This window comes from Pollachius pollachius, assembly GCF_949987615.1.
Source record: "Pollachius pollachius genome assembly, chromosome: 8".
Taxonomy (NCBI): Eukaryota; Metazoa; Chordata; class Actinopteri; order Gadiformes; family Gadidae; genus Pollachius; species Pollachius pollachius.
In genome coordinates this window covers 20683968-20753948 of record NC_136941.1, presented here as the reverse complement: position 1 = coordinate 20753948, position 69981 = coordinate 20683968, and the positions used below count along the sequence as shown (strand labels likewise).

At 47.7% G+C, this 69981-nt stretch overlaps 5 protein-coding genes across 8 annotated transcripts in view; 2 read left to right on the top strand and 3 right to left on the bottom strand.

The window, feature by feature from the left end:
• acvr1ba (activin A receptor type 1Ba) overlaps positions 1-4197 on the top strand; it is a 16341-nt gene extending 12144 nt beyond the window's left edge. The window contains exons 4-9 of the mRNA XM_079741431.1: positions 1-81; positions 286-453; positions 586-742; positions 831-955; positions 1346-1476; positions 1805-4197. The exon at positions 1-81 is cut by the window's left edge and continues 150 nt beyond it. Of these exons, the coding sequence (XP_079597557.1) occupies positions 1-81; positions 286-453; positions 586-742; positions 831-955; positions 1346-1476; positions 1805-1930 (788 nt within the window). The 3' untranslated portion in view covers positions 1931-4197. The remainder of the gene's footprint in view (positions 82-285; positions 454-585; positions 743-830; positions 956-1345; positions 1477-1804) is intronic.
• A 7024-nt stretch (positions 4198-11221) lies between these two features.
• Positions 11222-43056, bottom strand: kmt2d (lysine (K)-specific methyltransferase 2D). 4 transcript variants are annotated; one of them, XM_079740914.1, is made up of 55 exons: positions 42500-43056; positions 40498-40580; positions 40245-40356; positions 39944-40146; positions 39703-39812; positions 39426-39588; positions 39174-39345; positions 38879-38993; positions 38582-38760; positions 38204-38472; positions 37949-38065; positions 37009-37805; positions 36748-36876; positions 36533-36655; positions 36263-36367; positions 35967-36148; positions 35536-35700; positions 35293-35402; positions 35115-35159; positions 34577-34768; positions 34248-34412; positions 34022-34144; positions 33822-33940; positions 33606-33741; positions 33407-33493; positions 33236-33313; positions 32981-33139; positions 32691-32760; positions 32346-32584; positions 32156-32229; positions 31626-31676; positions 29717-31519; positions 29066-29224; positions 28827-28966; positions 26768-28578; positions 26519-26642; positions 25858-25942; positions 25710-25776; positions 25386-25618; positions 22236-25208; positions 21982-22131; positions 21728-21892; positions 21116-21263; positions 20922-21003; positions 19950-20122; positions 19455-19579; positions 19239-19371; positions 19023-19144; positions 17552-18926; positions 17172-17308; positions 16230-16360; positions 15590-15875; positions 15053-15126; positions 14623-14731; positions 11222-14277 (listed from the first exon to the last, which is right to left on the bottom strand). In XM_079740914.1, exons 2-55 carry the CDS (start codon positions 40544-40546, stop codon positions 14185-14187), a joined length of 15336 nt encoding a protein of 5111 aa, XP_079597040.1. In that variant the 5' UTR covers positions 40547-40580; positions 42500-43056; the 3' UTR covers positions 11222-14184. The 4 variants fall into 4 exon arrangements, with proteins under 4 accessions (XP_079597040.1, XP_079597043.1, XP_079597042.1 ...); XM_079740917.1 differs by having other exon boundaries at positions 19260-19371; XM_079740916.1 differs by having other exon boundaries at positions 29717-31516.
• Positions 43057-46041: 2985 nt separating this feature from the next.
• Positions 46042-50837, bottom strand: dhh (desert hedgehog signaling molecule). The gene is made up of 4 exons (XM_079741792.1): positions 50666-50837; positions 49883-50318; positions 47287-47548; positions 46042-47125 (listed from the first exon to the last, which is right to left on the bottom strand). The coding sequence occupies exons 2-4, from the start codon at positions 50189-50191 to the stop codon at positions 46329-46331; spliced, it is 1368 nt and encodes a 455-aa protein (XP_079597918.1). The 5' UTR covers positions 50192-50318; positions 50666-50837; the 3' UTR covers positions 46042-46328.
• Positions 50838-56099: 5262 nt separating this feature from the next.
• lmbr1l (limb development membrane protein 1-like) lies at positions 56100-68002 on the bottom strand. The gene is made up of 17 exons (XM_079741791.1): positions 67786-68002; positions 64521-64605; positions 62626-62659; positions 62247-62386; positions 61662-61765; positions 61101-61224; positions 60949-61017; positions 60793-60857; positions 60443-60515; positions 60263-60352; positions 60085-60161; positions 59890-59967; positions 59721-59794; positions 59358-59448; positions 58738-58804; positions 58240-58401; positions 56100-57841 (listed from the first exon to the last, which is right to left on the bottom strand). The coding sequence occupies exons 1-17, from the start codon at positions 67846-67848 to the stop codon at positions 57756-57758; spliced, it is 1482 nt and encodes a 493-aa protein (XP_079597917.1). The 5' UTR covers positions 67849-68002; the 3' UTR covers positions 56100-57755.
• A 1154-nt stretch (positions 68003-69156) lies between these two features.
• Positions 69157-69981, top strand: part of dnajc22 (DnaJ (Hsp40) homolog, subfamily C, member 22) — a gene marked incomplete at both ends in the record, with an annotated part of 1481 nt that continues 656 nt past the window's right edge. The window contains one exon of the mRNA XM_079742449.1: positions 69157-69712. Coding sequence (XP_079598575.1) covers positions 69157-69712 — 556 coding nt within the window. The remainder of the gene's footprint in view (positions 69713-69981) is intronic.

The window sequence follows — 69981 nt, the reverse complement described above, 5'->3', positions numbered from 1 at the left end:
GGTTCCGCGAGGCGGAGATCTACCAGACCATCATGCTGCGGCACGACAACATCCTGGGCTTCATCGCCGCCGACAACAAAGGTCAGAGGGGGACTGGTTATGAATTAAAAATCAAGAGATCACACGTCAGGCACGCATGCACAAAGGACGAACATTCCCTGTTTCCATGTGGAATTCTTTATTTGGGTATAACTAAAAATGTATGTTGATGTGATAAGGCTCCAATGTTTATTAGCACATGCCACCCTATTACCTATCCTCATTGTTCCGTCTACTCTCTTTCAGACAATGGCACTTGGACCCAGCTATGGCTGGTCTCGGACTACCACGAGCATGGATCCCTGTTCGACTACCTGAACCATTACTCGGTAACCATCGAGGGCATGATCAAGCTGGCCCTGTCGGCGGCCAGCGGCCTGGCCCACCTGCACATGGAGATCCTGGGCACGCAAGGTGAGCTCCATCAGCAGGGAACCTTTCATACAGTGGCTGAGTACTAGGGGTGGGTTAATGCAGGGGGGCTTTGGTGCCAGGCTTATTTGTGGTGTTTCTTGGTGGTGATGTTTGTGTTTTTTGGGTCTGCAGGCAAACCTGGCATCGCTCACCGAGACCTCAAGTCCAAAAACATCCTCGTGAAGAAGAACGGCATGTGTGCCATCGCTGACCTGGGCCTGGCCGTGCGCCACGAGTCCATCACCGACACCATCGACATCGCGCCCAACCAGCGCGTGGGCACCAAGAGGTACGCATCGCAAGGCTCCACTCCGGGTCCCCTGACGACCGCCGCGCCAGAACACCCAGACCTGACATTGAATCCCTCTCGCTCTCAGGTACATGGCCCCCGAGGTGCTGGACGAGACCATCAACATGAAACACTTTGACTCCTTCAAGTGCGCCGACATCTACGCCCTGGGCCTGGTTTACTGGGAGGTTGCCCGACGCTGCAACACCGGAGGTAAGGCAGTGGAGCACAGCTTTCCGTGATGTGTGTTGAGTCCACGGGGCAGCATGTAGCTCCGGATGTGGCTCCGGAGGTAGGTCGGGTTTGCTGGTAAACAGAAGGTTTGCTGGTTTGATCCCAGCTTCTCCTGGCTGAGTGTCAAGGGGTCCCTGAGCAAGACGCCTCACCCTTACTGCTCCTGACGAGCTGAATGTCGCCTTGCATGGCTGACACCGCCGTCGTGTGTGTGAATGAATGGGTGAATGTTAGGCACTATTTAAAAGCACATTGAGTGGCAACTGCTTAGTAAAAGCGCTGTATAAATGCAGTCTGTTTACATTCTAGACGTGAACACAGAGCGTTACACCAATGCTAGACAGGACTAATCCGCTCTCGTGCTCTCAGGTATCCATGAGGAGTACCAGCTGCCCTACTTTGACCTGGTGCCGTCAGACCCGTCCATAGAGGAGATGAGAAAGGTGGTGTGTGACCAGAGACTGAGGCCCAACGTACCCAACTGGTGGCAGAGCTACGAGGTGAGTCCCCCATGGGATGCACCCTGCAGACGTAGAGCGTACAGCCACTGAACACCAGCGCTGCACAATTATATGAGACGCGATGAAAAGGAACTTGATATCATAAATCTCTGCTATGGTCTGGGTTTTGTTAAGATTGTTTTCCTAAAATAAGCGATTATCTAAGACTGTTGACATCAAGCCTAAACAGGATTTATATTGGGTTAAGTTATTTTATTATCATCATTATTAGAAATAATATTGTTTTTCACATTTTATCGAATGTTCAAACAGAGCGTTGATCACACACACTGTATTTAACGTGTGTTTGTGTGTGTTTGTCCACCAGTCGCTGCGTGTGATGGGTAAGATCATGCGTGAGTGCTGGTACGCCAACGGTGCGGCGCGGCTGACTGCGCTGCGCATCAAGAAGACTCTGTCGCAGCTCAGCGTGGAGGAGGACGTCAAGATGTGAGGCGGTCGGAGCGTGCTCGGCGAGGAGCATCACATGGAATACCGTATGGAACAAAGAACACTATGAGACGGACTGCAGCCGGAGAACACCCCTGCCAGTTTTAAAACGCCAACACACTCCCAAGTTGTGACAAAGGCCTACCTCACCTTTTTTAGCCAAAACTACTGACAACCTCCCCCCACCTTCGTTCCTCCTCCTGTTGTCCTCACCCTCTTCTTCAGCTTTTTCTATTTTGAGATTTTCTGTCACCTCCCCTCCTTCATTATCTCCATAGGCCCCGGCACCACAACATTATTATTGTTAATAGCATCGCTCCCACCCTCTTCCTCTTCGTCCTACTATACCCTCCTCTTCCTCGTCCCCTCCCCAAAGCAGGCCATGCTACTATACCCTCCTCTTCCTCGTCTCCTCCCCAAAGCAGGCCATGCTACTATACCCTCCTCTTCTTCCTCCCCTCCCCATAGCAGGCCATGCTACTTTACCTTCCCCCTTCCTCTTCACCACCCAAACTGGACATGCTACTGTACCCTCCTCTTCCTCCCCGTACTGGATATGCTGCGAGACCCTCCTCTTCCTCTTCCTCCACTCCCCTTAGCAGGATATGCTACTGGTGTACAGTGATGGGATTGTTTTAAGTTGATTTATTTGATACCTCTCTGGACATTTGACCCTATGGTGAACTGACTTTGTCCAGAAGACTCAGCGAATAATGTCACGGGCTGATGACGCAGACAACTCCATATTACTGTTGTCATGGCAATGCTTTTAATGTAAACCTGTGTTTAGGGAGAGGCTCAAGCACTGTTTATGTCATGGTGGTCGTGGAAGGAGTGGAGCAGTCCCTCTCTTCGGGGGGCCGGGTGCGATGGAACGGGTGAGAGTGGACGTGATGGTTTAAGAATGAACACTATTAACACATGGCCCCTCCCCTACCTCAACAGCCCGCTGCCAGATGGGCGTCGCGCTGTATCGTAGCTTTCAGCACCTTGTGCACAGCTGTTTCTCGCCTCATGCGTCATTCCCCCACTTTTAATGTCGCAGGGATAGCGTTTAGCGGATTGAATTTCTATTAATTTATTTGAGGTTTTTTTTTCGTCTCATGTTGATGATTACACTATGATGTGCTACAAGCCAGTGTCTTGATATATAATCAACTTTGTTGTTTAGTACCAAACCCATTGTATTTAAGAAAAGGTTTATTATATTGTTTAAAGATTTTGACATGTTCATCAATGCTCGCATAATCCCATTGGTAACGGGCAATGAGATCACCCACACTGAGCAAATAAGCGTAAGCAATGGCAATGGAAAAATACTGTTGATTTCATGTTTTTGTGTATTTAAAGACGTATTGGGTGTTTGCTTTGATTTTTATTCTTAAGACACTACTGATGGGTACATATGATTTGTGTATATAAAACACTCCTGTTATTGCCCACATGCACCACTGGAAGGTACTTTTATTTTGAATGTTTTTCATCTGCATGGTCCATACGTTTTGAAAAGGAAATCTGCTGGATTCTTAACTCCTACCTGCTACTAGAGCAGTTTGGTACTACTGATCCTAGGTCATGTTGCTGCGTTTTTTTGTTTTTTTTTCTCTAAGAAGTAACTGGATGCAATTCTTTTGGGCTCTTTTAAAAGCTCACCAAATCTGTTCCTTCATTCTCTGGAGTGGTAACTCTCGTTGACACTGGAAAATAAAGGGGCATCATATTTAATTCTGGAATCTCAACAATTGCATATTTATTCAGAAATAGGAACAAGTGAAATGTTGATCTAACTGTTGGACAGGGTTGGTCACAATGTTGGATGTGACCGTGTGAAATCATCTACAGCCCTAGGCTCTGTAATATTGGTCTATAGACGGCTGAATTGAAAGTATCACACTGGCAGTTGGATATCCCAGGGCTAACTCTGTTAACCTGTACTAGAGGTTCACTTAACTCACTATTATTTTTAACCAATTCATTGTTCCCTTCTGCATGTGGTCGTGAACACTGCAGCCATCAATGTGATTTTTAAACCCTTATCCTGTCCATTTCCTCTGCCTTCCCGTACATACTCATTCTTCTGATAGTCGGCCAAACCTGTTGCTTGTTTGTAGGAAAATGAACTTGTGTGTGGGGCCGAGGATTGAAGGAAGACTATCGGGGGAACCCAAATCTCAAATTCTTGTCCTTTCTTTTTTTATGGGTATTTTATCAAAAGATATCCTGTCAAATATTTACAGTGATGCAAATCTTTTCAGAATTAGTTTCAATGTGTACATAGAGGATGAACAATAAATACCTTTTTTCTTATGATGGTCATCTTTATTTGAATATTGCAATATGTGGGTTAAGTTTTGTTGCAAAGTGATCTCCTGTGTTTTTAATTCATTACTTTTCAGAGCAGGCCCTATGGTTTAACTATCTCTGCCTTGGATTGCGAAATAACAGACAAGTCACTTTCAAGTCTCTTGTTAGGGAAGGGGGGAGATTCATCACAGGATAGTCATGTGACCTTCTGAAATAAATCATGTTGCATTCAATCACTAAACTGACGTGTACACGAGGCAAGCTTTGAAACGGTCATCTAACAGCGCCATCTAGAGGAAGCCCCTGACTTCTATCGTGGGCTCGGCATGAATTCAATGCGGTTTTTGAGTCTCCCTGTTCCTTCTCTTTCCAAGTACATTGACATCAAACTTTGAAAGAAATGTCATAATTCATATTCCACTTAGATTTCCCAATAATTGCAACCTAGGGTAATCAACATTGTGCTTGCCAATTATTCACTGGCCTGACTGATACTATGTAGTTGTTTTTTCGCTGTCTAAAGATGGTACAGATGGCCTAGTACACACATTCTAACATTTGCATTACGATACCTTAAAGCTTACAATTATAAACATCACCAGATAAATTCTCGCTCATGTTCAACCACCGCAAGCAGTTCTAATAACTGAATCATCTGATTCAGCAATGAAGTGCAAAGAGGTCCCGGCGGGCATCCATACTTGTTGGTATGAAGTCTAGTCTCCAGAACGATCTGTTTTCCGGTTTTATGTCATAGCCTACAAACTTCCAAGGGGCGTTTCCTGAACACTATTATTTCGGAAGAAGGGAAGGTTTACGTAAAGACACGTAAGAGCTTCAGAACTTCCGAGCTGTTTTGAAGGCGGAATCTGTTATGAAAATCTGGGCCCTCTTGCCGAACGGAAGTAGAATCATAAGAGCGTTATGAGGTGTCGTTCATGAGAACTTTCCGACGTCGCGAAAAGGTATTCCCCATAATTCTCAGCGATGTGAACACGCCAAAACTCGCGGCCACGGTCGAGAGGTCATCTCTCTTATGACGTCACAATGAGCTGCATAAAGTTATTTTTTTCAAAGGATCTTTAATGTTTGCATGACAACTGTTGCTCTCACATTGAAGACGCTTCTGATCTGAAGAGATATTGCTCGACGATTTCCCTCTGATAATTATTAGCTTCTTTGTGTTGTTTCTTTGTGTTGTTTCTGCAAGAAACAAACGGTCCAGTTGACGGTCTGATCCAGTGCAAAACAAAGGTGCGTTTCCGTGGCTGTCCGCTACTCTTTGGAAAAGTACATATTTTTTACAACAGTTAATTAACTGTTGTATAAGTGCTATGTGGCGTTGGCCTTGTTGATTAAACTTTAATGATCAATCCACCTTCTCAAGTATTTTCTTTATTGCAACACTGAGCGTAAATAGGGCCTCCATCTGCAGCAGTCCCCGCGCCGCGCCTGGTGCAGCCTAGTGATGGATCGATGAGCAACATTTACTTCAGTCAACTGGGTAGGCTGGTAGACTGATCTATCCAGCAGAGATCTAGAAGGGCACGCCCACTAGTGATGTCATTTGGGGCAGATTTTCGAAACAGCTTGTAAGGCTCATCACAGTCACACCTGGTGGTATAATATGTCCCCTTTAAATCACGTTAATTGAACGGAACTCTAACTGAAAGTAGTGTGGCTAAGCGAAAAAAGCCTGGCTTTGCGTTTAGCTTGGTTGATGGAATACCACTCTGAACTCATAGAATAGCCAGGCCTTAGGATGCCCATTTGCTCTAGCTATACTGTGTGTGTGTGTGTGTTACATTACATTACATTTTGTCTTTAAGAATGTCGTCTCATATCTAGCTGTGGTGAGTGTTGAAGCTAAGAATTATAGTGTTTGGCATTGCAATTGGTTGTACTAACTTTAACCCTAGTACCTGCAGTGTTGGTTTTTGCTGTGTTGTTGTTGATAGTAAGGTCGTTGAGTGTAGTTTCGGTCACAAGGTGTGAACAATAGGCTTGATTGACTGGGCGGAGCTAAGGCTGCCTGAGCTACCATGTGCATTTAAAGGCTAAGTGTTAGTAGCGTCAGCTTTAGCGTCAGGACCCAGCAAAAGACCCGGGAAACAAAGACCAAGGGAGTCTCTCTGTGGGAGTCAAGACCCGGGAAACAAAGACCAAGGGAGTCTTTCTGTGGGAGTCAAGACCCGGGAAACAAAGACCAAGGGAGTCTCTCTGTGGAAGTCCCTCGAGGAAGACCTTAGAGGCCACGGTATAGTAGCTATGTGTCGTAATTCAATTATCGTTAGAATCTCTAGTCATAGACGACGCCGCAATAGATCCTCTGCTCGGCGTCGCAACCTATCTAATCTATGCCATTTACCCACCCTCGCCATCACTGACCTTGAAGTGATGGAAGGACTCTGGAATTGCCAGTCAGCGGTCAAAAAGGCAGACTCTATTTCGGCCTACGCGTCCCTCAATACCCTCCATTTCCTGGCCCTGACAGAGACCTGGATCACTCCAGAGAACTCGAAAATGGTACACCACTCGAAAATGGCACACCACTCGTTATACTTGGCGACTTTAACATCCTGCCAGAGAAGTTGCACTCACCTGAATTAACCAACTTTTTTGCCACCTTTGACTTAACACTATCCCCTTCTCCTCCCACACACAGGGCAGGGAACCAGCTTGACCTGATATTCACAAGGTCCTGTGGCACCTCTGCTCTCTCTGTTACCCCACTCCCCGTGTCTGACCATCATTTTGTTGCTTTTTCTCTCCCCTTAAAGTCCTCTCCCCCCTCCTTTCTAGTCCCCACATTGTCACCACCCGCCGCAACCTCAAAACTCTCTCTCCCTCTACGTTTGCCTCAACTGTTCTGTCTTCACTACCTTCTATTGAACAATTCTCGCAACTATCCACAGAGGAATCCTCTGACACCCTGCTATCCTCCCTCTCCTCCTCTTTGGACTCCCTCTGTCCCTTCCACTCCAGACCGGCACGATCTTCACCCCCCCCTCCTTGGCTGTCTGAATCTCTGCGGACCCATAGAGCAGAGTTGCGGGCAGCTGAGAGGAAATGGAAGAAATCAGACTGTCCTAATGATCTATCTCACTATCTCCTTCTTCTCTCAGGTTTCACCTCCACTGTGTCAACAGCCAAATCTGCCTTCTACCGGACCAAAATTAACTCCTCCGCCTCAAACCCCAGGAAACTGAAGAAGAGAACCCCTTATTTTCTTCCCTCCTCAACCCTCCCTCCCCTCCTCCTCCTTCCTGCCTCACTGCTGATGACTTTGTTACCTACTTTACCCAGAAAGTAAAGGACATTAGCTCCTCTTTTATCACTGCCACCATTCTCCCTCCCCCGACCCCCACCTCTGTCTTTACCCAATTCATCCCTCTCACCTCAGACGAGGTCAACAGAATTATAACATCTAACCATGCCACCACCATGCCACCAACGTCTTTCAAGACTGCCAGAATAAAGCCTCTCCTCAAAAAACCAACGCTTGATACCACTGACATCCAGAATTACAGACCGGTATCTCTTCTTTCATTCCTCTCTAAAACATTGGAACGTGCCGTCGCCTCCTATCTCTCATCTAGCAACCTGCTTGACCCTCACCAGTCAGGCTTCAAAAAAGCACACTCCACTGAGACGGCTCTCCTCGCGGTGACTGAGTCCCTCCGGGCGGCCAGAGCCTCGTCCCTCTCATCGGTTCTCATTCTCCTTGACTTGTCTGCAGCATTTGACACTGTGAACCACCAGATCCTCCTCGCCACTCTCGCCGAGCTTGGCATAGCCGAATCCGGCCCTTCCTCACAAGGGAAGCAGCTCAGCTTCTAGTCCAATCACTGGTCATCTCCTGCCTCGACTACTGCAACTCGCTCCTGGCTGGACTCCCTGCCTCTGCGATTAAACCCTTGCAGCGCATCCAGAATGCGGCAGCGCGTCTCGTGTTCAACCTACCAAAGTTCTCACATGTAACCCCCCTCTTCCGAGACCTCCACTGGCTCCCTGTAATAGCTCGCATCAGATTCAAGATGATGGTACTGGCATACAAGGCAGTTGATGGAACTGCCCCTGCCTACCTCCAAGCATTAGTAAAGTCACACACCCCAGCTCGATCCCTCCGCTCAACTACCTCAGCTGGACGTCTGGTATCGCTAAGAGCAAGCAAAGGTCGATCAGCAAAGTCACAACTTCTCTCTGTTTTGGGACCTCAGTGGTGGAACGAGCTCCCTACCGATGTCAGGACCGCAGAGTCGCTCACCAGCTTCCGCAAAAGACTCAAAACTCACCTGTTCAGAGTTCATCTCGACCCTGCATAGAAACCAATGCACAGCCACCATTGAATGTTGTACGTCCTGGCACTTGTACATTGCACTTATTCAAGGTACTTAATTGTGTAGCATCTACAGTAGCTGCTATCGCTGCTTTACACAGGGAATGGGTCAGCCTAGCGATTGTAATACTTGCATTTGGTTCTATGAACGTCTTTACTGTACCGACAGCGATATATTGTTTCACTTCTTATGACAAATGTACTTATTGTAACAAATGCACTTATTGTAAGTCGCTTTGGATAAAAGCGTCTGCTAAATGCCCTAAGTGTGTGTGTGTGTGTGTGTGTGTGTGTGTGTGTGCGCGCGCGAAGTTGTGAGACTTAGACAGGGACTGATGGCATACAAGGCTTAAAACAACTTTATAATAGGGACGTACCAGTACAGCAATTGCACGCTTGATAGGTAACAACCTGCATCTGAGGATTAGGAGGAGACAGATCCAAAGAAAAGAAACCAGGATTGTGTTTGGGATATTTATCTTCATGTTAAAATTATATCCAGCGGTTGAAACTTACATCAATTGTATTTCTCTGCACATCAATTTACCGATGAAAAATGCTAGGGGACATTTGCTGTCCCCTACTGGTTTAACACACACTCACACACACACACACACTTTTTTTAATTATACCATCGACCAATCAGATCGCTTGAAAAAGGATTTCTTAGGAGGAGTAACCAACAGTATTGCTTGACGTGGAGGCCGTCAGGCAGCTAACTCTCTCGGACGGAGGGATGGGCGGTCCTGAAACGTTCTGCAGAACATATCAATGCATTGTGTAATTTTTTCAACGGCAAAGAATACATTCTCTTAAAGGTCCCATGGCATGAAATTTTCACTTTGAGGTTTTCTAACATTAATATGAGTTTCCCTAGCCTGCCTATGGTCCCCTAGTAGCTAGAAATGGCGTTAGGTGTAAAACTAGGTATCCTGCTCTGCCTTTGAAAAAACAAAGTTCAGACGCGCCGATTTCGAATTTTCCCTGTATGTCGTCATATAGGGACATGTTAGCTCCCCCTTCTCTGCCTTGCCCGCTCAGAGAATTTGGCCTGCCAATGAGACAATGAGCTACGACCATGCGAGCACAACGTGTGTGTTTGTGTGTGTGTGTGTGTGTGTGTGTGTGAATACACACATTGTAACTCAAGTATTGTACACTTGTTTGTTAATGGATAACCGTTCTGCTTTTGGTGTTATGGCACATAACACGTCGGGTTCTCTGATGTCTCTGGTATTTCCATAACAAGACTCGTAGTGGGGGTTATCTCAGCCATTGTTGAGAAGGAATTGGGAGCAAGGAACTTTGGCTTTACTCCCTGAACTACATGAACCGTGACATAGAGGAGAAAGGGATTGTCTCGCACCGGAGGGAGACAATCCCTCCGGCAGTGGGCAATGGGGCTCCGGCGGGAGACAATCACGTCAACAATCATGGGGAACAATCCCTTTCTCCTTCATGTCAAGGTTCAGTCTACTTCAGATTGATGTGGAAGTGGAAGAACCAGAGACGTCGGAGAACCCGACACAGTCGTTTGAGATTCATAATATCGGCTGGAGGCGCACACAGCTTTTTGCCGTAATAATATATATGATATGATGATTATTTAGATATAGGCTAGAGCAAGGACTCCTGCCGGAGCACCCGGAGTGTTCTAGAATATTTACAGAACATGAACAAAAGCTGTGTGCGCCTCCGGATGATATTATGAATCCGAGCCATTGCGATACATCCACTGTAAACACTAGCGCATGGTACCGTGGCCGCAAGCTGCTCAGGGCCGCACCCCCACCCTCCACCTTGACCCGCCTCTAAAAAACGGCACGTTTGTGGAAAGCTCATTGTGGGACTGGCTCGTAGTGGCTGAATTACTTGAACGTTGTCAAATACTGTATTAAGGGCCCATTAACACCTATATCTAAGCATCCATAAAGTAGCATGCCATGGGACCTTTAAGGGACTTATTTATATGGCTTAATGTTGTTAGGACCAGGTAATTTTTTCGACCAATCATATCGCTCGAAAAATGTATTTTCTTTAATTAAAGATATAATACAATGTTATTGAGATTTTTATGGGGGTCAACGAGTTAAGGATCAGTCAGATTCTGAGAGCAGGTCTTCTTACAGCTCAACACCACTGTCATCCGACAGAGTTTTCCTTGACAAACGTGGACTTTTGTGAAACCAAAGGTATACCGACACAAAGAGACCCGAACTGTCCATAGCGGTGCAATATTGGTGAGTTTATCACCATAAAGTACAATCTGATAAGACTATGTTCATGAATAGGGCAATCCGTAGAGGAAACTGGTCCTAAAAACATAAGTCATATAAATAAACTTTCACCGGTAGAATACTAATCAAAGGAACACATTCCAGCTTTCAATGCAAGTTTCATTGTTGGACATTGAGTTAAATGTTATAGAAAATGTAATGGCCGGTGTTAACTCCACCTTCAGGTTTTCTTCTGCCTACATCCTCTGCAACGCCCATAAAATAAATTGGTTTAATAACAGAAAAGGGGGTGAAATATATCTTCAATGATATAAAGCTTTAAATGATACTGTTCTTTATAGTGTCTGCAATAAAGTATCAGGAGACACACGCAGGAACGTTTCATGAAATGTAGTGCATTTCTCAACAATGGGCAAATATTTAAAATGCATTTTATTTTCCTTTTACAAGAAATAAAAGCAAACAGGAAATTAGATGTTGGGAAAGGGGTGGGGAAAGCTGTATATAAAGATGCATCCTCTGGCTTCATCAAAAAATATTTACAGTTGAAAATAATATCCATACAAAACATGCCACATATAATAAAAATGATCATTTATTCATCGTCCCTAGAAGTCTCTGCTGTACAGATGCACACCTTTTTTTAAAAAGTTGTTTAGGTTTAAAAAACAAACAATTTGAGCAATCTTAAATTATAAGATAGGCAGAGAATTTAAATTAAGAATTCAGAGAAGGTAAAAATCATTGAGCCTAAAATCCAGTGAGGGGCATTGTATTGAATGTCTTCCCTTCGAGTAGAAACATACCAAAATATATTTATATATATATATATCACTGCCTCATGATCTACCACTTTAGAGAAGTACTCTGTTCATACTGAGAGTGCAATCCATTATCTGGTAAATACGGGATTAAATTTGAGTATTACATAACATACATTAGGCCAAGCAAACATTTCACGATATATATATATATATCTCAACACATTCACTTCTATAGGGAGGATCTGAAAAATGGAAAATAGAAAAAGCAAAAACACTAAAACAGTACTACCCTAAGGAACTTGAATTTTTCCATTCATAGATTATACTTATCCAATTGAGACCAACTAAGGGAAAAGTTTTGGTAATCAACAAGCAGTAGCATAAATAAAAACAAAACGAGAACATTACATAAATACACAAATGCTATGCACCATTGTACTGCTTTTATGCAAGTGATTTTACATCTAATCATCATGATCCTCCACGCGGATCCGTTAGCAAACAACGTCCTAATTACTTTGGCTTCTCATTCCAATTGACTGGAGAAAACCAAACTCGTCTTTGAAAGCTTAAAAATCACTAATAGAAAAAACAGGTAAATGCAAAAAACACTCTGGTTCATAAACATAAAGATATTAGTTTGCCATTTTACATATATTTATATACATACATCTTTATCTTCATGATAAAATGATATCCAGTGGTTGAAATTTACATCAATTTTTATTTCTCTACACTTGAATTTATTGATTAAAAATGTTTTGGATAAAGTTTGCTGCCCCCCAATGTGGGTTTCTCACACACACACACACACACGCGCACGCACGCACACACACGCACTTGCATTTTTAATTCTGTGAGGTCTTAGGTTAAGGGGAAGAGGATACCGCATAACGTGGGATATCGGGAGTTTCAGTAAAGCCCCCTTACTTAAATATTTAATTTTGTCGTTCATTTTTACATCTTTTTTTTTTCTTTTTTATACAAAGAACTGACAACAAATGCCCTTTTTAAAACGAGTCTTCCACTGCCAGCTGCCGACCTCAAGAAGACTCGACCACCACTAGAAAAAAAGCACAAAGGAACGCAGACACACGCTGGGCCCCGGCAGAGAAGACTCTCTACAGTAAAGTTCTACAACAGTCCACTCTGTGGTAGAGAGAGCGAGGTGGGCCAGGTCTCAGGTGGAGGAGTGGAGAGGCTGCGGAATTACTGGAACACAACTAAAACATGAATGGAGCGGGACACAAGTGGAGGATCTGCGGGTGAAGCGCCCAGCACGCATTTCCTTCATTTGGGGCGGTGTGTGTGTGTGTGTGTGTGTGTGTGTGTGTGTGTGTGTGTGTGTGTGTGTGTGTGTGTGTGTGTGTGTGTGTGTGTGTGTGTGTGTGTGTGTGTGTGTGTGTGTGTGTCAGGTAAGACAGAGCATGACCCTGAAACTGAGGGGCCCACCCGCTTACACCCATAACTCCACGTGGAAGCAACTCATTGTAAGGTGGGTGTCATTGTGCTTTCACACCTCAAAGCCTGGACGTCCGATGCATAAATAGAAAGAGCAGGTTGTGGGAAAAAAAAAATACAAATTCAAGATGTCTATCTGGTAGCATATAGGACCCCTGAAAGCTTGCTTGATTGTGAACTTAATGCAATAATCTTATCAAAACGGTCATATAATTTCTCTGTATAAATAATTCATGGATAATATGTTGGCTCATTATTGTAAATAGTCATCATCAGCATAGAGTAGATAAGAGCAAACCGGCTGCTATAGTTTCCCTGCTTGTCCGAGAGGCCCTCCGACCTGCCCCTCCCCTCCCACAGTAGCAGTTAACAGTTTGTTTAGTTTTATACAAAGCAGTCACTTCCCAATAAAATGGATGAGGTAGACTGGGTCCAAACTAACCCACCGTTAGACTCCAAACGGGTCAATAGTATATCAATAGCATATCAACTTACATCTTATCCATCGATCGCATGCAGCTCTACAGAGAGCCGCAACAGGATTGTCTAGCCAATACCCACGGTGTCTTCATTGATGTCTTGATGGGAAAAGTGTCTCATGTTTTATTCATTTCAATAATCCCAGGAGTAGGAAGGAGAGGGGAGGTGGTAAGGGGGAATAGGTCCGACTTAAAACATAAAAAAAACATTAGTTCATTCTTAGTACTTGAAGATGGCTTTTTGTCGTGTAACTTCCAGCAGTCTGACCGAGCTTCGCACTACTAGAGACAGAACAGTAGGGTCAGAGTCATTTGGTAAATATTGAGGATTTTCTTGCAGCGATTTTCAAGAGCTTATTGAGATTGAGCAGTAGAAAGGTGCAGGGTGGTGTCGCGAGGGGGTTGTGGGTTGGGATCTGGGTTTGGCAGAGGAAGGGGTCATCCTCCTAGTCCCAGCTGACCGTCCTAGCATCAGGCTTGTGTTAGTGGAGGTGGTCGGTTGCTTGAACAGTTAATGCTTTCCAAACCTTTGGCTACGGGTGTCAACACTTGGGTACCACCATGTCTCTCACAACAGCTTATGCTCTGGCTATTCCAAGGCTTTGGCGCAGCAGTGTTCTGGCACCAATGAGAGTGCACTGCTCTCCCTCCATCTTTATCTCTCTCCTCCCCCATCAATTCATCCACTTTCGGCAATTCCAGGCTCCGCAATGGCAGGGGATCTTGTGCTGATCGTCCTCAAAGTCGAACTGATAGTCGTAGGTCAACTGAAACACAAGGAGGGGGACGAGTTAAAACCCACCGTCTGGTCGCCACTGGACATGGTGGGGGAGCAGTTGGAGGTGGTCAGGCTTTTACGGATACTTCGGGTGGTGGTTGTTATGTAGGTCTGTGTTCCATACGTGCATCTTTGCGTTGTAATAAGAGGGGATTTTGGATCGACTTTTTGTCTATAACTTAAAGCCTGATTCATTTGCAGTGTGTAACAGAACCACCTCAGTGTGTTAATATAGCGAGTTGAAGTCAGTCTGGCCCTCAGCAGACCGGTACTGATGAATGTATTCAGTGAAATGATTAGACTGTACATGGCCAGAGAAATAGAGTCATGTCACCTCTTCTCCTTTGGGGATCCGGCGACTGGAGATGATGATGATCTTGTCCTCTCGGTCAAAGGTCACCACCTCTGCCACACAGTTGGGTGCACACGAGTGATTTGCGTAGCTGCAGAAAAAAAAACAAGGGAAACACACATCAAGAGTCCGATATGTATCCCGGGGTTTCATTATAGGACGGTCCTCATTCTTTTGTTCATAAAGATTTATTTTTGCATTTCTATACTTTATGATAGAGAGAGATGGACAGGAAGGTATGGGAGAGAGAGGGTAGAACATGCAGCAAAGGACCACTGACAGGAATAGAACCCGGGTTGTGATCGGGACTGAGCCTTAAATGGTACACTCTACCCGATGAGCCACCGGCTCATCAGACGTCCGTCCTTGTGGAGCGAGGATTCCTCCCACCAGCTCTCTCAGACCCACTCACCGTGCTGGTCCGCCGGTCAGCGTGGCGTCGATCACTTGCTCGTTGTTGATGCGGAACATGTAGATGCCACGGTTCTGCAACACAAGTGGTGAAGGGATCAATGAGGGCAGCGCGAGACGCCGCTGCCTGCCTGGAGGCTCCATCGCCCATACGGGTCCTTTGATCACAACTGAAGCAGTCAGAAGGCTTTAAACGACGTAGGCGTTTACATTGACCGTGAAACGGCAAATCAAGAAAAACAAATCATTGAGGATAACCGTTAAATGTGGAAGGTCAAATAAAAAAATATAAAATAAAGATAAAATAAAAAGTACTTAGTTGTGTAACATCTTATCCTAGCTATCTTTGTTGCATACGGGGAACGGGGTAACGGTTAATGGTTGTTAGTGCTTGGCACTTGGTCCTATGAACATCCTTACTGTACCAACAGCGATACTCGTTTCTCTTTCTTCTGACGAATGTACGTAATGTATGCAAGTCGTTTTGGATAAAAGCGTCTGCTAAAGGACACTCAGAGCCGGCGGGCGTGAGGGGTACCTGCTCCTCGTAGATCTTCTCCCGGCGATTGGCCACCTCGTTGCGGATCACCGTGCCGATGTACTCGATCACCATGGTGTGCTTCTCCAGGTCTTTGGCGGCATACAGCCCCAGGCCCTGGATGCGTGAGCGCGCCAGGTACACGTTGTTCTTCCACTCCGTCTTCAGCCGGCGGTACTGGGACGACTTGGAGTGGACGAACTGTTTGCTGTAGGGCGTGTTGGTCTCGCCCGTGAAGGTGCTCTGGTAGGCCTTGGACATGCTGGTGCTGTTGAGGGTGTGTGGCCTGAGGAGGAAACAGCCATGGTTGGGTGGGTTCCCCGTGGATCGTTCATTATGGACTACGGCTCATATGGGGGGGCGGCATGTGGCTCGGGAGGTAGAGCGGGTAGGCTGGGAACCCGAAGGTTGCTAGTTCAATTCCCGGCTCCTCCTAGCCGAGTGTGGAGGTGTCCCTGAGAAAGACACCTCACCCTGAGTGCTCCTGACGAGCTGGCTGTCGCCCTGGGAGGTTGACTCAGCCGTCGGTCTGTGCATGAATGGGTGAATGTTATGCAATATTGGTAAGCGCTTTGAGGCGCTGTTTAAATGCAGTCCATTTTTATGGTGGGGGGGGGGGGGGGGGGGGGGGGGGGCTCACCTCTTGCAGTGGGTGGGGACCTTGGCTTCTGAGCGGGCGCAGCCACTCGGGTTGATCATGAGAGGGAGCTCCATGAGAGGGTGGCGACCGTAGCGGAACTGGTAGTTCTGACAGTTCTCCACTCCGGGCAGCTGAGCACAAGGGTTAAGACATGATCAACTCCTCTGAAACGCAGATGGTTCATACCATGGCAAAGGGTTCTCCAGTGATTCCCCTCCATGCATCCAGCATTGACACGGCAGGAGCTGTGCCACTTCTTCTATTATGCTGCAGACATCCGTTTTTGTGAAAGAAACAAATGATGCCAAGGCACCTTAAATGCCATTTATTTTCAAACCTATGAAAAAGGTTCCCCCTGCTACATTGTCATTGGATAAATATTTGGGGAAAATACATCTATAGAAGGATTAAAAAAAAAGATATTGTAGTTGGCATTAGCTCATGAAATACTTGAGACTAAATGTAGGTATTGCAACAAGGGACTGGATAATGGAAATTACCTGCATATTTGATACCCCTACAGCAGCAACACTGTTATAAAACCTAGAACATGGGATGGCTACAAAGTGCAGACTGAAAATCGGATGTCTGACAACAATAATCAGTGTTATGTCATATTTGGAAGCTCAATTTATTTCTCCCAAAAAAATCTAAACAGAAGTAACCATTTAAAGGGTTAATTATTTTTTTAAATCTTCCGGGTGGGCATGCACCCAGACCCGGAATTCACTGGTTGTATGAAACCATCGCTGTTGGTATTCATCAGCCTGCACACTTCAGCACTGTCGACACAGTGCAACACACACACACACACACACACACACACACACACACACACCTCAGCTGGAAGGTGTGTGTGTGTAGGGCAACACTGTTCTCTGTTCATCAACACACAAGCGGATATCTGCATCCCAGGTGAGGTGGTTCAAGGAGGATTCTTACCGACTCAGTGATGCGCATGACAGCGTGGATGGTGAGGCCGTACATCTCCTCTCCCTTCACCCGGTCGGCAAACAGCTTCAACATGGCCGATTCGTCCCGCAGCTTGGCCACCTGCTGAACCACTCGGTCCCAGATGCCTGTGAAGGAAAAAGACAAATGTAACATTTTTCAAGCCATGTACATTAAGGTAACAACTTTATAAAGTCCCTGCAGCAGTGGAAAACACATGAAAAAAAAATAGACGCCAAGGTAAATGCTAAAGTAAAGAAAAACAGAACAACGGTATACACAGTATAAAGGATATAGCAGCCCAGTACTCCACAGTACATTAAAGTATATAATGAAAGTGGCCCGTGCACGGTGCCGCCCTGGGGACTTACCCTCGGGCGTGGTGTCGCTGTAGTGCAGGTCCTCCATGCCATGCTCCAGGACGCGCACCTCGAAGAAGGGCCGGCTGTCCTGCTCGTTGACGCGGCAGCGGTAGCGGCAGCGCTTGTTGGGCACGCGCGTGCTCCAGTAGATGCGCGTGGCCTCATAGCCCACAGGGAAGATGGCGGTGGCGGAGTGGAAGTTGGCCATCTGGGAGGGCAGTAGCTGGCCCACCGAGTGGAAGATGAGGCCGCCCACGCGGAACAGGTGAAAGCGGTCGCCGCGCTGCAGGATGCTGGCGATCTGCTTGACCTCGTCGCGCTCGATGTAGACACGGCGGTACACCGAGAAGCTGCCCAGCTCCTCCTCGCTGGGGCCCTTCAGCTTGTGCTGCGTGCACAGCATGGTCTTGTCCTTGAAGAACATGCAGCGGGCCCGCGCGGCGCAGGCGAAGTGGTAGACGTTGGGGCAGCGGAGCCGGTTGCAGCTGCTGGTGGCGCCCGTCTTCTGGCAGTAGGCGCAGAGCGTGCGGAGGCCCCGGCGCAGCGCCACCTCCACGTTGATGAGGGCGCCGCCCTGCGTCTCGTACACCTCCGTGGACCACAGGGCGCAGTTGAGGTGCACCCACAGGTCCACGTCGATGTTGAGCAGTCGCGCCGGGCCGTCGGTTGCGCCGTCGCCCTCCTCGTGGCAGAAGCAGCACTTGCGCTTGTCCCGCGGCAGCCGGTCGGGCCGCAGGGCCACGCGCAGCCGCTCCATCAGCTCCGACACCTCGCGGTGGTTCTCCTTCTTGGAGCCGCCCTTGCGGATGGTGATGACGAGCTGGAGCCGCTTCCAGCGCACGCCCTTCCACTTCTTCGGCCGCGGCTGCACCGCCACCTCGTCCGGGGAGTAGGGCCGCCGTTGCTTCGCCGGCGTGGCCACCTCCACCTCCATGGCGTGCTCGGGCGAGGCGCTGGGGGTCTGGGCGGGCTTGTCAGGGCCAGTGGGCTCCTCTTTAGGGGCCGGAGGGTCTTCCCTGGTAGCGGTGGGGTCAGGGGCCGTGCAGTCAGCAGGGTCAGCAGGGGCTTCGCCAGCGGAAGAAGCCTCAGCGGCTTCAGGACATTCAGATTCAGGCTTCTCAGCAGAGTCGGCGGGCGGGGCCACGGCCTCCGGCTCCGGCTCCGCCTTGATCTGAACCGCCGCGAGGGGGGCGGAGGGCGGCTTGGTGTCCACCGCAGCCTCCTCCTCCTCCACAGGGGCGAGCTCCGACGGGGGCGGGGGAGGTGAGGGGGAAGGGGGCGGAGACTCCTCCACCGGTATGACGGGCAGGTGGCGTACGTCCAGGTCGTTGACGTTGGTGGTGTAACAGTGCTGCGCTGGTTTGTCCTGATGCTGAGAGAACTCCTGTGGCACACACCGGGGTAGAGGTCAGACTGGAGCTCCAGAGAACATCAGAGAAAGGCCTCGGACCTACACAGTGAACCGATGATTGTGTCTGACCTGCTTAATGAGGGCGAGGACGTCCACCTGTTTCTTGAGCGTACACCCTGGTAGCGTCACGTCAAACTGCCTCAGCCAGTCGTCCTGGCTCACCGAGGGCCCGTCGTGTGTACCGCCATCGCCTAAAGAAACACAACAAGGGCAGACTTGAACTTGGACGTAACAGTTGTAACGACGTGAAGGGGAGTGGGTGTGGGACACGGGAGCTTTGTGTACCTGGCTGTTCGGGGGCATTACCTGGCCCGGCGGCTCCAGGTGTTCCCGGGCTTGGAGGGAAGGTCACCTCGTAGGACCCGGGCATCCTGATGTGAAGCAGCTGGGCCATGGCCACCATCATGTGGTTCAGGTTCTACAACACAAGAGCGGCAGTGGTCAGATTAAATTAATGTCTGTGGGGAGAATGTGCTGAAGTGGGCCGGGGGGGGGGGCTACCTTGGCTGCGGCGGAGGACAGCATGAAAGTGACGGAGACCTCGTTGTTTTTGGAGCTGTCCCAGTTGTTTGATGTGGAAACAGCCTTGCTGTCAGTGGCCTCGAATGGCTTGTTCTCAGGGAAAACTATGTGAAGAAACATGAAAGAGATAAAACAGTCAACTCACCGGCATTTTGATCCAAGTCTTCACTTAAGCCTCAGGATTAATCAAATGCCTTTTAACCCATCGAAATGCAACTAAAACAAATGACTCGTGTGACGGAATGTCGGACTAACAATAAACACTTTAATAATGGACACCCTGGCCCCACCCCGGTTTCAAGCTGTATCAGGACCAATTATACTTTATTGGGAGAACCGTGCCCATTTTGGGAAGACATAAAATTCCATTAAAAACAGATCTAGGGGCTATATCTTGATAGAATTGCATGGAATCAACGCGTCTTCAAACGTGTCCTGAGGTATGCTGGTGCTGGGGTTTCTCTCTGCCCGTACCTGGGATAGCGCTGCGCGGGGTGAGGGGGATGATGGGGGATATGGCCCGCTCCGTCTCCTCCTCTTTGGGCTCCCGGAGACAGGGGAAGCGGGCCATGGCATCGCCCAGGGCGCTTTCCGGGGACGAGGCCTGGACGATGCTCTCCGAGGCGTCCTCATCGTCGCTCTCCATCCTGAGGTGGGAGACACCACAGGCGTTATACTGAGGGGGTCCGAGCACGGCGAGCGGCCTAGTGGGCGCCAACGATGTGGTGAGCAGATGCTTTTTACAGTTAAACCAGGGAATCTTGTGTTTAGGTTTACAAAGGCTAAAGTCTGAATGCCGGTCTTGTGCATCCCACTGTAGCTTCTCTGGATAAGTCCCACAACCAGACCTGGGATTTTGTAACTTTAGGAGCAAGGTCAGTTGGCCTGCAGCGAGTACGTTTATAAAAAAACTAAAGTGATTTGGATTGGTCTGTTCAGTAGACCAATCCATTTTGACAAGCATTAATGCCTATTTAATAAACAATTTCTATCAAAATAATAATTTGTTATTCATACTAAGACTTTAGATTGCTAATCTAAAGTCTGATGGTAGATTCATATTTGTTTCAACCGATCATGTAACTGGAGGCAGATCTTTACGCACATCATTGGCTATTAATAGTGAACACAAACTTGTCCAGAACTAGTCAACAGTAAAACTGTTTCTTCAAATCAGTCTTCGAAAGGTTTTAAATCAACACTGTGTAGACTGGCCAATACAAGTATTAGAATCCCTCTCTAAAAGCAAAGCATCCATTCGAAAAGGGATTGCCCTTCTGTGATATATATCCTTAAGGAAACTGAAAGACTAAGCATGATTCTTAGTTTTGGGTTTGCAGCCCAGACACTGCGGCGGCGTTGTGCTATAACATAGTAGGACTGCTGGGTCCCAGAGGGCTCTGAAGGGGAGAGCGTGGCCCTGAGAGGGACACAAGCTTTACCAACCTGATGTCCTCGTTCTGGTTGTGCGGTGGAGTTGGGAGAGCAGCCAGGATGTCCACGCTCTTCACCTCTTGACTGACGGGATCTATCGAGACACATTATGTATAATGTCAATGACACTGGAACGACAGCGACACGTTGTACATGGTTCTAAAACAAATAGTGGACGTCATGTGCATTGGCCAAGATGACCGTACCCATAGTGTCTTCGGTGGTCTCGGTCTGCTTCCGAGTGTCGGACAGCTCCTCCCCCGCAGTGACCCCATTGGGCAGCTTGTGCTGCACCGATGGTGGTGGCGTCGGGGGGAGCGAGGATGGAGGCGTGGGGGGGTTGCTGAGATTACTCTGTAAAAAGAGAAAGAAACATTTATTAGAGGATCTCACAGTACCATTATGCTGATGATAGACTTACGATACATCTGGTGTACGACGGAACGTCTCTCACATAGTCCGGGGTCTCTTGTGAACTAAAATGTCTCTGTAGTACACGATTGACCCTGAAGTACACCAATGTCTCTGATTTGCGACGGTGTCTGTGTACTATGGTGCCTTTGGTGTAATATGGTGTGCTACGGTGCCTCCTGTGTGCTACGGTGTCTCCTGTGTACTATGGTGTCTCCTGTGTACCATGGTGTCTCCTGTGTACCATGGTGTCTCCTGTGTGCTACGGTGTCTCCTGTGTGCTACGGTGTCTCATGTGTACTATGGTGTCTCCTGTGTGCTACGGTGTCTCCTGTGTGCTACGGTGTCTCCTGTGTACTATGGTGTCTCCGGTGTGCTACGCAGTCTCCGTTATGCTATGGTTTTACCTTGGTGAGCAGCTGTGAGTAGTAGTCGGGGATGTTGTCCAACACTGCGTTTCCAAAAGAGCCTTTGAGGGGTGCTTTACCATTGGCCGAGCTGCTGCCGAAGGGGGCGAACAGGTCAAGGCTGGCGGTAATGGAGGGCTCCATGAGAGGCAGTAGAGAGAGGCCCTGAAGGGGGACAATCGTTAGTCAATCAGTTACATACAGGCCAATAAAGTAAGCCATTTATAGAAAGCCATTTCCATCACTCCACGCACCTGTTTCAGTTGTTTCATTAGGGCTTCAGCACTCTTTCCAACATCCTCTTTTTTGTTCTTCTTCCGAGGGTTGGGCCCTCGCTCCCCACCCGGCTTACTGGTACGTTTGGCCTTGGCCAGGGGAGTCTTTTTAGTGATGGACTGCAGGTCCTGGAACATACAAAAGAACCATCATTATTATTATTATACAATCCTCCCTACCAACAAGATACAAGTGAAAACTACCACCCTACAGGTTGTTGTGTTGAGCTCACCTCCATGTTGCGCGGTGTTCCCTGTAGTTTCTGCTCCAGCATGGCCAGCTTGCTGTTGATGTGGCCGTTGATCTCGTTGTGAATCCCTTCGGAGGGCCTCTGGGCTGCCACGTGAAGGTTCTTGGTTCTCAGGAGTTTCTGGAGTAGCTGCTGTCCTGTTTCCGATCTGCCCAGCGTGGCCGGGTCCCCGCCCATGTTCTCTGCGTTGATGAAGCCAGAAGTGTTGCCACAGTTCATGAGCTCCAGAGCGGCCTCTCTCTTTATCGCCCCGGGGTTGGCGGCAGCTGGTGAAGCGCTGTCACACTGCATCTCCCTGGGCTCCTGCTTGATGTTCTGGAGAGTCATCCGGCACAGGGCCCCCTCCCTGGAGCCGGGTTGAGGGCCAAGGACCGCTGAAGCCTTTGGCTGGAGATGCTGCTGAAGACGCTCCTCCTGCTGTGGCCCGTTGAGAGGAACCAAGGGGGTCTGGGATGTGTCATTGGCAGAGGAGTGAGGCTCTGCCTTTAGCCCTGGGTAATGATGGGGGCTCTTAGCGCCAGAAGACCTGAGTGGGGAAACTCTGATTTGGTTGTAAGGACTCCCTCTGCCAGCTCCGCCTTCAGCTTGTGACGGGGAAGGAACGTGGGTGGAGTGCGGCGTCCCGGGAGTGGCGGGGCTACTGTCCATCCTCTGGAAAGAGGGTCCTCTTGGAGAACCTGCTTGGGACGGGGAACCCGGCATTCTGCCCGCCGTGGCGACCATGTGCGCTTGCTGCTGTTGATGATTAGGAGTGGGCGGACACATCCCCAGCGCCTGAGCCATGACGTGGCGCGGTGGGTCTCCAGGGGAGCTGGGGAGGGATTGGTGTGGAGACATAGGCCTCACCAAACGACTCGGGTCCATTGGCAACCGCACCATCGGCATCTGACCCCGGATCAACTGCTGCATCATCTGCCCCACTTGTTGCGGCTGCTGTTGCTGCCCTGGGACCATCATCCCCTGCAGGATCTGAGGAGGCATCCCAGGCTGCTGTCCCAACACACTTGGCTGTTGAGGACCCACCGCTCCTGGTTTACCCACAGCAGCAAACTGCATCGGCTGTCCGTCCGGACCCGACATCCGCTGCTCCCCTTGGTGGACATGGCCCGGTATGATCTGAGGCCTCATCTGACCTGGCTGGCCCTGGGCCATGGACATCCTCATCATCTGGCCCTGCTGCTGCTGCTGTAGCTGACGCTGGGCGATCATGGCATGGATATGTTGGATCTGCTGGTTCGGGGGGAGGTTACGGAGCTGGGGATTCTGAGCGATGATGGCCTGGATGTTGATGGGCATGCGGATCTGTCCTGGGGGAGCCCCCGGTCTCTGGACCATCATGCCAGGCTGCTGTGCCCTCATCATGCCCATCATGGCCTGTTGTTTCTGCTGCTGCGCCATGAGGGCCTGTTGCTGGGGACTGGGATGACCCATCAGAGCTGGCTGCGGCTGCATCTGACCCGGGTTCTGGCCCATGACATTCTGGACCTGGCCAATTCCTTCATGCTGCAGGGTGCCGGGATCTTGGGACTGCTGCGGGACATTCTGAACCGCATGCTGCTGCTGTTGTTGCTGTTGTTGTTGCTGCTGCTGCTGTGAAGTTGAGACATCCATCTGCTGCCGCTCCTGCTTGATGGTGACCAAAGCAGACTGGGGTTGACCATGAGGAGCCATGCCGGTGGGTTGGTTCTGAAGTGTATAAGATGGATTTTGCTGCTGCTGCTGTTGTTGCTGCTGCTGTGCCAATTCCATATGTTGTTCCCCTGTAGAGCCTTGTTGAACCATTGGACTGGCAGTAGGAGGCCCACTCTGCTGTATTGGGGTTCTGGGAGCTGGGGTGAGGATTGCTCTTTCTTTAAGGCCTGGGTTCTGTGGGTCTGGTTGGAAGGCCTGTTGCAGACCCTCTGCACCGCCCTGTTGCTGAGGAGTAATGCTTCCTGCAGAAGGGGAGGAGCACATTTGCGGCGTTGAAGGTTGGGAGGTCCTCTGATCTTGGTTTGGTTGATTCATGAGGCCTTGTGACTGCTGTCTGTGTGCCATTAGTTGCTGCTGCTGCTGCTGCATCTGCTGCTGAGATATCATTCGCTGGGCTAAGATGTTTTGCTGTTGTAGAGTAAGCTGGGCCTGTGGACCCCTGATGCCAGGGTGACCGGGAGCCACAACCATTCCTTGCGGACCCATCATTAACTGAGGTCTCTGCTGCTGCTGCTGCTGCTGCTGCTGCTGCTGCTGCTGCTGCTGCTGCTGCTGCTGCTGCTGCTGCTGCTGCTGAGATGGTCCGTCGGACTGATTCACCATGATCCCAGGCTGAGCTGACATCATGCCCGGAGGCTGATTCATGGGCACCATGTTCTGGGGCAGCTGCGGGATTGGCTGGCCCCCAACCATTCCCTGGGGAACTGGCCCCATGCCCTGCTGGTTGGCCTGGTCCACTGGCATCCCTTGTTGAATGTTTGGCTGTTGAGCCATGAGCTGGTTCCCCATAATCCCAGGTTGTGCCTGTGGCATCATACCGGGTTGCTGACCTGGATGGGGCATGACCCCGGGCTGTGGCCCTGGGTGTGCCATTTGGTGCTGGCCCATCATTGCCTGTTGCTGCTGGAGTTTAGCCATCTGCATCCGATGTTGCAGTTGTCTTTCTTGGAGGAGCCGAGGGTCGGCGCCCTGCATTCCAGGCCCCTGGGGGAAATAGCCTGCAGGGGCGCCTGGGGGCCCCGGGGGCCTGGGGCCAAGGACTCCAGGGTTCTGGGGTTGAGCCCCTGCCATGAAGGTCTGCCCCTGGGGCATCATGCCAGGAGGCTGGCCCATCATCATCTGGCCAGGCATCTTGGAGAGCATGTGAGAAGGGGCCAGTGCAGATGGGCCTGGCTTCAATAAACCAGCGCCCTGCTGGTGTTGCTGCTGTTTGCTTTTGTACTCGGCGATGAGGTTAGTGTGCTCCTTCTGTTGCTTGCGGACCTAGAAGACAATGTTTGATAAATTGTATTTAAAAAGTGACATGTTTCTAGACAATCAAACCTTCCGGAATATACATTTATTATAAAAGGACTATTACTGAGACAATAGTTGGTTTGAATGTGCACATGGGCCACTGGCTGAAAGGTCAAGTGTTTAGCCCACTCCAACTCTTAATACCTGGTCAAGCTGCTTCTGGATCTTGCTCTGTTCTTCAGTCACCAGTTTGAGTTTCTCTGCATCGGCCTCTGCAAACTCCCTCCCAGCCTTCTTGGCCGTGCGCTGCTTGGCACAGAGGGCCTTGCGGGACTTCCGGTGAGCGCCAATCTGTTCTTCTAAGAACTTCAACTGCATCTGGAGCAGCTGCTGCGTGTGAAGGAGCCACTCCTCGTACTGGTGCTGCTCGGCATCATCTGAAAAGGGCCATAGCATTAACATGACACGTTCCGATTTCTCCGTCATAGTGCCCATTCAGAACATGGTGGGGAGAGGAGACCAACTTACTGATTATTCCTTGAGTAAACTGCGGGGGATTGGGTCTTGTCTGGAGAGGCGTACTGGTTTCTCCCTCCTAGAAAACACAATAAATATATATTAGAATACATCCAACACAAAAGGAACCATTTCTATTTTATGCTCATTTGAGACTTACCTTGGATGATCCTGGGACAGCCTGCCCAAGTTGATCGGCTCCTGGGGCAGAGGCCAACCTCTGGGCCAGCAGAGACACTTGTTGTCTGAGGAAAAACCAAAACCAAAAAGATATCTATGATTAGATGAAGACAGGGCTTAAGATCTGCATTCTACCACCTGAAAAACATCGCACGACTCCGACCCTCACTCTCAGACTCAGTTACCGAAACCCTGATCCACTGCTTCATCTCTACCCGCCTGGAATACTGCAATGCCATACTCACCGGTCTCCCCTCTAAAACCCTGGACAGACTGCAATATGTGCAGAACTCAGCTGCCAGGGTCTTAACTGGCATTAAGCCCTGGCTGCAAATCACCCCCACCCTGATGCAGCTCCACTGGTTACCATGTCAAGTTCCGCATTAAATTCACAATTCTATTACTCACATACAAGTCCCTTCACGCTCTGACCTCCTCCACCCCTACACCCCACTGCGGTCCCTCAGGTCCTCTGACAATGAACACCTGGCAATTCCCCTCACGAGACCTTTGGGGATAGGGCCTTTTGCGTTTCTGCCCCCACTCTGTGGGGTCAGCTGTGGTCAAAGCTGTGAAATCTAATCTTACACTTTCAAAAGACAAACTTGTTTCAAGAAGAAACAATTCAACACATAAAGTACCTGTTAATCCCAGGTGGGACACCAAGTGGATCTTGTGCCAACACTCTCTTGATGCCCTTTAGAGCCACCATCTTGGCTTTTGCAATGGGATCCATATTGTCATCTGTAGCAAATGTATCCAAATCTACGGGGCCAAACAGAATGCATGGTAAGAAAATACATAAATATAGGTCATATAATAAATTGGCTCAGATGCCATATAATAAATTGTGTTAGATGCCAAGACTACATGAACTCTACATGAAATACCTTTGTTTGGGAAGAAGTTATTGGCCATGGAGGGCTGTTTGCCCATCTGGGGTTGCTGTTGTGGTTGGTGATTCATCCCAGGATGCATGCCCCCAGGCTGACCCATCCTCATCATGGCCTGCTGTTGAGCCATGTGAGGTGGAGGAGTCATTCCCGGTCCCATGAATCTCTGCTGCTGGTGTTGGGGCTGCATGGCGTGCATTGGGCGTGGACCCATTCCCGGCTGGCCCATCATGACTTGGGGAGGTGGGCGGTGGTGCTGCTGCTGAAGCATCAAGGCGCCAGGAGGGGCCTGTGGGTTAGGCTGTTGACTGGGCATGCCCTGCATGTGGCTGGGCATGCCTCCCTGGTGCATGGAGCTTAGCTGCTGCTGCTGATGTTGCTGTTGTTGCTGCTGCTGCTGCTGCTTTTGCTGCTCCTTCTTCTCATGCTCCAGTAGATCCTGTATGAGAAGAGGCAACTCCCCATCTAAAGAGCTCTCTACCTTGGCCATATCTACAGAAGGAGAGGTGTGACCCCCGACATCGGGCAGCCCCAGTGGGTCAGCCCCCAGGTCTGGGTGTGGGGTGGACGGAGGGAACGAGAGGGGATCGCCTTGACCCGGGAGAGGGTAGGATATTCCCCCTAAGCGAACAGAGCTGAGAGAGGCAGATTGAGCCTGCGGTTGTGTTTGCTTGCCTGATGCACCAGTTCCACCCAGTAACATGGATACGGCCTCTCCCATCTCGTCTTTGATAACCATCTGTCCGTCCTGAAGCTGTGGAATTAGGCCTCTGTCCTCCAGTTTGATTTTGGAGGTGCTGGCCGTCTCTGAGGGGGGAGCGTGAAGAGCTGTTGTGGCTGACGTATCTGAAATCTGTCCAGGCTCCAACTTGGGTTTCTGCTCCACCTTGATGTCAGCAGAGCCAGAGGCAGTAGGCGCTTCGCTCTCTGCCTCCACCAAGCGGAGCTGGTCCGAGAACACGTCCTTTGGGTCTCCTTGGTCTAGCTCAGGGTCAGTGTAGGCCAGCAGATCAAACTCGTCACTGTTCAGCAGATCGTCAAGATGTGGGTCATTGGTTTCTAGATTGTCAAGGTTACCCAGGTCATCATCTCCTTTGTCAGGATCCAGGTCGAGAGCCAAGTCATCGTCCTCCACACCTCCATCCCCAGGGGCGTCCGAAAGTCCCTCCAGGTCAGGTTCAGGCAGGTCGACGCTCGGGTCAACCTGAGGCCCTATGCTAGGCTGTGGAGGATGATGCTGCTGCTGCTGCTGTTGTTGCTGCTGTTGTTGCTGAGGTTGTTGCTGCTGTTGCTGTGATCCAGGATGGTTGGACGAGTGAGTGATTGTTTGTGGCTGATGCTGGCCTTGTTGCGTTGCAGGGCAGGTAGGCATCAACATCGATAGGCCTCCCTGCTGTAGGCCCATCTGTGAGTCGTCGGCCCTGTCGACTTGCATGTTATGTTGCTGAACATAAGGTGCTGCGAGGTCCTGTTGGGGGGGACAGAGACGTGGTCTGGCCTGTTGCCCTCTGAGCATGAAATGGGGTCCAAGCGGCAACCTCTGAGCGTTGTGCCTTAACTCAATGAACTGCGGTGGGGGTCCCTGCCCCATTGGCTGCATGGCCTCTCCGGGCCCAGCCACCATGCCGCGGGGGTTCACCATTCCCTGCATGGCCTGCATATTGACAGCAGGGTTGAGGTGATGCCGGGGGAGCATTGACTCCATGCCAGGCTGTGGGAACCTCCGGGGGGCGGATGCCTGACCCTGCCACTGTGGAGGGAACGGTGGACGGCCATACATGGCTTGAGGGTTGCCGGGTCCGGGTGGTCTGGACAAAACAAAAAAAAGTGTAGAAATCTTTAGATATAAATTGGGATTCAAATGGGGATGAACAGTGAATCATTTAAAAGTAATTTTCAGTTTTCATACAAAAAGCATGCAGATCAGAGATAATAGGTGAACAATGTTATTCACTACCAAGTAACCAATTACTGGAAGCAAAGTTTCCACATATTAGAAAGCATTGAACAAGTCCCCATTAACCCAACTGCATGTACTGAACAAGTGTCACTGTACCTCATTGCATTGGGATCCAAAACACCAGGGGTTTCCAGAGCTTGTGGGCAGAGGAGCTTTTCCTCCATGCCCCCAATACCCATTGGCATCTTCCTGACCATAGCAGCCTGGGGTCCGGATATAGCAGCAGCAACACGGTCCTTCAGAAGAGTTGGTCGATTTGTTAACCAAAGCACCAAAGCCTGACGGCTGCAACACAACTGATTCTATTGTTCCATGTGTTTAACTTGTTGTATTACCTGTGGATAAGGTGGTGGAGCCTTGTGGGACTGTGGGACTGCCATGTCTCCTCCATGCCAGCCAGCGGTGGGGTTGCTGGAGGGAGCAGCAGCCTGCTTCACGTGCCGCACGCCCCTTAGGACTTGTTGCTTGATTAAGAAATCTCTCAGTTTCTGCCGCTGGAGGTCAAAACACAAACAATGGTTTAGAACATAACCTAGAACTAGGCATGCCACCATTATACATTTTTATGGCAAGATAATACTCCAAGGGAAAAATCACAGTTTGACGATTATTATGCATTAATTTATCAAAACTGTTAACACTTTGTTGGCTTTGGTTTTCAACAGTTGCTTCCTTTTGAAGAAGAAGTAATTAGCACTGAATAATACACAGCTCCCCTCAAACACTAATTTCACTCTTGTGACATGAAGCATGTAACACATCCGCAAAGCATTTTGAGCTGGTGCACCAATGTTATGACTCAGTTTCCCTGTGATGGCAACCTTAATAAAATGTTGAACTCAGGTCTCAGAAAAAGAATGCACCATAATGTCCCATGTTTTAAGATTGAGAACAGAAACATCTGTGTAGCTAAGCCTTTACCGTTACAAACCAAGTGGTTTTAAACCACGGTTAACAGTGAAGTTGGTTAATCGCTGCATCCCAACCTGCAACTGATGGGCGGGAATATTTTCCACACTAGCATGCTGTGTAGAAACCTGTCGATGCTTCTCCAACTCGGATGGGCTGAGGCCCACCAACGCAGGGTCCAGCACCTCTGGCATGTCTTGGCTCACGGGCATCGCTGGTGGCTGGGACGATTCCGGAGGGCGGACAGATGTTGGGTCATGGGACCCGGAAGAAAGCCTCGGGTTGAAACCATCTGCTGCCATGGCTTGCTGCTGGACATGCTGCTGCACCTGGAGTTGAGGCTGGCTCATCTGAGCCTGCTGCTGCTGGGTCATCTGAGCCTGCTGCTGCTGGCTCATCTGAGCCTGCTGCTGCTGGGTCATCTGAGCCTGCTGCTGCTGGGTCATCTGAGCCTGCTGCTGCTGGGTCATCTGATAGGTAGAGGTGCTGAGGCTGCGGTTAAAAGGAGGGGGTGCCGAGGTGTTTCCGGAGATAGGATCCCCGTTGGGGTTGGAGGTGGGAGAGGCAGGAGGCGGCTGGTTATGGTGAGGTGAACCTCTGTAGCTCGGCGCTCCGTCGGGGGCGGCGGAGGCGGGCCGCGGGGGTTTGTGGAGGGCGGCAAAAGGGTCTCTAGATTGTGGCCGAGATGGCGGTCGGGAGTAAGGGTCGGGAGACTGGAAGCGATTGGTGCCAGGAGACTGGACTGAGAAGGTATCGTTTGACAATCCCCCGGGGGTCAGGGGTGACGGGGCGCTGCCTTGGGACTGAGGGCTTGACGGCACTCTGGGGCAGGTCTCATGTTGTGCCACAGCGTGCCTTTGGGGCACAGGGGAGCAGCCGTCTCCTGAATGAGGTCTTGGAGTGAGGGGAGGCTGGCCGTAGGGGTCAGAGAAGGGGTTGGAGGGAGACTGCCTGTAGGCCTCTGAATTGGGGGAAGCTCCAGGATGGAGTGGCCCGCCTTCCCCTTGGTGCATCCGTGGCATCATCGGGGCCTTAAACAAACCATCACTGGACTCCAGAATTCCTGCAGGAGAGCCCGTGGCCAAATCGATCCGCCCCATTGTGGAGGAGCGGGGTGAAGGTGCATTCATATCAGCCCGGTACTGCCCCGGGCCCGAAGGTGAGGAGGCCATCGCCGAAGGGGAGGAAGATGAGCCATATTCCGGGCGGCCCATCCCCTGCTGGCATCGGAAGGGATCCCCATAGTGGGGGGTGTGCGGAGGAGAGAAGAGCGGCTCCCCGGGTCCACCAGCCCTTGAATGAGGACTTTGTGGAGGTCCTAAGGACTCCAGAGAGCCTTGTTGCATCTGAAGCTGTTGACTCTGCTGCTGATGTTGTTGTTGCTGCTGCTGCTGCTGCAGCTGCAGCTGCTGATGCTGCTGCAATTGCGATCTAAAATAGGGATCTACCTGCTGGGCCCGCCGGGGAGTGCCAGGGGTCCCTGGTTGCATGTCGAAGGGGCCAGGTGCCGGCCGTCCCTGAGGTGGACCGTGCGGGCCAGGAGGAGGATAACCTGAGGAGTGGGCCTGCGAGGGGCTTGTCCCAGCCTGGGAGAAGGGGGTGGGGGGCTGGGAGTGGGCACGCGGGGACTGAGGAGGCAGCTTGGCAAACGGATCTGTCCGGATCTCGGCAGAGCTCGGGGTCTTTGAGGGTCCGTCCGGAAAAAAGGCTGAAGAGCCGTGGCTTGGAGGGAAAGGAAAGGGGCTCTCCGCGGAGCTGGGCTGGGACGGGGTGGAGACGGAGCCCGAGGGGGGAGGGATCTGGAGGTGAAGACTTGGCCGCTCGCCCTTCACTCGCCCTGGTTCTGTCTTGATTGGCCGGCACACCTGGCTCTCCGCCTGCTTTATGGAGCAACGAGTGAGAGTTCAGAGAACAAGCGAGCAAACATTGTCCATGAGTAGCATGCGTGCTGCTTATTGTTTCTATCAGTGGTCGGCTGTACCGTACCTTCTGTGCCTTATTGATGCGCTGAGATGCTCGGTTATCTTTGGCCTTTTGCTATAAGACAAAACCAACAACAAGGTCAAGCAGCCAAAAGAGTTGGAAACATTAACTACATATGATCTTCAATGGTCATATTTCGAATCACGTAGAGGGGAATTGAGAATTGAAGAAAAATACCCTCCTTTAAATAAAACACCATGACTTTATTTAAATTTTCCTACCCAACTGTAAAACACTACTACTGTACCACCCTGAAGGGTTAATGACATCAGCTTTCTCTTAACAGTGGATATTACCATTTGTCATGTAAACTATTTCCAAAACAATTCTCATCAGGATGAGGGGATGAATTTCCTATCTGCATAATTTGTCACACTCATTCCATAATTATTTACTGGTACAATAGCTAGGAATAGGAAAGGGAAGTCCAGGGCCCCATGCTAGAGCTGCTGCCCCCGCGACCCCACCCAAGTTAACGGTTGAAGATGAGATGACGAATAGCTAGATAACCGTTCTGGGAAATGACCACCTACCAGAAATGGAACCTTGTCAGCCGCAGAGACCTTCCTCCAGATCTTCATGATCTGTTTGCAGCGACTCGCCCAGTCTGCGGCGGAATTAAAGGACACAAAGCTGGGGTGATCCATCGTTCTACAGAAGCATCGTCCTTTGGCTACTGCTTTAAGCAGAGCCCCCCCCCAGCAGTCCCTTATTCCAGCTCACCTGGGTAGTCCTGCTTGAGCGTGGGGAAGTTGGTGTTGGCGTAGAGCACAGGGGAGATGGTGGACAGCTCCCCCAGCTCCTCGTCCTTCTCCCAGCGCTGCAGGCTGCGCTGGTTGTAGGAAAGCCCGTCGCCCTCTACCTCGGTGGGGGTGGGTGGCGTGGAAGGGGTGGCCGGAGTAGAGGGAGTGGCCCAGGGGCTTTCCTCTCCACCGTCTGGACTGAAGAGCCCTCCACGGTCCCTAGTGACAATAGTCATAGACACAGATTAGGGAGGATTATTTTAAGGATGAGGATCCAATGTCTTTTTTATGATAAACACGTGGAAGTTTAAGGAGTAATATGTACCGCATGTCAAAGAATGGAGACTGGGCAAGGCCAGGGAAGGTGTCCATCACTCCAGCTGAGGGCAGGGAACCTGGGAGATTTCAAAAACCAAGTTCAAACTTAAAACTCCCAAAATGGAAACAATCTTAGTTTTATTTGACATAAATAGATAAATACATTCTTAGTGAAATATCATCATTTACTAGGGATAATAATATCAAAATGATAAATCAATCAAATAAATACATTTTGTTAAAATAACACATTCTTAGGGTTTGTGGTGTAATACTGTATTGCATTGCTATGCACACCTGAGAGGAGAGGTCTCTGTTGCAACGAGTTGCGGTTGAGCTCTCCTTTACTGCCCTCTAAGATGGGCTTCATGCCCTCCAGAGTGGAGCCATCGGACACCCCCAGCACCCTGCGGAAGAACTGCTCCGAATCTTGGCTCTCCATGCCTTGTGGAAGACCTGGCGCATGAAACAAACGTTATTCCCAGTGGAGACGACCACGTTCTCAAAGACTTCCAACAGCTTCACCAAGACACCAATGTAAACCCTACTCACCGTCACTTTTCTCTGCATCGGAGCAGTGAGGATCAGAGGAGGCCTGGTCCTTCACCGATGAGGAAGGCGTAGAAACTCCTGGAAAGACATGGTAGTTAAATGCTAATCCTCACTCCCGTGGTTATAAACGCCATGCCTGGATAGACGGCTGCCGGCAGAAGCCTCACTCACTTGCTCCCTCTCCCTGAGTCAGGGGTGTGTCCACCACCTCGTGCTTGAGAGGCAGAGTCGCCTCTGTCATCCCATCCTGGGCTTCAGCTGAGGGGGAAACCAAATAAAAAGATCACCAACGTCAGCGCCAGCCGTTTGACACAACTCAAATTGACGGACGCACCCTTGATTACGTCAAGTAATAATTAGGGGCACTTACCCTCTTCGACTGGAGGTATGAGGCCAGGTAAGGCTGGCTCAGGGGGTCGAGAAGGGCACATTCCTGGCCTCTGGACCGGGGGTATCACCACCGCCTTCTTACTCATGTCAATGAGTGTCTTACCAAAGAACGCCTCCTGTTACAGCAAAGATGTGGAGGTGAGCGCTGGGTTGTGTGACAACAGATAGGCAGAGAGACAGAGAGCAGAGAACGTACCTGGAGATACGCAGGGAACATGTCCTCCAGTTTGCTCTTCTTTCTCCCCCGGCGTTTCTTCTGCTCCTCGCCCTCGGCAGGCTTGGGGTCCATGATGTTGTCTGTGTCCGGATGGGGACCTGCAGGAGCATGAGGACATTGAGAGGAGCCCGTCTGATGGGTCAATATTTACAACAAGCCCTCTCGTTTAGGTCACCCACCCTCTTCGATAGTTCTTTCCAATGGCTGTCCATCTAAAGTGGTCTCTCCAGCCAGCTGGGCGAAGAATCCTTTCTTGATCCTTGTGTGACATTTTCTCTGCCGCACCATGAAGCCCCCGATCCCTGAAAGAAAAGGCGAGTGAGTGATATCGGAGCACGGCACCCAGTAGCATACAGCCGGTATATAATTGTAGTAAACAGTGTATTGATTGTACTGGGGGCTCACCAGGTCGGTAGGGTTTCCTCTTCCTTTTCTTGCCGTCCTCCGTCTCCTCTGTGCCTCCCTTGATTCCGTCACAGTAGCCCAGGCCCTCACCACTGCCCTCCGCTCCCAGCTCTCTCTCGGGGGTCCCTGGTGGCTCCATCTTAGTCTCACAGTCCATCGGCTCCCCTAATATAGACGGTGGGGAAGAAAAAAGAAAAAGGAACTTGATAAGGGGCGAGTTCACAAAATGGAAGATACTCATAGAGATGGGATTATAATACTTTGTCTGTTTTGTTGCTATTGTGTCTTTATGTTTTGGGTTTTCTTATAGATGAAAGCAGAGCGCCGACCTTTGCCCTCGTCGCCGTCGCCGCCGCCGTCGCCCTCTTTGAGCTCCAGGCCGTCTCCGCCGTCCCCACAGAGGCCTCCGAGGCGGGAGCGCCGCTGCCTCCTCTTGTGCAATGGGGACATGGAGATGCTGCGCAGCAGGGACATGCCCGACTCCGTCAGCCACACGCCCTCCAGTCGGTAGAACTGGGGCTCTGGAGAGACACCGGGTGGACACGGCGTTACATTTGTATTTAAAGGAATTTTCCAAAGCGACTTCCAACCATTCATGCACACAGTCAAACCCGAGAGCGGAGTCGACCACGCAGGGCGACAGCCAGCTCGTCAGGACCAGTGAGGGTCCATTGGTCTAAACTAGAAACCGGAAGGTTGCTAGTTTGGTCCCCGGGTTGACTGGTAACCGGAAGGAGGAGGAGGGGACCAAACTAGCAACCTTCCGGTTACCAACCAGTCAACCCGCTCTACCGCCTGAGCTACGGATGACATCAACTGAAATAAGCACACGTACTCAACGTTCCAACATTCGTGTGACCAACTCACCTGGCTCCTTGATCTTTATGGAGGCCATGATGGCCGACTCCACCACTACAGAAATTAAAGAAACAATGGTATAGAGGTGAGGGGAGATTATGTTGTTGGCACGATGTGCACAAATCATTCAAGTCTTTCCCCCCCTCCCCCATGTATACACATCCGCGGTGCAGGTGCAGCCACTTACCTACGGGCTTGGGAACGTAGGGAGTGCAGGAAGTGCACGCAAAGCCCTCGTCAGAGGCTTGCTCTACCTCGTCCTCCGTGTACAGACTCTCACACACTGCATGGACCCATCTGTACGAGGGAACACATCCGTCTCAACATATTACAATTTCATACAATAAGGACGCATTCCCCGCCCCTCTTCACATGGGGCGGTTTGTTGAGCCGTGGCTCCGTCTGCACTGTGTTTTAATGGGGTGCCCACCGGTCGCAGTGCTGACACTGCAGCAGAAGCTCCTCCTCCATGAAGTTCTCCCGGCAGACGGGGCAGGTGACCAGGCTGGCACAGGGGCCGCAGTGGGTGTAGTTGTTCTGCCACTCGCAGTGGAACCCGGGGGAGTGGGAGGCGCACTGCACGCAGCTCACACACCTGCGGCCAGATGCAAACCACATGTTTATTATTACGACGGGTGCCGACGCAAAAAAAATGTGCAGGAACCACAGTTGGGGGGGGGGGGGGGGGGGGGGGGTTGGGACACATTTTCCACATTTGTTGCCCTAGACAACGGAGAACGAAAACTGGGCCGTTGATGCGGCTATGGCTTACATGATTTACATAATATTCAAATGAACATGCGTTCATTTCCATTTGTCCTGAATCAAAGGAGCCAGTGAGAGGGTTTGTTGTGCCCTTACCATTTACACTTCCAGCCACCCTTGGGGACCGTGTGCAGGGGCGGGTCCAGGCAGTAGGTGTGGTAGCTGACGTCGCAGTCGTCGCATAGCAGCAGGCGCGAGGGGTCCGAGGCCTTCCCACACACCTCGCACACGATGCACTCCAAGCAGCGCCAGCCCTTACGAAGCATCATCTTGGTGATCTGGAGGGGAGTGTTTGAAGGTTTGTGTGATTGAGTGAGAGAGTGAATGATATCAGTGATGAGAGTGAGAGATATCAGTGATATCAGTGATAAGAGTGAGAGAGTGAGTGATACCTTGCTGTTTACGCAGTATGGATGGTAACACTGAGCACACTGAGCACAGGCCAACAGCTGTCCCTCGGCTCCCTTCCCAAAACTGCCACACACGACACACATGTCCTGGGAAGGAATAAGGACCACAGGAAACGGGGCGGAGGGAGAAGATAACATTTGTGTTACAAACCACATCTTCAGTTCACGATCTTTCACATAATTTTGTTCTAGACCCAGCAAATGCCAGGAAATGTCACGAGTGAATGGAAATGTGAAATGACAGTGCTGTACCTGGAGCAAGACAAATTTATCAGTGTTTGAGAAGAGCACCACAGTGTTCTGCATGGCCTCGTCTTCCTCTTCTACCTCGCCTCCCTCTTCCTTATTGTGTCCAGTCTCTTCGGTCATGCTCAGCTGTTGGGAGGACAACATCATTATTGTTTTTGTTGCATTGCAAACACGTCAAATACAGAGATGCAATGACACTAATCCTGTTTTCAACATACCAGGAAGGCGTCAATGCAGGAGGCCATGGCTTTGAGGCGTGACCTCCCACCGCGCCCCCGCCCTGCTCCAGCTCCTCCACCACCACCACCACGGGGTCGCCGCTTCCCTGGGAAACCGCTACCCCGCCCCTGGGGTTCACAGGGGGAAAGATGCAAGGTCTGGTCAAAGGGCTGTGGCTACACTCGGCAAAGACCTCTAGATATCCCTTCCATGGGCCGCGACGCGTTGTGCAAGGCTAAATCTAGAGAAGAACACAGTACCTGTTTGATCCGCGAGCGCCCGGGGGACCCTCTCCGCCGCAGCTTCTCGCCGTCACATTTATGCGGCTCAAAGGGCAGCGAGTCATCTGTCTCGGTGAGCAGGGAGTCCGCGCGGGAGCGGCGTGATGGCAGCAGGCAGAAGTCCTGGGGGTCGGGCTCCGCCGGGGACCCCAGGAAACCACTGCTGCTCCCGTCACCGTGGCTCATGTTGGAGGCCTCGTCCAGCAGCTCCACCTTCACCCGCCGCTCCAGGCGGTCCACAGGCTCCTGCTTGATTTTCACCCGGAGACACTTCATTGGCTCACCGCCATCCTCGTCGTCATCCTCCTCTTCCTCTTCCTCCTCCTCCTCCTCGTCATCCTCCTCTGACTGAGGTAGTGCTCTGCAGTCTGCCTCGTCGGCAGAGGGGCACCCCTGGGTGTCGGCTGAAACAGAGGGGGGCCGAGGTGAGGTGGAGGAAGGAGAGCTGGACCCCAGACATGGAGTCGGCTTCTTCTGGTCCTCCCGGTCGACTGCCATGGATTCAGAATCCTCCTCATCTTCTTCAGGTGTGGATGTTGATGGAGCCTGATTGGATGGTGGGGCAGTGGTGGAGATGGTTTTCTGTTCAGCGGGGGTGTCTCCTCCCTGCATCTCAGGCCACTCCGACTCCCCAGGGCCCTGCTGTGAGTCTGATGTTGCCCTCACGGGAGACTCAGCCTGGGGAGAAGAGGCTGGGGACTGATGGCTCTCCGCCTGTCCTGCCGTCTCTTCTACAGCCGGAGCACAAGTGGCCTCCTGTTCTGTTACTCCACATTCTTTTGTAAGATTGAAAGATTGCAAGTTTATATTAGTGTTTGTGTCTATGATTAGATACACCATCAAATAATATCCTGCCCGTGTCAAGAGTTCAACAGAGGAGAAAAGAATGTGTCATTTCTATAATGGCTCTTGTGTTTACCTGTAGCCGGAGCAGCGCGCTGTTCTGAGATGACCTCCTCCGATTTGGGCTGCTCCTGCTCCACCTTCTTACTGCTCTCCTCCACTTCTACCTTCTCAACAGCGTCAGCTTCAGACCCTGAATAGACCCATAACGTAACAGAATTATGCACAATAACAAATTAATCAATGAATACCAAGAGACTACTGGTCAGATAACCCAAACCACAAGCAGCGTTAAGGTTAGATGGCTGATATGTGCTTTAGGCATACATACCCAACTCCATGGGCATCTCGTCCTCTATAGTCTCTGTTCCATCTATCAACCCCTCTGCAGACGTGGTTGTGTGTTCCTTTGTGACCACTGGTTCATCCGACGGCTCGGTTGTCATCTTTATTACCGCGTTCTCCTCCTCTGAGGCCTCTCCAGCCCGGGTCTCTGCTGGGTCTAGTGGAGGCGGAGGCTGAGCCTCCATACAGAGCAGACAGGTGTTCTTATCTCCTGTAGACTCTGCAGCCGCCAATGCACATTCACTGTGCACATGCCTTAAAAGAAAACAGTACAGTCATGAGAAATGCCTCAAGGATGTCAATTAAACCGATTACAATCAACCCATTAACAGTGGTGGTGATGCTACAAGGATCTGGGACTGACCTGTGGCACAGGCTGCAGCTCTGCAAGGTGACAGCTGGGGAGGCCGCTTTACTGCACACAGCACATTTGGAGCTCCGCTGCTGCTGGCAGTCCTCACACACAGCGTAGTTATCAAACCACTGGGTGGAGCCTGGCAGCGCAAGCCCACGGACGCCACACTCTGAGCACACTCGGCACCTCTGGGGAAGGACAGGCCATTCAAATGGTCAAAAAAAACCCAGATATGTACAGTTCACGTAAATTATCAACGATGATTGATCATTTCCTTTCAATATATGACTGAACATGCAGGCTTACCCTGCATTTCCAAGGGTCAGAGGGGAGGGTTTCCATGGCTGGCTGGAGGCAGAAGGTGTGGTAGCCCTTATCACAGGCGTCGCAGACCAACATCTTTGTGTCTTCCCCTGGATTTCTGCAGCGTTTTCAATAAAAGGTCATTTTAAAGAACTGTATTTTTTCTAATGCAAAGGCAAAAAAGCTCAGAGGCAGTACTTTTGCGAAGAAATATCTGATGCAAATCCGATGCAAAACCGCTAAAGGTAGTTTTTTTTTAACAATGAGGTCTGGACGCAGAGAGGGCGTGTCGACTCACCTGCAAGTCTGGCACACTTTACACTCCGGGCACTGCCAGCCCGTCCGCTGGATGGGTGTGGCTCCGATCTCAAGACAGGCGGCATGATAATGCTGCCCACAACCGGTACAGAACAGCAGGTCCAGAAGGTCCCCTGCAGAGTCGCAGACTGCACACCAAGCCTCCTCACCCACTGAAGGAAAGAGCGCACCGTTAGCACCGTCGACATAGGGTGTGAGGACATCCAGAGAAGTGAATGATGCGTCTTCTTACCCAACTCTTCTGCCTTGTCAATGTGCTCTGAACAAAGGAGCGCAAGCTTCTTCATGGACAGAAAGGAGCCACTGGCTGCCGAGCAGGGGAAGTGGTAGAACCGGGAGCAGCCCTCAGCATGGCATCGTATCGTCGCGCCCAGCCGTTTACAGTATTCACAATGCTGGGGGGGGATTTGAAAAAGAGGCTGTTTCTACCCACTTCCTTGCGATGGTTCTCTCAACTTATTTAGTAATGTGCTCGTTAGCAAATGTTAACCATCAAAGCGGTCACGTACCCGTTGTGTCCCTGAGATAACAACCGTGTCCACATCCTCCAGTTGGTCATTCTCCAACCGTTTCACTCCCTCCGACCACACTGCACACCAGTGATGGACCCAACATCCCCCTGTTCGACCAAACGCACCACAAAATCACCTCTCAGCTCCACATGCAAAGACAAGTACATAAAACCTGTGAAATGTATATTAAGTGGGGGAACAGGAAAAAAGGATAACTTAATATCTTTACTAAACTCACCCGAGTCGTCAAAGAGTGCTGCGAGGCAAGAGGAGTCGGAGAATCCGATGGAAGACAGGTCATCGTTCCCAGGCCCTGGGAGGGAAGAAGCGGTGGGTTCCAGGGTCGGCGGATCGGAAGATGGCCTAAAGTGTCGGAGTTCCCGTTGTCCATGAAGGCTGCGCTCTACACAGTTACAGAGTGCACAGGCCCTCGTGCTCTCCCTGTACAAAACAAGACCAAATGTTTGAACGCATTTACAAACAACTCTCAACATTAGCTAAGGTTTTGGAGAATGCTGTTTTTAGGTGTCTTTACTTACACAAATGTGCTGGACATGGCGGGCTTAGTGCCAGACTTGTCATCCTCAAGAGGAATCGTCTCCGACTCCTCCCCAGATTCGGGAGACTGCTTTGCAGGGGCACCATCATCAGCTGGGAAGGTGTTTAAAAAAAGTTCCAATGAGAAATTTCCACACACACACACACACACACACACACACACACACACACACACACACACACACACACACACACACACACACACACACACACACACACACACACACACACTACCTGTTGGTTCCGAGTCATTCTCTTCGCAGTTAGATTTCTGCTCATCCATCCCCTCTATCGAGTTTGACCTCCTTTAGAGAGATCTAGAGTTAGAGACAAAAGAAGAATTACGATTTGTGGAAAATAATTTAAATTCCCAGCCTCCAAACAATCATTGAACACTTAATTTCAGGAGTTTGAATGCAATATATTCCATCTTACCTTTATCAATAAATCATTTGGGAAACAAACTAGAAAAGCCAATAAAGCACTATCTTTTAACTTCACACGAATATACAAACAACTTTTAGGTTGCCCCATTTGTAAGAATTGCAAAAAAATCTGCAGATGAAATAAGACAGGGTCGAATGAAATTCAAAGTCATTAAAACGTATAATCATGCATTACAATTTCTTCCATTTAGATCATTTCCGTACAACGAGTTAACGTTAACAGTGCCAATACACCGCGATGTTGCTCGCAGTCACCTAAGAACGAATATAGCGCCAGCTTTTCAAACACAGACATCGTTAAAAAAAATACTGTACCATTGGAGTATGCGTTCATGGAACAATGCATAACCCCATACTTATATTTACACCACCAATTAACAACCTTTCACAAATGAGATGCTGTTTTGATCCATAACACAACCATAAAACGGGGTACACAAAGACAACACGACTTCCGTATGAACACCTTCCTGTTGCCACAGTGCTCATTTCGTGTTGAACTATTGCGTTGTTTAACGCAGTTCCGTCCCCCGACATGTCCATCAGACGACCAGAACATAAATAGTTATTTACTCACTCCAAACACGTTTTGACTTCAATGTACGTGTTTTAAGAATATATATGGTAAATATAGTGAAAGTGCGTTGGGCAATGTTTAGCCATGGCGAAGTAGAAGTACAGCAGGTATCATTCCCTTGCGTTGTGTGTAAAAACAGATTCAAGATAGATATATAAGAAAACAGACAGATTTACAGCCTTACCATGCATTTCATAATAACTTATGAAATGTACATTGGGACGATTTAATCATCCACAGTACATGTGGATGTACTGTGACACTACAATACGTGTAGTGTCCGAGAAATGTGGATCATCGATGGATCATCGATTCAAACCATTCTCCAATAGTCCTCCTCGGGGTTAATATAGATTGAAGCGGGATGAATGGGTAAAACTTAGGATAATATAGCCCAAATACTACTAAAACGATCCTAAATCCACCAGATGGTTCGTTTCTGAGGACCGTGTGCGTTTATTTCTCTCAATTCTCAAATCCCAATGCACCCGTACATACAGAGTTCTCACACCAGAGACTCCCAACCCACCAATAAATAGAACCCTAACCCTAACCCGGTGAACCTAGACCCAACATTTAAATAAACCCTGACCCGGTATGAAGGGAAACCACCGTGTACGGAGAGGATCTCTCCAACACAATCCCAAGCAGTCTGGGTGCAACGATTCGTAAATGTTCATGTAGACAAATACAAGTTGGTCATGTCAATTGCAGGATTAAGATTATCCTTCAGCCACAGATTGTCTACCGTTTTGTGTACGTCAGAAGGTGATACACAGGTGCATCTAAACGAAAGATACGGTGGATTGTAAATAGTACGACATTAAAGTGGGCAATCCGTCGCACTGCTTAGTGTAAACACTGACTTCAAAGGATTGGTCCTGGGCCAGCAATTAGCCGGGCCCAAGAAGCTAACAACCATCGCATCCCATATAGCTGCAGACTGTGACTACTAATGGTGAAACAAACAAGGGAATGTTAAAGAACAACCTATATTCTATGTGAATATCTATAAACTATACATAAACCACCAAGCTGGGAGTCTGCAAAAGCATAAACACCAAGTTGACAATACGATAGCTAAGCGTTAGCTCGCCAGCAAGTACACACGACCCATCTCACAACTGTTAGCATAGCAAACATTAGACGGGTTTAAGGTCAGAACGGTCTCTTTTGCAGGAGTTTAAAAGAGGTTCATATGAAAACGACTCACCTTACAACCCAAATGCGGAGTCCTCATACATCAGTTTAACACGGCGAACCACGCAGCTTCACAAAACGTGGACGGTTTTCTCATGTTATGTACCGGGCTAACGTGGCTAGCCGGCTCGGGGAGGAGTGGGGGAAGTGCGGGGCTGGTAGCAGGCTGATCCGCGGGGCTAGCTCCACAGAGCCGCCACTAATCCCTTATCTCCAGCCACGCTACGCTCACTTTGCCGTCGGGTCCATGAGCTCCGATCCGATACAAAAATGTCCAAATCAAGGAATCCCAGAATGGAAAAAAGTCCAACCGAGTTGATGCAGTGTTAAAAGCCTCCTTAGCTGCTCGGCTAAGTCCTTGCTTGGTGTGAACTAGCCTGGAAGCTAGCTCCCCAAGCAGCTCAGGAATCTCTCACGCCAGCAGGTCGCTGCTACGACAACTAACTGCAAGTTTGCACTAAATCGTCCGCCAGACGATGTGTCTAAAAACAAAAGTGGACGACCATCGGTGCATATTCATATCCGAGGCTGTGTGCGCTGTATCCTGGCTTGCAGCTACTTGGCTTTGCAGCTCAACTTTGCCTCTGGTACCCTTGTATGGGTCACCATCATCACTTCACTTGCGTTGCGTCGCGTTTGTTTGCGTCGCGTTGCGTCATATTAGGTTGCGTTGCGTTGGGTCGCGTAAACGGATCGGCGTGTAGACCCAACGTTGCCTTGCGTCTTTACGCCGATCCGCGTCGCTAAGAGGTTAGCAGTGGGGCTAGTAGTGCTAGCCCCGAACCACTTCGTCAAATATATCTTTAAGCACATTGACTGTGGCGAACATAATGGCTGTTATAGGGTTGATGTAACTATGAGCTTCGGTGGGACTGAATCGATATTTAAAATTGTAATATGTCAACATTCATTATGTTAATATGCCTAAAGATTATCGGTTGTTGCGCTGACTGATGGGATACGGTGGGAATAACAGATATCATATCAGGTAGTTTGATTGTCGAACATAGGGGTAGCCATTTTATTAGACAGCGGCACAGGACGATCAGATTTACACCAGTAGGTATACCACATCTGATGTCAAATACGAGGGGAAGTTGTATGTGTGCTGAATGTCACTACCCTCAATATTCCCTATTCTAATCCGTCTGGTGGTGCTATTACTGTGTTTACTTTGGTAGACTTCTCGCTACATATGTTCATATTCATTCATTAGGCATGAAATAATAGTATCAAGCGTTTGGCCGATCTAGTCTCATTAAAACAATTTGTAATCGACGCTCTATTTATTGCAACAAGATCACAATCAATCATAGCAGTGTCTCAAAAGCTGTGTTTAATCTTTTTATCCGAAGGTAGGTCCTTCTGTAGTGTGTTATTGTGAACCGCCCGTGGTAGGCCTAGGTCCTTTATCTGCGTTTCCCCTCCAAAATGAACACGATTTATCATATTTATTTATTTATTTTAAGTCGTACAACTTTGTTAGTCACAATATCGTTCTGTTTTAAGCTCTGACATATTATTTGAAATGAAAAGGCTTGATCAGAGGTTTTTGTTAGTTGCTGTCGGATTTCATCTCTCTGGGGTCAACAATAGGTATATAGGTCAAGTTGGCCTAACTATGGTTGAGCATTAGGTGAGCAAAGGTGCTAAGCCTGCAGTATTCCTTGTATCCTTTTGTTCAGATCAGCTGAATAAATAATATCCTATAGATTGGCTTCAAGATATTCTTCCAGTGAGTATTTCAAATTTACCTTATTATTATTATTATTATTATTATTATTATTATTATTATTATTATTATTTATAAGTACATTCAGTTGGTGTTTTGTCTATTGATTTCAATGGGATTTTTTCTATTGGATTTTTGGTGGAATTAACCCATCAATCCTTATTTTATACACTGAAAGTATTTAATTCAATGGAAACATGTCAAAGGCTGATGACAACAGATGGTTTTGGTAGTCTGAGTACCATCATTCAAAAGATAAGTTTGATTTCTGTAAAGGAAAGGAAGTCCTGAGTCAACTAATACTCCATCGGCCAAAAGGTGCAATAGGAAAGAGAGGGCAAGAGTCCACAAATCAACGATGAAACACACATAAAGCCCTCTTTTATTATCGGAATTATAATATAAAGAGCTTAACAGAAAAAGCATCTAATCAGATGTGATTTCTTAAACATGTCATCTATTTCCTCAACTTAGACAGTGATTTGAAAGAAGAAGAGGTAGACTGGGCATTAGGCAGCATTAGGCAGTTTTTAGTAAGGCACTACCATTATTACTTAACTTGGTTTTAAGCTTTACTAAGATTGGACTAGATTGTTTTGTGCCTTGACTGGTTGGAAGAGAGCGATTGGCCATTCAACGTAAATAGAGGGAGGGATTACATCAACCAACTTGTCCTATTGGCCTGATAGAGTAATGGTTGGTTTCCCATCTGTTTCTTGTATCCTAAGGATAATCCTCAGCCATAGAAGGTCTCCACAGCTGTCCACCACCAGCACCAACTAGAACAATAGATAGTGTGTTGTTGCGTAGTGTGCAACACCTCCACTCGACTTTTATTCATGTGACGCTCCCCAGGGGTTATGGTTACAATTGTCAAAGTTGATGTTGGTAGTTTGTATTTTTCAGGTGTCTTGTTGTGAATCAAAACAGTCTACATGTGATAAGGAAGGGTAAAATAATGCTTCTACTCCTTTAAAATCAGCAGAATCATCATATTTTAATCTGTTCAATTCCACTATTTTGACTATTTAACTATTTTAACTATTTTGAAATGTAAATCAGATAGGCTATATGTGTTTTGAGGAGCACTCTTTAAGGGTGGTGATTTTCCTCTGCTTATTGACATCATGGCTAACATTTAGACATGCTAGTGTTTCTCCCCTGCAAGTGCAGATTAACCCTTGAGGAACAGAAAAACACATTTGTTTCATATTGAATGCGAGTAGAAGTAGTATTAAATACTAAAACACTGTGTCCCTGAATCCAGTGGATCATCGTCTTAAAATCCTCATGTAATTCAACTTGTGCCACAAGAGGGTGGAGGTGGACCCAATAATTGCATGTTTCGTTTTAAAAGTAGGGGGAAAAGGAAAAATAGTAAATCAAGCATTTATGTGCGCAACAGATTGATCAAGGGCCAATTAGTCTTCGAAAATCATTAGAATTCATATGGCAAGAGTTTACAAAATTATCCTAAAATCCCGTTCTAACATTGCTGACACAGGGTGGCATGGCTTACAGTGCACTGTAAAATATATCAAGTCTGTGTTATTCATTAACTGCTTTTTCAACCAGATCCTTGTTCTGCCCTTCAGTTATAACAATATAATTGTTTACATATTTTAAAGGATTTGAAAGAGCAATTCACATGGTATGTAACTGTTGAATGGATTGATTTTAAGGTATACTCTTTAGTAAGATAATGAGGAAAAAACATGCAATTAAATCATTATAATAAATGTAAATTATTTGCAAATTTATGAAGAATGTACAAAAATAAAGCTTTTATTGTTTTTTAAATGCATTATCCTCAAAGCATTAGAATAACAGCAATTATTTATATTTTGTCACGTTTTAACAAGTTACAAAATGTACAAGTGGAGACAGTGACTGGTAAGAGCATTTATAGGATATCAAGTCTTTATAAAATAATATACTTTTATCTCATATAATTAGATCTCATGTTTTATATTACTTATGAATTCTTTAATATACAAGACAAGGCAAATAACAGTGATTGGGAAGGCATTTCATGCAACAGCCTACACTGCAGGAAATCAATGAAATGGAAGTTACTCGTGCAATATGCTTGTGCTTATATTCATTGTGATTAAGGATGAAATAACCTTGAGTCCAGGAAAACTTGTCCAAAACTGTACAGCAATCTAGCATACCAGTGTATGTTTGATACTTGCTCTTTAATGTCCATTATTAAAGTCTCGTTGCTCTTTGAAGTGTCATTTTCACAATATGTACCTTCTCTTCCATTAACCAAAGTGTTCAGATGAAAGTCTTTTGGATACTGCTTAGCGTAGCTCTTCTTGTCTACTTCGGCTGGCCCTTCTCCTTGGCTCTCCTCCCAAAGCAGTTGATGGATAGAGAAAAGAAAGCGAACAGGTCCAAACGCCCAGTGTGCAAGTCTGTGGTCTTCTACCACTGCATAGGTGGATGCCAGCACCCCATCAACAAACACAGTGCCATCTTGTGTCAAGGGTGAGTAGATGCCCACGCCGTCCTCTACTGAGATAGAGATGATCCGAGATGGTCGCACTCGGTCACCCGATCCATGGATGAGAACGTAATCCCCTTTCTGGGCTCGGCTAGCGAACCTAGCCTTGTACTCTCCGTGACAGAGGTTGTACTGGGAGGCGAGGAAGACCAAGTGGTGGGGGGTGAGGACCAGTCGGTTGCCATCTTCAGTCTGCAGCGCTAAGAAGGTGGACCGGCCCTGCTGCTCCCGGTGCAGAAACAGAATGACTGGGCTGTAAACCACGCGGCCTGTATCAGACATGGCCATGATCCGGTCCCCGGGAACCAGTGAGGCCAGGGTCTTCTTGCCCCCACCAGGAGTACTCACCCAGGCCCCGCCAGGGAAGCATCCGCCCTTCTCCACCGTCACAGCATGATCTGGAACCAAATCAATAACATGAATAACATCAATAACCACAGCGAGAAATAAATGTCCAAAATCCAACCGGATCCCACATAATACAACACCAGGGTCCTCTGCATAACATGAATCAGAATCAGAACTTTCTGAAAAGAGTTCTAACGCTTCCCAAACTCACCAGCCTTAACCGAGCAATGGATGTGGTACTTGGACTCATAGTGCACCCAGTCGAAACCGGCCTCCACCGCCAACTGAGCTAGAAGGCCGTACTTCTCTGTTCCCCTGTCGTCCGTGGTGATGTCCACAGCCCGGCCCTCGTAGTGCAGAGAGTCCGCCGGGTGGTGACCGTCTTCATCCCAGGCCTCAGTGACCCGCAGGTGAACCCCAGGCCACTGGTTCAGGACAGCGATGGCCAGTCGGTTCAGACAGTCCTTGCAGCGCTAACGAAAGAACCAGACGAGAGGGTCTCAAACAGTGTGATGTGCCGAAAGACACGTTGCGTTCCCAATGCTATTTACAATTGACTCATTAAGTCACTTTTGTTCAGTGGTATGGGCTTCTTTACAGAGGTCACACTGAGGTAAGGGTTACAGGTCACATGGAGGATGCCTGGAGTTAGTTAGAAGGTAGATATTTGGGTTTCAACCACGAACCTTGCATGTTTAAATTTGGGAGTCAAACAGCCTAACCAATACACTCTCCACTACAATATCCTGCCCTCTTGTATTTAAATTATATTTTTTTTAAAGGTTCAGCAGACATGAAGACTAGTACTTTGCCCAAGAAAAGTGTAGCCTACATCTGAGACATTTTTAATTACTTTGATATCAAAGGAATGACAGATCGAGATAAAGAAGCATACAAAGTCGATGGGAAACATTTGTGTACAGTTTGTGTGATATCTCATCACTTTGGCTCTGGTTGCAAGCAGGTTTGTCACTTGACATCATCACATCAATTCCTCCTTTATCCCGCTAAAGGCCACCTCAAGACCTCCTTTCTCCTACATTCTCAACACAAGAACTAAACTACTGTAGCTAGTTTGGCACATGCTTTGGTCTTTTTATGTGAGAATGAATCAAGGCCTTTCTCCCTGGTTTTTCCTCACAGTTTTTCAATGTCATCCCTGTAGCATTTGATCAGAAATGTGCAGCAAAGTTATTCCACCGCCCACATGTGACATAATGTTGCACACTGTGTCAAAATGAACAGGACAATAACAGGCGGGAAAGTGATGTTGTTATCCAAGATGCGACACAAAAAAAGCAGAGGTCTTCAGTCTACACTGCCCCTGCCTTGTGCTTTGGCAGTCAATACATGGGTTCCGAGAGATAGAGAGAGAGCACTGGAGAGAGAGAGAGAGCACGAGAGTCAGAGAGAGGGAGAGAGACAGAGAGGGAGAGACAGAGAGGGAGAGAGAGACCGAGCATTAGAGTGAGTAGTTTGGGTGAGAAGGAGACCCTGCCAGTGAAGCGCCAAGGTTGATCCTAGCTCACAGGGCAGAGGGGAGGAATGTATGGGCATGCTGTTGGGAATGTAACAGCAAGAGTGTGAAAGGGAGAAGGGGTAGCAAACAAACTGGCAATGCCATTGAGGAGAGGCATTTCATTGTCACAGCTACAATAGCGGCTTTTCCGACGGTGCCATTACTTCAGCGAGTGGGAATTCTGTATAGGCGACCCCTCACAGCTCCAAATGACACAAAGACTGTCTTTCACATCTGGGCTAAAGAGGGGCACATGCACACGTACACACTCTCAACACACACTCACAGCCCACATGTACACACTCTCAACGTGCTCACACTGGGCATCTGAAGGGCACACACACACAGTCGATGTGCTGTCGCTTGAGCGTCACAAGGGCACACACACACACTCTTAAAGCCTTCTTGCTGGACATCTGAAGGGCGCATACACACACACACACCCTCTCTTAACGTCCTAACACTGTATCAGAAAGTTCTCTCACACACACACACGAACACGCACACGAACACACACAGACACACACACACTCTCTCGTCCTCACACTGTGTCAGAAAGTTCTCACACACACACACACACACACACACACACACACACACACACACTTTATACAAACAATCACAAACTTCAATGTAAAGCTTCAATTGCTGACTTGTCTTTTAAAGACAAGTCAGTGGTTTTAAAATTTGTCCAGGAACTAGTTGCTTAAATAAACAGCACGAGTCCAGTTTCTTGTGTATGCCTCACCCAGAACGGAGGAATAGTTTTATTACAGATAACAAAGACTTTGGTTAAAGATTAAATGGAAGTGTTCTTTAAAAGGGAAGTCGGTCTCCTGGAAGGTAGTGTTGGATTACATCCTGATCTTCTTATCTTGTGAAAAGGGAGGGAACAATTATACACCCTGTGTTAAATATTTGTTGTACGTTCAAGGTCTGACAAGGTCATGAACTTATAAAGTATATGACAGAATATGCGGCCAGTTGTTTTCCAGTTAAAGCCTTGGTGAGCTAAAGAGCCCTGCAGGTTGAAGCAGTGTGAAATGTGCTCCTTGGTTTATGGGAAATTGAGTTAATCTGTCATCCAGCAGAGGACTGGCCTGTAGTTTATGTGATAGCAATAATTAGAGCATCTTTATTTTGTCTATAAACAGTTCTCCTCAGCCTTGTTCAGTCAAATCACAAGGAAACGCCAATGCGTGACCTTTTGAATAGGTCAAAAGTAATAATTCACCTGGATCATTCATTCAAATTGTTAATGAACGAAAATTACCATGAGTCCTCTCACCTTGGTCATGAAGCGGTCTGCGTTGGTGTTCTCCTCATCCTTGAAGACCACATCAGGGTTGTAGTTGCACACCAGCTCATTGAAGCGCTCTGAGGTGCGGGTGATCTTGCCCTCCGCCCGGCCGCTCGCTCCCAGGTTGTTCTCGGAGAAATTGGGGACTGTCTGCTTGTAGTGCATGGCCGTGAGCTTCCTGTGCCTGGGCCGGACCCCGTAGCGAGGCCCCGGGCCACATCCCTGGACCAGCCAGGTGCACGCACACATGGTGAGCAGGCCCAGCCGTGCCAAGTGGGCCCACCAGGACTTCTTCATCGGGGAGGGTTCTGGGTCCAGGGACTCAGTGGGCCGCGGTGCCAACGAGGAGGGGGTGACAGGAGCTAGGCCTCATTTGAAAGGGGGTGGAATCTTCATCCGAATCATGGAGTAAAAAAAGGAACTTCTGAAATGAAAAAATAATGTTAGTTTTGGTTTATATTATGGACATTTGAAATTAGAAAGAAATTACAATGTTATATTTGTTTTCTTGTTATAGCCTAAATATATACTGTAAAATAAATATTGCAGTCCAAAGAAAGTAATTCATTGCTAATAACTCATATTTATATTCTGCGGTTAAAATTGTTTTAAAAGAAAGAAGTCTAAGCAGCCACCGCAATACTGGAATAATGTCAATATTTCACAGTATAGGTTTAATGCACTTTTCAATTTACAACATTGCAAGCAGTCTTAACGGGTCCTTTGGAGGTGGGCTACCTGTCTTGACGCAGGTGGATTCAGGTGACTTACCACTTCACTCACTGCGCGCCGAACAGGTCCTTTCTAGAAACTGCGCGCATTTAGCCCAAATGCCGCCGTGTAAAAAGGTCTACACATTGCCCGGACATAGTCTACTCCACCTATTCATCCTTTTTGAGTTGTGCCTGGCTTAAGACTTTAAGTTAGACTGTCCTCCGTGGCGTGTCAGTGTCCCTGGCCACCGCGCACCAGCCATTGGACCTTATTAAAGCCTGACCAGCAGCCCTCCCTTCCTCTGCTCGTTCCCACCGCCACAGCGCACGCCTCCAGCGCCAAGTCAACAGCGTCCTCGATCATTAGACTACTTTTATGATTCTTACTTTAATACATATTTTTTTCACCGTAACATTGGCATATGTAATCTCAGTTCTAATATAATATTAATTAGCGAATCAAATGTTTTTGATTGAACACCAAATACACTCCAAGATGTTGAAAATGAAAGCATGGATATTCTTTATGATGTCACACGTTTTCGCAAACGTCATCCATACATTCAGAAAAGAGCTCAGTGTGCTGGTCTGTCGTGGCTCAAAGTCCCAGTCCAACGTCTACTGTTTAGGTTCATACACTGTATTATCAGTCTGAGGTAAAGGTGAGGAACCGCGTCAGATCCTATTGTCAGCCTTGACTCTGTGACATCAGCCAGGCTCTCTTTTGTTTCTCATTCAACTAGGTGATCCAAGGTGACACCCGGGTGATCTCTGAACCAAGTGACCCAAAGAAGACCTCCAAGCTGGAAACACCCTGCGACCTTGTATTATTTCTAGCTCAAAACAATAGGTGGGAATAGGGGATTCATCAAAATAATTATATCAAGAGATTATTGTTATGGCGGGATACAGAGGAAAGATTGAAAGGTCTCTGACATCATGTCAAATCATTTATGGAAGTTTGTATTAATTAAAGGCTCACCCTTTAAATAAGGGTACATTAATGAATCATTAATTAAGATAAGTTAATGCAGTAATAAGCATTAAAGAACAGTTAATTAACAGTTTACTAATGGTCTAGGAATTATTTGCTTATTGTGTTAATGTTTAACAGTCGGGTTTATGTTAACTAAGGTTTTAATGTATACATTATTCGATATAGGGTTAGGGTTAATCTTTAATCCTTCATCTCACCGAACCTACTGCCCATAACCAGTATGCTAACCCCTATGCCAATGCTATTTAATAATGCTCATTTCTGCATTACCAAATGTTAATTAATGGTTGATGAATATACCATACAAGTACCCCTCAAGTCCAAGGTTTGTCATTATCATGTGTCAATCCATGAACTCTCATAATATACAGTAGGACGACAGTTTTTTAGATTTAAGGACGCCGAAAATATTTAGGACTTGCTTTACGGCTCCACATTTGGAAATGCCAACCACGTTCTGTTGTTATAAGGCCGTTATGCATAGTTTACATTTGAACAATAAACCAAATATGAAACTTTTGGTAACAACTCCAAAGTTTTATATTTTTTCATATTCTGCATGTTTATTCTGGACAGGTAAGGTATATTTTCCAAGCACAAAGACCATTTATCTCAAACATCGATTGATAATACCAAGGATCTAACATAGGTAACTAAACTGATCCTTAACACACCCTTACTACACATTATTTATCCCAGTTCACATTCTGGATGGTTGAAAGAATGTCCTTGTGCATAGTGATGTACTTGAAGCAACGTGTTGGCCCTGGAACATCAGCCTTGTAAGGAAGGTTCCAGAAGATCCCAGGATGTTGAGGGGAGGGGTGGCGTGGACAGACCTCATCTTCCTGTCTATGATAAACACAGAGGAATGCTTCAGTTGGACCCGAGCATAGATGAAAGATCGTGACAAATGCAGCCATTGACTCAATCAAAAACAAAAAGAGAAACGCGCTCACATCAACAACATCATGTTCTGATTCTCTGCAGCGCCGACACGAGGGGAGCGGAAGGAAGCATACATCTGTGGGCTGGAGATGGAACTGCAATCATTATTATTAGTTTTCTTTTGGTATCCCCATTCCGGCCCCCCCCCCCCCCCCCCCCCTTCCCCCCGGCTGTTCCCTGCCCTCACTCCCCCACTTCAGGATGGGAGTATATAGCTGAGTGAATGGCCCAGTTTCCTGCTACAACCAAAGCAGAGAAAACGAGATCTTTCCTGCCTGGGTTAGTCTACCCTTTGCTTTGTCCATCCAGCTGCCCCATAGGGCCTGTGTGAGGCCAGCACCTGGCCTCAGGGCCAGAAACCTGCCATCCATCCCATTACAGCTGCCGACCATCTCTATCGCTCTCTTGCTCTCTCTCTCTGACTCTCAATCTCTCCTGGAACACCACATCAGAGGGCGTTCAAAACGATGACCACAAGAAGTACGAGGGTGTGGGCCTTTTGCATTGGAAAAGATGAGGCCTTGTCTCCTGAAGAAAGTGGAGTGGGTTATCATAGAGCGTTGGGCCATTACTGTCAGACAATGCTGGCTTCTTGACATATGTAAGTGTTTGTCTTGGCCTTTTAGCTGAATCGACACTCTGCATTGCTGACTTCCTCGTATGGAGGCCATTGGAAAGGGTAGGTTGGTGAGTCAGGGACCTGACTACCCCCCCCAACACACACACCCACCCATCTTCCACCAGCCAGGCGACCGGGGGGAAGGGGGGGGGAGGCGAAGGCCCGACCGGCAGTAGAAACTGACTCCACTGTCCGTCACCCAGCTATCAGAGCAGGAATATACTGGTGTGGCAAACACTGACACACACAACCACATTTAACCAAATACACACACACTGAGCCATACACATACCATACTGAAACATACACACACACAGAACCACACACGCAGGTGGACTTGTAACCCACGTGGGATCATGTACCGGTCGCTGCGCTTCGGCCCTATGGAGCACTCTGGTCTAACAGTAATACAGTTACCTCTACACAATGTGCATCAACATGAGCATTGGAAGGATTGACCTTTAAGAACAGAGTGGCCAGGCCAAGGACCAGGTGGGGGGGGGCTGTAGTGGGGTGGACAATAGACTAGAACAGGGTGGAACTTCCTGTCCCCATGCAAGCAGGTCAGAGGTCAGCAAGGGTATATATAAAAAATAATTATATATATATATATATATATATATATATATATATATAGTAGATTTGTACATCTTAACCTTTATCTAAAAATAAATATATATCATATGTATTCCCTGTCTAAAAGGTACGGAGGGGTGTTGGCTCCTCGTGGTCAATAGGTTGCGATAAGCTGTCAGCCTGTGGATGGATGCAGTGGTGGTCCCACTGATGGTGGTGGAAGGTGCTGTGGTCCACATGAAGACCATGCGCCAACAAAGTGTGTGAAACAAGTGTGCTGTGCGGGTGCACCGGTGTGCGCTCAGGGCGCGGTGAGTGCACGCAGGGCGGGGGGAGGGTGAACTGGGCCGACCGTTATCAGTTGATTAGCCAGCAAGTCGCGCCTTTTTCCTGTGATCGCTCTGCATGTTGGTGAGCGCCCGACCAACGATAGCTCCTAATGCACTTTGGCATGCACTTCAAACAGTGGACTGTGTGGACAGCTAATCTGCATCTTCCCCGCCGCTTCATTCACGTGTTTTCACAATAGAGATAGTGTATCACATCCCATTGCAGACAGCCGCCTTCTCACTGACAGGTCTGACTCCTTTCTCTGAAAGGTCTAATAACTCCCTAAACCTCCAAGATGTCTATGGCCATATATATGTTACAGCATGTTATTAGATGATACGGTTGAGGCAGACATACTGAACCTCTGCTTTGAGAAATAATAAGAATTCATTTGGAATTCAAATATTGTCACTTTTTGGATTGAAAATGACTTCTGAAAGCCATTCAGTTAGGTCGGCCTCTTGCGTCTAGTATGATGGTAACAAGAACGAACAGCAGATACCCCTTTCCATGAGGAATTGTGAACAGCAGCTTACTACTGTGTGGTTAGACACATTTAGTGCCAAAGTATCACAAAGGAAAATGAATAGACTTCAAAAGGTCCCTTTCAAACATTTGCTAATGTAATGAATATCTTTTTCTTCCCAGACACATTAGCTCAGTGGGTACAATTAAAGCGCCACACACACACACACACACACACACACACACACACACACACACACACACACACACACACCTCAAAGGGAAACCAGTCTTTAGATCCATTTAATGTTCAAAGGATGTCAAGTTGCACTCCTTAAGAGGAAGAGCAACACAAAACAAAAGGCCCAATTAAAACGTGGTACATGAAGGGCCTTAATCAGGAGACTTCTCATTGCTACTGCACAACTAAATAAATGGGCCCAGGAAACAAACAATAGGCGAGGAAGACGGATAGAAGAAAGGAGTGGGGGGGGGGTTGGGGTGAATGAGAGAAAGCGGCGAGCGTCGCCCTCTCCTTTATTTATTTTCTATCTGGCCGCTGCATCCGTGTGGAGAGCGTGGGCCGTGGATGTAGTGGCGTGGCGGCCGGCCCGCTGACAGACCGGCCAAACACCGCTTTGTTCGGCCGCTGATTAGACACACGGCAGCACATGGGTGGAGAGACACGGGGCCGCACGCACAACACCGCCACAAACACACAACTGGAATACAGGGACCACCACAAACACACAACTGGGATACAGGGACCGCCACAAACACACAACTAGGATAAAGGGACCGCCACAAACACACAACTAGAATACAGGGACCGCCACAACCACACACAACTAGGATACAGGGACCACCACAAACACACAACTAGGATAAAGGGACTGCCACAAACACACAACTGGGATACAGGGCCTGCCACAAACACACAACTAGGATAAAGGGACCGCCACAAACACACAACGAGAATACAGGGACTGCCACAACCACACACAACTAGGATACAGGGATCACCTCAAACACACAACTAGGATAAAGGGACCGCCACAAACACACAACTATAATACAGGGGCCGCCACAAACACACAACTAGGATAAAGAGACCACCACAAACACACAACTAGGATAAAGGGACTACCACAAACACACAACTAGAATACAGGGACAGCCACAAACACACAACTAGGATAAACGGACCGCCACAAACACACAACTAGAATACAGGGACAGCCACAAACACACAACTAGGATAAACGGACCGCCACAAACACACAACTAGAATACAGGGACCGCCACAAACACACAACTAGAATACAAGGACTGCCACAAACACACAACTAGGATAAAGGGACCGCCAGAAACACACAACTAGAATAAGGGGACATGGTGGTGTGGTAATGGGTACATTAACACAATGGGCCACGGAGGTTTAACGCAATACAAAGTTTGTTATAAAACAATCATACATTTTTTTGTAGAATCCTTTATCTAACAAATACATGCATCAATTTTGTATACAAAACATTTATTAGCATTTTGGCTCAATAAACAACATTGTCATTGTCAGATAATTCAGTTGAGATAAATCTGAAATATCAGGATTTTACAAAGATAAAAAAAACAGCTTGGCCATCTTTGAGAACAGCTCTAAAGACATTTTGTAAATGGTTCAGCCATACATTACATTGTTTTTTTACACCTGTGAAAAGTGATTGCCTAGGACGCAATATGCAGAAGTGACAATTATCATCACAATAAGCCCTAAATGAACACACGTTCCCACAAAGTAGAACCAGATAAATCTTACTGAATGAAAGCTCAAAAAAGCGCTCCACGTAATTACTGGCCGGGGAGTGAACTGCCAGATGATCATGTATTGAGAGCGCAAAAGGATTTGAATATATGAGCGGCTGCCCCCTGCTGGCCACACCAACCTCACTGATAATCTCCTGCTGATACAGCAAAGTAGCAAATAGTAGCCTACACAGTGACATGGAATCACTAAGAGTACATCGCGTTAAAAAAAAATTCAAAAAAGGAAACAGAAAAAAAAAAATGAAGGGATTTGGAATGATTGAATCGATCTCATGTCACATTTGCTTTAAAAAAAAAATACAAAAGGATCCTACACATCCACTGAAAGTCCCTGTAAAACTAATCCTAGAAAAGTAACTCCCATTAGAAGATAAGAACTAAACAATTTCTGAAGCTAAAGTGTAAAACTCCCGAGTATAAAATATTGCACTTAGTTTTTTTCCACGTTTAGGTTTCACAGTTTGATTGGTCTAAAGGTCCAGAGTCCCTCTGCATTATGAAACCCATGCAGGAAAGGAATAAAAACACTGACGTGTAAATCTTACAGGTCAAAAGTGTAAAGCCATTTTTGTTAGTGCATGTGTTTCATACAGAATCACAGAGACTTAAATACTCAGAATAATGCATAGACTCACAATAAGTGATCATCACAGTAAATGCTTGTTGCGCAATAGTGCGGCCTTGTCCGGTGCCTTCCCATGGTCCCCCAATTTTAAGATGATCCCCAAATCCTCAGAAAGCAGAAGGTGAAGACAGCATTACTTCACCAGATGGCCCCAGGCAGAGGCTCCTCTCATTAGCACAACAGAATGGCAGTACTGCAAAGTAGACCAACACACCATGGAATGGAGACCTCCTGAAACAGTGGTGACACTTAAGAGGGGAAGCCATGAGGAGGAGAGTGGAACCTTAAGACTTAAGAGCAGGAAGAGGAAATGTGTTCTCAAGAGAAAACAAAATATATTCCAAAATAACATTGCTGGCTTCATGTGTCCATAGAAATGACCATCCAAAGAGATTGTGTTTCTATAAGGCCTGTGAGGGGAGGGGAGTAGGAATGCTTGCTGTGGTCATGTTTAAATGACGCCAAGAATGGGAAAACGGCCTTGATCCCTTTTTATTTCATGGACAGTGAATGTCCGAGCTGTTAGCCATTAGCCAACGCTAGCATCTCATCAACGTTGCTTCCACCTTTGAAGAAAAGTGTCTCTGGGCAGAACTCCCATTGGTCATTCTGCACCCCAAAAACCCCTCCAGCTTCTTATAACAGAGAAGGCTAAGACTGCAACTTGATGGAGGGGGGACCCGAGGGCCAATCCCATGGCAGACTGAACTCAAGTCCCTGGTCCATTGCAGGTCCCAGTTGATGAGGTGGTGAGGAGCCCAGACTCACTGGATCTTAGACAGGCCGCTGGCCAGGAGCAGTCTGAAGGGGACGGTGGAGCGGGACACTGTGAGGGGAAGCCTGTGCAGACCTGCAGGGAGAAGCAGAAAGGACCAGAAATCACACAGTGAGCTGTAGGAAACACAAGGAAAGAATAAACCAGACGACCACGGGTCAGAGAACAAAAGAGAGGTTTAAAGGGCAGCAGAGATGCTATCAGCGTCTTGAGGAAGAGGGTGTGTGTGTGTGTGTGTGTGTGTGTGTGTGTGTGTGTGTGTGTGTGTGTGTGTGTGTGTGTGTGTGTGTGTGTGTGTGTGTGTGTGTGTGTGTGTCCCCAAGGAGAGACTGCTCCCGTCCCCTCACCTTCCTGAAGGATTGTATCTTTCTATCTGAGGAAGGGACCAGCCCTCTTGAACACTGGGGGGGGGGTGCTGGAACATTGGGGGGGGGGGGGGGGGGGGGGGGGGGGCACAAAATAATAATACTGACCAAAGGCACGGATGAGCTCTCGTTGCACCGCCCATGTGACCGTCTTGATGAGGGAGGCCGAGGTCAGGCCAGCGAACATCATGTTGTACAGGAACACCACGTAGAAGTTCCCCAGCCAGTTGTAGCGGCCAAAGTCCCCGAGGAGATCGAACCGAGTGATCCCTGGATCCCGTGTAGGTGGAAATTAATTCAATTAACAAGGTGGAAATTGGTTGGTTCTATGAAGAAGACATTAGGTGTAAATGCGTCGGGTCTATGAACAAGACGTTAGGTAAAAAAGTGCTGGTTCTATGAACAAAACAATAGTTGTAATGCATTGGTTCTTCTTCTATTCACAAGGCAGCCTTCAACCGCCACAGCCATCAGCGCGACACACATGCCCCCTGGTGGCCAACCAGAGGATCACAGCTCATGTTGCTAAAGTAGCACTAACGGCATTGTGAGAGGGTTTCTCACGGTGAATGGTGCATTAGCCGCTTGTGACCGAGTGCTGCTTACCAAGTGTGCGTGAAAAGACCGGCAGTGCAGAGCTGAGAATGAGCAGAGAAACACAGTTCCCGATAATCTGAAAGAAGGGGCCAGGTCAGAGGTCGTGGTTTAAAATGGAAAAACACAAGCATCGTGCTCCATGCTGACATCTTATCTCCCTCCCTGGTCAAGTGTCAGTAGGGTTGCGTTTTTTTCCTAGAGCATGCTGCTACATGTTGCCAAACCTGTGGTTAAACGTCTACGCTCACTTAAACAGGTAAACCGTTTGTTTGGTTGATTCACTCGCATTGTTTGATACAATGTTGTTGCATTTTAAATGCTCTTGCCTTCAATGAGCAGGAGTGATAGACATGATTTATGATTCTAGCATTTAACACAACAAGTTGAATCCTGTCCATACCTGGGGAAGGAATTTAAATCCTTAGCTCAAATACATTTAAATACATTGAATATTTCAAAAGACTGCGTTTTCCTCTTTCTAACAGTAGCATCAAGATCATTAGTGCAATCACACTTGAGAGGATTATAAATGGCATAGTTTTCCCTTCTCTGGTTATTGTGCCTTCTCTGGTTCTGAATCAAACTGTCTAGTCTGCAGCTTGGAGAAGAACGTGTATGTTGTGGTTTACCTGTGTGAGGTTGGTGTCCTGGGCACGGGGTAGGAGGCTGGTGAAGAGGGGAGAGCTGTAGAAGCCCACCACTGAAGACACCATTAGGTAGCTGGTGTACAGGGTTAAGGTTTTCATTCTTTTTATATAGGCGTCGACATCGATGACTCATATCGGAAGGCATGAAGCATTTATCAAAGATCAACCTTCTCATCAGTTTGTTGACAGATTTAACAGAGCAGGAGCCCTCAGAGGTGGTCTCCATGCCAACACACAGATAACCCAGCTCCTGCAGAGGCAGTCTAACATCTTGAAGAGCTCAGAGTGGACAGCAGTGCTCGTCTGTGTGCTCGTCTATGTAAATGACTTCAAATTAAAGGATACAAGATGAGCACCACTTGCACTGCGGCTCCCAGAGAACCGAACATGGAGAAGGAAGCGGTGCCAAGACGAGGGTCCTGTCAGCCACAGACACCGTCAGAGGTCAGTTCCGCCAAAACAACCCAAAACATGAGACACTCACAAACCTGTATTTCCAAGACAGAAGCCTCACCTCCATGCCCCGAGGCATCGCCGTTTCATCGAAGAGCAGCTCCAGCACATTGAAGATCACCATCAGAATACAGACCACCTGCCAAACACAACGCAATACGCCGTTAGGTCAAGGAGACGTGCGGCCATGCTAGCTCTATGGTGAAGGTCACAGAGGACAGTGTTGCGGCAGTCGTGGTGGTGGTGATACACGTACGGTTAGCGCTAGCAGCAGAAGCATCGCTAGTGGGTAGCCCAGGTTACGTTGCCATGGGGATGCTTTCCCACGCATCTCTGTGAAACAGAATAATATAAAAAAAATGTACACATCGTTAAACAAAGCGTCTATTTATGAATGTGCCAGAGCGGTGGAAGAGCTTCACCAGGATACGTACCCAGGGCGAGGCGCTGTGTCTGGGCCGTGTGGTACTCGTGTTTCAGCGCCTCCACATTCATTGTGACCCAGCAGGAGGCACTGCCACCCCCTAGGAGAACACGCAAAAACATGCTCAGCACCTCACATGGAAACACGGTCAAATGGTTCACCAGAGAGAGGAGCCCGGCGACTGACTCACGCTTGAGTTTCCTGGAGAGAGAGGCCTCCTCAAAGATGGTGCAGCTCAGAGTGTCCTCGATGTTCTCCAGCAGCTGTGAAAGACACGGGACACAGTGAGAAGGATCACAGTCAAACGGAAATTCTGCATTTATACAGCAGAGCGGGAACGCTGGCCCTAATAAACCTGACCATTCCTGCTGCTGTCCATTTCTTTGATTAATTGACCTACACAGCTTTTACACAAATATCTTATCCCACATAGTAACTGCTCTCAGACCATTCATCATTTCATTATTCCCCGGATAACCCCTCAAGAACACGCAACTACATTTTAATTATTGACTTTTAGTGTACAGAGTTGAACCTCACCCTGGGTTTGACCAGGAAGCTTCCGGTCACACTGAACATCCTGGCCAAGCCAAAGGGGGTGCACACTGAGGAGGAGAACACACACACACACACACACGATAAATCCTAGTGTTAACCACATTGCATATTGTATTTGAAAGGTTCTGCTATCCTCACGTAAGAGCAGCATCACTCCGAAGAGAGAGATCCCAGAGTAAAAGTAGGGCAGATAATACTCCCACAGGTCTGAAACAAAGGGAAGCCAACAGGTTATGACCAGCGTTTACATTACAACAGAAGAGAGTGCTGGCCCCGTGTTGGGAGCTCACCGTAGAGGCTCTCCCGGGCCATGTTGTGGTGGAGCAGGGCAGACGCCACCCACACCATCCCCACCACCAGCAGCGCCAGCAGCAACAGCAGCACTACTGCCTCATAGACCCTCGCCATTACACCCTAAGACACAGACGCATGTCAAATCATCCATGCACCTGAGAGTCACTGCCCACGGGCGGCATGTGGCTCAGGAGGTAGAGCAGGTGGGCTGGTAACCAGGAGGTTGCTAGTTCGAGCCCCGGCTCCTCCTGGCCTAAAGTGTCGAGGTGTCCCTGAGCAAGACACCTTACCCTAACTGCTCCCAACGAACTGGCTGTCGCCTTGCATGGTTGACTCCGCCGTCGTTGGGTGAATGTGTGCATGAATAGATGAATTTTAGGCAATATAGTAAAGAGCTTTGAGTGGCCACTGGTTAGAAAAGCACTACATAAAAGGCAGTCCATGTACCATTCACAAAAAAAAAAGTTACTGCCCATTGTTGAAGCATGGTGGATGCTACCATGTGAGGGCTAGGGTTTTGGCAAGGGCTAAGGTGATTAGTGAATTGAACCACGTACCTTCTTGGAACCTGCAAACCCCTCGGACTCGGTGAAGAAGTAAGCAAAGGGCATCAGAAAGACGAGGGACATGTTGGAGAAGAGGAAGACCAGGTTCCACAAGCCTATAGAGTAGGACACACAGCCTTTAGACCAAGCATTCATCTGTAGTTCCGCTGTATACCACCGGGTGCTACAGGCCTGCCACGCAGCGTGAGATAAGTATGGGGGTGAGGATGGGGAATGTGCGATGGCTGACATGGAATAAGTGTGGAACAAACAATGTACTTATTGAACGTTTCTCAGCCACACCTTTCCCGTTGTTTAGTCTACATTCTTTATGTACGGTTAATCTTTACGACTTAACCGTACTAGAAACTAGGGAGGTAAAGGCCTGAGGTAGATCACCATGGTATAGGAGGAAGAGGACGGGCATTGTCGACACTGATCCGTGGTAAATATCATCTTTGGTGGCGTCATTGTCATTACTCAGTGCTGGTCGGTTTGGCTTCTGCCTGACCCCGGGAGGAATGTCCTGTATGTTCTGTATGCGAGCACAGGGGAATTTGAGTGTAAGCTGAGTGTGCAGAGAGGCCGGAGGCGTACCGTGGATGAGCGAGCCGTTGAGCCAGCGCATGTAGTAGCTCTGAGGGAAGGTGATCAGCACCTCGTTGGACAGGATGGAGATGGGCAGCAGCAGCACCGCACACACCGCCACCGAGAGCGTGAAGGTGCACAACCACAGCCTGCGTAGGGAGGACGGACACATGGGTAGGGGTTGAGTCTACGTAATCAAACTCATCAGGTATATGGGGGACTGTACAGCACCATCTAGGTGATAGGAAGGGAGGGGTAGTATTTCTATGTTGTGCCTGCGTGTAGGGACAAAGGTCAACCAAACACGATGTCCACCGTTTAAACTGTCACCAGTGATCTATTCCAATTCCGATTGGGAACCAATGATCATTGTGGCTCGTTCACTTACGCAATTTTGTTGACGGTGGCATCTTCAATGTCGTCTGAAAGAAAGTAAGCACAGGAAATGAGTGATAACATCCATTTCCTACAGCTGCAGGCTTGTAAAAACATTCACTAACATTAAACAATGTTCGGCTGGAACGGAAGACATGGAAAACATTGAGATGTTTGGAATGTAATAAACGGGTTCCTATCTGGTTGGGCTCAGTGAGGGGAAAAAAATGATGTGTGGAAGGACAAGGTGGTGAGTGAGTGAGACAGCCAGGTGAGTGGAGAGGGACCACCTCTCCAAGAGAGAGGGGGAGCTTATCTCCTGAACATTATGTCCAGAACATACTGCAAATGTCCAAAAGTGCATGTGTTCGGCTTGTGGCCGAACACATTTTCCTTGTTGATTAGTGGCAAATGTTCCACATTTGGACTGTAAAATAGACTAAATGTAGCAACAAAAAAATTCTTAGGATAAAGGAAAATGAGACTTCCTTCCAGTTCAACCATATATCAGGTTGAGTCATGTACAAGAAAGTGAAAAATGCGCTCCATTTAAAACCAATGCTATATTGGTATATTTATAGACCTGTAAAGCTCAACTCTTTCGTCGCACTGAGGTACAACAGCTCAGCTGTTACTGACACAGTTTTCTGATTTCTCACAGCCATTCACAGACTGCTGAGGCATCCATTAAGTCAAGTTGGCTGCAACAATACAGAGCCGCTGTTTGGAGGAGCTACAGCTGGACCCAATAAACATTTCCCTTGGACATGTGACCCAAGTTTGGTTATCAGAAAAAAGGAGGGTCTGCACACTGTTTAAATGCCCCAGAAGTGGATTTATTAACAGGCAACGTTTCGATTCCTTGAGATTGAAACGTTGCCTGTTAATAAATCCACTTCTGGAGCATTTAAACAGTGTAATTTAAACAGACACTCCTTTTTTCTTATATTCAATACTATTGTCTAGCACCTGTGGATTACCTTTGGATGTGCGCGCCACACCTATTTCCAAGTTTGGTTATCGACACATTGATGAAATGTGTCTGTAATAATAATAAAAAAAGAATCATTGCCTAATGGATCCTTTTGTTGTTGGGTTGTTTGACATCTAATTTGGATTCCAATAAACCAGCAAGGAAATTCATATTGAAACTGAAAACATTTTTTTTTCCATGCCTATCCTTGGTGAACACAGATTGAGATGTTTGTGTCCATGCAGAATGGTCTTCGGAGACGAAGAGCAGTATGGGTTTATCTTGCAGGAACATTCTTCGTCTGACTGAGGAGACTATGCAGGTGAATGTCGAGTTTTGTTATGTTACTCCCACCTCTGAGAAGTCTGGGGGTCTGTGTGCCTGCCAAGGTGAAGCGGACTGTGCTGAGAGAGAAAGGCTACAGTGTGGTTCTCACAAACACATGTTTCATAATGAACTCAACTCAGAAAATAAAGATAATAGCATTCGACCATTGAAAATCACGATGTCAAGTGCTATTGAAATATTATTGACTAGGACCATTCTGAGTGCAACAGAGTGACCACACAGCTAAATCTGACCTTGTTGCATGTATAGTGAGTACATTTGTGGTGCAATATTTACTCCAAAATACCCTTGTGTGTTTGCAGAGAAGGAGAGGTGGCTTGTGGGAAATCATATGCATCTGCTGCTTGAGATTTGCATGTGCTTGCACGCAAGGCGTGCCCCTCCAAATTCTCACTACAGGAATTCTTTACAAAAACTTGTTTGTCATTACCTCCGCTGTCAACATTGTCACCGTTTTGCTCCGGGCACTTTGGTTTGATAGGATACTTATGTGTTGATTACCTTACCAAGCAGCCTAGCAGGGATAAGAGAATTGATGGCCTTAGCTACCCACAGAGTGGGAATGATGGACTGGCTTTCATGCTCACCCGTGACAAACTCTGCATTCTTCTTGAAGTGTGTCAGGATCAGGTAGGACACGATGTAGAGGCCAATGAACAGGAGCACACAGATCTGGAGAGGAAATTAAATGTGTGCATATTTTATTCCTGTCTTTCTCCAAATAGCTTGAGTCCATATTCTACAAGATAAGTCATATCACTTTTAGTTACAATGTTGACCATGTTGATTAGCATCAGAGATGTTGTGTATTATGCAGCCAGGTGAAGGGGGGTGGGGGTGAGGGTGGGGGTAGGGGGGGGGGGGGGGGGGGGGTAGAGGCTGGGGTAACATACAGAAGGAATTGCATACCGACTCATCACAAAGCCTATCACCGATCAGTCAAGATGACAGTGGTTCAGACTTGCTGTATGTGCAAATCTCAAGTTGTACGACATTCTGATTATTTAATGTGCAAGGAAACCAGTTGTATGGGTGATCTAAATAGACACAGATGAAAATATCAGGCAATTTATAAGGAATATATAAAATATGAACCGTTTTTTTGCTTATGATCAAGTGCTACCAAAGCGCGCACACACACACACACAATCATGGAGGGGTATATTGGTCTAAGAGGATTAATGGCAGAGAGCCAGAAGCCCAGTGATGGAACGTCAGCACAAAGTGATCAGCTCTTCCCTGAACTATGGACTATGACTATCAAATTTGCTTCAGCCATTAGTTGTGCTGCAATCTCTGCTCTAGGAATAGTCACAACCTCCCACCCCAAGTGCTAGCGCATGTCTGCTAGTTGGTCACAGTGACATGTCAGCCAGCAGCCTGGAACTAAAGGGGTTATCCGCAACAGCTTTAGACCGATCGCACAGTGACAACATGAACACAATTCAATCTGTTTCCAATTGGAGGTTTCATGTTTGAAAAGGAAAAAGATCAAACAATGCCGATATTTTGGTAAAACTGCAAAGATATACAAGCCTTGCATGTCTAATGGTGTAATGCTTTTTGAAATTCACTAAACGAATTAGCCCTATGACATGTATAACAAAGAAGCACTCAATAATGTAATTTGTTAATTCTGCAGACTGTATTATCTAGAAAATGTAAGAATAACATGCTCTTTGCCCCGTTTGTTTAATCCATTGTGCAAAACATTTGTGCACCGTCTCTGCTTAATGTCTGAACTTGTTTTCCCCACCTAACAGGTATCTCAGTAGACAAACACCGACTACAGGGAGTTCTCTGTTGCTAATGCAGTCCAAGGAGACGCCTCTAAACTAGTCCTCAGCACTCCTAGCAGTTTCTCTCTCTCTCACACACACACACACACACACACACACACACACACACACACACACACACACACACACACACACACACACACACACACACACACACACACACACACAGATTTGTCAACGCGTGTCATGTTTGCCACCAGAACGTTTCCCACTAATAACATACAAACACACATCCATTCTACTACAGAAGATCATAAACAAAATAATGAATGCTCATACCATTAAGAATAACTTTGGCAGTACTCATAAAGTCACCACTTTATTAACCGTTTTAATTGACACGGAATTTAAAAGCACCATGTTTTTCGATGAAGAGTTGCTAAGCAGTTGGTTACATTTCACTACATGCCAAAAGTAAAGAGGACACACAGTAACACTTCACGATTTCTCCTTTGCAAGTATTACAAAGAACGAATTAACAGATCAAAATGGGGGAGGGGCCTACTCTTTAGGCTTTATAATGCATGAAGAGGTACAAGAGGGGTTGACCTATTTAAGATAAAATAGATAAAGGGAAAAGTGATCCAGCATCTGCCACTCCAATGCTATTACATCGGCAAAAAAATTGGTAAAATGTGACAAATGTGTCCAAATAAAATATATTTTTTAAATGTGTCCAAATCAAATATCTTATTTAAGATGCCAGTAGGAAAATAATGCACTTTAGTGCAACAGATCGCTGGGATGTTGCAATTAACCAGTCATTTGTTATGCGCATAAACTTATCAGCTCAGGCAGTGGGCTGGTTCAGCATTGTATAACCGTCTATACATTAGGCAAATCCTCTGTCATATTCCAACAGATAAAACAATAAGCAGGGGAAAAGGGTCAATTAAAGGCTGAAGGAGGGAGGACACTGTGAGGAACCGTGTGTTTATGTGTCTCAACATTGTGTGTCCTCTCACAACTTTTGGGGTCATTTTAAAATGTCAACACAGTGATGCACAATGGAACCGTCCAACCCCTTGGCCTTAAGATCAGTTGATTAGAGAGGACTGTCCGGGTGGTCACACAGTGCAACATATTCTATATCATCAATAATCAAACGGTTTAACTTCAGAAACCATAACTGAAGATGTTCTAAGAAACTGTTGAGGTTGTTCCAAGGGTGTGTGACATTAACAAATAATGTTTGCTGTATGTAACAACACCTATTGGTGACTGACCAGATTTGACTGTCCTCAACTATTTGAGTAAGGTAGCATGTGGTCTTTTAAATGCTGATTATCATCACTGGACATGTAGGCGTACTAGAATAGGTTAAGACTGTAAACACAAGCCCATGGGTGGATTCGTTCCGAGAGCCTTAACCAATAGGTTAAGACTGTAAACACAAGCCCATGGTTTGATTCGTTCAAGGCAAGGAGCCTTTGATCAGATGTGCTGTTTGTATCTTTATCTAGGCAGTCATGTCCACACAGATTTAAGTCAATGTCTCCACATAGTGCCAATAATTGAGCCATTCACATGGCTATAAACTACGATGTACACCGAGACAGACCTCGACATACTATCGATACACATATAGAACACTTTGCGAAAAGTGGGTCAGTATGAAAGCATATCAACACCTACACCAACGTTACTGCTGTGCTTTATGGCGTTAAATGTGGACCAAAACTAATGTGGAGGTCTGAAGTAGCAACTAAACCACAGTGGTGCCATGACATTATAAGAGGATATATGAACCCGGTATGAGTTTAACAGAAACCAGCTGCAACAACCCTCCAATTATTGGAAACTGCAAAAATGAGAAAACACTCGATATGAAATGTCAAGCATAGCCATGTTTAAATAACTGATTCTGCCTTGGTTATTATTTATTTTCTTGGCTAAAAAGTAACCTTAAAACAAAAGTAGCATTGACTGAGGTTTATAGCTGTTCGTACACGACAAGCAATCATTGGACTACTGAAGTGTCGTCCTTAACCGTGAAACGTTACTTATGTTAACGTGTTCATCAAATGACTGGATTCCTCTCCGTGTTACTTACGATGGTCTCCCGGACGCGGTTATGAAAAAGTTGCTCCCTGACCGACACGTCGTCTCCTTCCATTCTCCGGAACCATTCCAGATCCTCCTGCTGGGATCACTGGGACTGAGCATTAACGTCAGGCCGATGTAAAGAGCATCTCCTGGGGAAAGTGGTGGATGCGCTGGTTTAGTTGGGCTACATTTTCAACGTATGGCCAGGAGTTGATGCTGGCTCACTACGTGCATTTGAAGAATGTGCAAACCGAGGAGTGTTGAGGAAGGGGTGGTCCGATAGAAGGGCAACCAGCCACGGTGCAACCCCGTTCGAGGGCGTTCTTCTCTCCCGACGGAACGCCTGCAACGTGATGCTCACAACGGGACTTTCAGTGACATGGGTCGGGCAGCGAGAGAGAGGGCGGGACTTTCAGTGACACGGGTTTGGCAGCGAGAGAGAGGGCGGGACTTTCGGTGACATGGGTTCAGCGGCGAGAGAGAGGGCTTGGCCTCTGATGATCATGGAGGAATGTATGTTTCCGTTTTATTTCATATAATGCTGTAGGATTATTGTCAAATCCCACGTTTATTCTGATGTTGGTTTTATTTGTGTCATGTCCTTTTTCTCGCTCCTGGGACAAAGTGCTCATTTGCAGCAGGACACCGGAAGTTGTGGGGCGGGAGACCGGAATGTCGAGGAAATGCAGGATCCTCTCTCCCAGGTATGAGCATATGAATGAAATACAATTGCTGCTGTCACATATTATGCAGTGGCCAGCATTGCAATTGATATGAATGATTCCTCAAACAGTCAGTGGTTTAATATAAAACAATTGACAGCCTTTATCTACAGTGTAGGCATGAAAAGCCAATCCCTTGGCACTACCCAGGTAATGATGATCCACTGGTCAGTTCTATGCGTACAGCTTTTCAGTGCGCAATGTGTCATCATAATCCAAAGTCCAAGGCAATGTTGTGACCGATCCCTTAAACTACGAGGGTAAAGGGGATTATCTGCGGTAAGGAATTATATTTAAATCATAATTGAAGTTTCCTTACTTGCTGTAGTAGTTAGTCGACTATATTGCATTTCTTATAAACATACGATTATCACTATCTCGATTTGTATTTTAATTTTAAAAAAATGATAGCCCTTAATGTTAATGTTTAATCTCTGTTTAAACGTTCAATGCTTCAGACTCCATATCTTAACAGGTACATTCCTTAGATTATTTTAACACTTCATGTGGCCAAATCAGAATCTAAATATAACTAAAATACTTGAATAATATCTACCTCCCAGTTTTAATACCATTTCTGCTTGTTCAGGTCCGACTGTTGAGGATGAGTCAACTCTCCAGCATTGTGCACTATTTGATTCACTGAGGGCCCCAGCATGGGCAAAAGGTTGACAGTAGCGTATGCTTTATGGGCCGCAGGTGGCCCACTAGGCCTGCACCATATATATCTAGGTAGAGACAGCCATGCTCTGCTGTGGATGCTCACGTTTGGAGGGTTTGGCATCGGCTGGGCCAGAGAGTTCATACGTATCCCTGCGTATGTGAACGAGGCCAACCAAGAGACAGCGGGAGTGAAGATCCGAAGGCAGCGTGATGCTGCCACTCCTCCCCCTATAGGCCTCACCAGGCTTGCTGGGCAGGTGTGTGTGGGCATTTACTTTGGAACAGTATCCCTTATAGGGCTCAGCTCCATGAGTTTCTTCTACCTGATTGTGCTGCCCCTTTCTGTTGGTGCGGGGGTGTACTTGGTGGCTGACGTTGGCCAGCAGACTTCAGACATCCAGAAGACCATGACTGCCTGCCTCATCACCTCCCCTATATTCTATGGCAGCACCTTGTCACCCCTGCCCATTAGTCTGGTGGCCAGTGTCACTGCAGCACAGCATCGCAGATTCAAATCTCCAAGACCGGCCAGGAGCACACATGGACTAGGTAGGAAAATATACATGCTCATATAGACTGACATGTTCCTGAAGCACATAAACTAGGATTACCTGCATGTTTATATGGACAAACATGTTCAGAAAGCATACGTAGACTAGGTAGGACAATCTGCATGTTCGTCTTATAGACTGACATGCTATGAAAGTGCACATTGACTAGGTTGGACAATCATAAGACAATTGTATAACATGTAATACATAAAAACTGACATCTTCAGAAACTTTATAGCAATACATTTATTTTTACAAAACAAACAC

Bases quoted from the DNA above. Each gene is read 5' to 3' on its own strand.
- kmt2d (XM_079740914.1), bottom strand. From the start codon at position 40,546: ATGGATGAGCAGAAATCTAACTGCGAAGAGAATGACTCGGAACCAACA. The intron at 38,066-38,203 runs GTATGTATGCCT...GGGTCTATTCAG, and splicing joins CGAGATGCCCATGGAGTTGG to GGTCTGAAGCTGACGCTGTT. The intron at 35,701-35,966 runs GTAAGGGCACAA...ATCTGGCCGCAG, and splicing joins GGTGGCTGGAAGTGTAAATG to GTGTGTGAGCTGCGTGCAGT.
- dhh (XM_079741792.1), bottom strand. From the start codon at position 50,191: ATGAAGAAGTCCTGGTGGGCCCACTTGGCACGGCTGGGCCTGCTCACC. The intron at 47,549-49,882 runs GTGAGAGGACTC...TTCTTTCGTTAG, and splicing joins CAGACCGCTTCATGACCAAG to CGCTGCAAGGACTGTCTGAA. The intron at 47,126-47,286 runs GTGAGTTTGGGA...ATTTGGTTCCAG, and splicing joins CCATTGCTCGGTTAAGGCTG to ATCATGCTGTGACGGTGGAG.
- lmbr1l (XM_079741791.1), bottom strand. From the start codon at position 67,848: ATGGAAGGAGACGACGTGTCGGTCAGGGAGCAACTTTTTCATAACCGC. The intron at 59,795-59,889 runs GTGAGGCTTCTG...TGTGGCTGACAG, and splicing joins CGATGCCTCGGGGCATGGAG to GACCCTCGTCTTGGCACCGC. The intron at 58,402-58,737 runs GTAAGCAGCACT...CACGGGATCCAG, and splicing joins GGTCTTTTCACGCACACTTG to GGATCACTCGGTTCGATCTC.